At 36.5% G+C, this 72,089-nt stretch overlaps 1 long non-coding RNA gene and 1 other non-coding gene across 4 annotated transcripts; one reads left to right on the top strand and one right to left on the bottom strand.

Annotated features, from left to right (window-relative positions):
* Positions 1-19,991: 19,991 nt before the first annotated feature.
* LOC109263786 (uncharacterized) lies at positions 19,992-41,103 on the bottom strand. Of its 3 annotated transcripts, none has more exons than XR_002078392.2 (4): positions 40,973-41,103; positions 40,793-40,879; positions 35,372-35,524; positions 19,992-20,737 (listed from the first exon to the last, which is right to left on the bottom strand). It is a non-coding gene; the product is annotated as an uncharacterized LOC109263786 (long non-coding RNA). The 3 variants fall into 3 exon arrangements; XR_002078393.2 differs by having other exon boundaries at positions 19,992-20,133; XR_002078391.2 differs by lacking the exon at positions 19,992-20,737 and having other exon boundaries at positions 31,399-35,524.
* Positions 37,866-37,972, top strand: LOC128775776 (U6 spliceosomal RNA). The gene has a single exon (XR_008420751.1). It is a non-coding gene; the product is annotated as a U6 spliceosomal RNA (small nuclear RNA).
* Positions 41,104-72,089: the final 30,986 nt, after the last annotated feature.

The following is a 72,089-nucleotide window of genomic DNA, read 5'->3' as shown; positions in this document are numbered from 1 at the left end:
ATACTAGAAAACTGCCCAGACATTAGCCATCAGTTTGGAAAATAAGAGTCACACTGTGATGATGATTTATTGTTTTATTGTTTTGCTGGTTTTGTTTTAGGCAAAGCCTCCATTTCTTTCCTTAATTTTTTTCCCTACAATTTTTCTTTTCATCTTAGTTCTTTTTTCCCTCTTTTTATTTTTTCGCATTCCTCTCTTTTCTCTCTCCCTGCCTTCTACCCCTCCCTTTTTTTCTTTCTTTTCCCAGTGTTGTGAACTTCCTGTCATAGGATAACTAAAGCTCAACCTGGAACTGAGAAGAAACAAATTGTTTCAGGAATTTGGATGTGCTTGTTTTTGTTTGTTTGTTTGTTTGTTTTTCTTATTAATTCACTTAAAACTTTTTGAACCATTTCATGATTGTGATCTCTGAATTTTAGTCTTGGACATTCACTTCCAAACCACCTTCCAACAAATTAAATAACATTTGTTTATTGTATTTCTTCATCATCAAACTGTGGTGAATTTAGAGAATGTTCTTTGAAATGACATTCTTGAGAAAGAAGTTCTTTAGAGATCCTGCAACCCAGGGATCAAGGATTTCCTGAAACTGTTGTGCTTAGCTAAGTTATTTATCTATGTTTGTATGAAGTCAACTTGTCATTAAAACATAATTAATATTGCATTATTTTTTGGTCAAGGACACACTAAACATTTAGTGCAGCATGCACAACTTTCAGGAATGTAGAACCATAAACAACTAGTTGTATATAGTTATGACATAAGGTGACTTTTACAATGTGCAGTGCTACTGTTGCAAATTAAATGAGCACCAGAACTAACTGCACCCAGGAATTGAACTAACTGAATCCAAGACTATAGGCTGACATAATTTAGCACTAATAATTTAAAGCATTTTTTGCCTCCAGATAGTGGCTCTGTTGATGATGATATGAAACTGTGACGTAATTGTGATTGTGCTGTATTTTGTGAATATCTGTTGTGCTACATAGCAACCAGAATACTAATCACAATGGCAGCTCAGTCATTGGTTTACTCAATTGTTGGAAGGGGTGCTGTGTGTATCCCTAAGCCAATGACCTGTCCTTGTTATTGTGGTGACACTGGGCAGAAGCACAAACAGCTTGGTGCACTCATATTAGCACAAACTGCACTAGTCGAGATCATGTGGATAAAGTAGTCCATTGTCTTCCTTTTGATTCATAAGCACTGTAAGAAGTATTCTCAAACAGTTTTAACACATTTGCATTCAATTCCCATATAGGTTATGTACAATGCATATTATTTATGTAAATTTTCAATTCTCAATCTGAATAAAATCTACCTTTTCCATTCAGTCCTTTTCCAAAAAGAAAAATGAAAATTAGTGTTTACTGAATATAGGCCCCGTGCATTTTATATACTTTATTGCACTTAATCTTCACAACAATGCTATGAAACAGATAATTTAAAAAAAAAAAATGAAATTCACAAACTATAAAATTCACCACTTTAAGGTGTACAATTGCGTATTTTTTGTGTATTCATTAATTTATGAAACCATCAATATTATATAATTCCAGAACGTTTTCATCACCCCACCCCCCCAAAAAAAAACCCTGTAGTCATTCAGTCACTCTCTATTCTCCCTTCTACCAGCTCTTAGAAAACCACTAATCTACTCTCTGTCTCTCGGGCTCTATCTGTTCCCGACATTTAATATAAATCAAATCATACAATATATAGTCTTTGAGATTAGCTACTTTCATTTCCCATAATGTTTTCAAGGTTCACCCATGTTGCAGTATCTATCAGTATTTCTTTTTTATGGCTAAATGACATATCATTCTGTTGACAGAGTACATTTTGTCCTCCCAGTTCATCACTTGATGGACAAGTGGGTTGTTTCCACTTGTTGGCTATTTTGAATAATACTATTATGAACATTCATGTCCAAGTTTTTGTGTGGACATGTTTTCATTCCTCTTGGGCATAAATCTAGACGTACAATTCTGGGGCATATGATAAGTTTATATTAAAATTTTTGAGGAAATGCCAAACTGTTTCGCAAGTGGCTTCAACATTTTACGTTCCCACTGACAAGCTATGAGGGTTCCCATTTCTTCATATCCTTGCCATACTTGTCACTGTTGTTCTTTTTTTATTATAGCCATCTTGGTAGCCACTTGGTTAAGGTTTTTTTTTTTTTCATTTTTCTAATAACTAATGATGCCATACATCTTTTAATGTGTTTATTACACATTCGTGTATCTTCTTTGGAGAAATACCTACTCAAATGCTTTGCCCATTTTTAATTAGTTTATCTTAGTGTCTTATAGGACTTTTTTTTTTATATATTCTGACTTCTAGACTCTTAACAAATAATATGAGTTGCAAATATTCTCTTCTGTGGGTCAACTTTTTTTCTTGATAGTGACCTTTAATACACAAAGTTTTAACTTTTAATAAAGTCCAGTTAGTCTATTTTTTTTCTTTTGGCTGCTTACACTTTTGGTGTCACATCTAAGAAATCATAATCAAATCTGAGGTCAAAAAGATTTGCCTGCAGATTTTCTTTTTGAGAGCTTTATAGTTTTATAGTTACATATTTATATAAATTTTCGATTCTCAAAGTGAATAAAGTCTACCTTTTTTGTTCAGTCCTTTTTTTAAATAAAAAAAAATGAAAATTAGTGTTTATTGAATACAGGCCCTGTGCATTTTATGTACTTTCTCTCAAACTTACAACCCTATGAAACAGGTACTTTTGAAAATGAAAATTAGTTTTGAGAGTTTTATAGTTTTAGTTATTGCATTTAAAATTTGATCCACTTTGAGTTAATTTTTGTACATAATGTGAGGTAAAGTCTAACTTCATTCTTTTGCATCTGGATATTCAGGCATCCCAGTCTTTTTGTTTAAAAGACTATTCACGGGTGCCTGGGTGGCTCAGTCAGATAAGCATCCAACTTTGACTCAGGTCATTATCTCACAGTTTGTGGGTTCGAGCCCCTGTCGGGCTCTGTGCTGACAGCTCAGAGCCTGAAGCCTGCTTTGGATACTCTGTCTCCCTCTCTATGCCCCTCCCCTGATCATGCTCTGTCTCTGTCTCTCAAAAATAAATTAATTAATTAATCGATTAATTTAATTTAATTAAAAATGGCTATTCTTGCTCTTATTGAATTATGTGGGCATCTTCCCTCCAATATTAATCATTGTCTTCTTTTTAAACAGACTTTCATGGACTTTTTTATATCACTTCCAAGCCTTCTCTTATCTTTTTATTTTGGCATTTCTTAAATCTCATTTCTTGCCCCAAATGATGTTTATACCAAGGGATCAAGTTCGAAAATGTCACTTTATTCATATCTTCTTGTAACAATTTTCCCTTCAGATTTGTGTCAGCTTGTCAAAAGTGAAAGACAAACTTCAAGAAGATAGGTAATATAAATTTTAAAAATTTAAATATATTTTGGAGCATTTACATAATATTTAAAAATCACTTAAATTTAAAATGTATAGGGAAAATGGCCATATCAAAGATATATTCTGTTGAGGTTGTCTCTCTACATAAAGATACTAAACTTCAAAGACAGATAAAGACTGACTACAATTCATTATATAGGCATGTATTAAATAACTGCCATTACACTGATTGAATGTAATTTATGATTGAATACCTCCCATTAATACTAATTCTAGGAAAACTAGAAAGCTTTTCCTCTAGTACTTACCTGGAAATGGAGCAAGATCACTAAATATGTGATCACATTCAAGCTTTATGGTAGGGGCACAAGTATTATAGAACTGGGAACAACTAATTTTGCCTCAGGGAGTTACTTAGTAGGTGATACACATTGAATAGATCTTGCAAATAAACTCTTCCAAGAAGAGGAGAAGGCAAATGATTTCCAGCCCACTGGATGACATATACAAGGCAGAGAAGTATGAGAAGAGAACAGGAGGTATCGAGCAAATGAACTGTGGTTTTGTGACTCGACACTAGAATGTATATGGGAAATATGCTGGCAACTGAGGACTGAGAGGTGGGTTGAGGCCAGATTATAGATTGGCTTCAAGAGTATGTACTTGATCCTCTAGGCCACTGGAAATCATGAGAGTTTTTAAGCTGGAGATGATGCATTGTTTATCATAGTTTATATGTTATTGTAGCAACCTGTTTTCGATTCTAACCTTCTATTATACTATAAGAGAGACAGTATAACACAGTGGTCAAAAACTTGGATGCCAGAGACACAAATGTCAGTTCAAACTGAGTCATCTGACCTGTACATTTATGCAGTTTTAAGTAAGTTATATAATCTCTAAGGCTCTGTTTCCTTTTCTGTAAACCTCACAGATTTGTTGTAAGAATTAAATGAGATAATAGAGGTAAAATATTTAGCACTGTTCCTGGAACATATTACATGCTCAGTAAATGATAGTTAATATAAAAATGTCTTTGAAGGGTTCCTTGTCTGTCTAGTGCCAAGGCAGTCCGTAGGACTCTAATGAGGATTTTATAATGACATAATGAGTTTAAGTGTTTAGTCCCACAGCATTTGGAAATACAGGTCTAGAGTGTAAGAGTGAGTTTAGGCATGTTGTTATTGGCTATAAATTGGACTATTACCCAAACATAAATAAAGAATCAAACATAAAGAATGGGGAGTAGTTGTAGAGCTTCACAAGAGAGAGCAGAAAATAAAGAGAGAATATTCTCATGGTTTAGGGGCACGCAACCTGTGTGCAATTATGAAAACTCAGTTCTTTTCCACAGAGAATATTCACATACATAGAATGTTTTGTATGGAGTTTTAGGGATTCATAGACATCATGAACTCATCCCAAGAACCTCTAAAAATAAGGAAATAATAAAGAATAAAAACATAAGACTTCTAAAAAAGATCAAGAAAAATCCATAAAAGAATACATACAAATTTAGACTATCTATGGTGACTATTTAAGAACCTAGGATCTTTTTTTTTTAATTATTTCTAATGTTTATTTAATTTTCAGAGATAGTGACAGAGCAGGAGTTGGGGAGGAGCAGAGAGAGAGGGAGACACAGAATCCAAAGCAGGCTCCACATTCTGAGCTGTCAGTACAGAGCCCAATGCAGGGCTCAAACCCACAAACTGTGAGATCATGACCTGATCTGAAGTTGGCCACTTAACTGACTGAGCCACCCAGATGCTCCAAGAACCTGGGATCTTTGCTGGTGATATGGACTAGGAAATCAAGAACAACAATTGTTTAGCATCAGGATTAGATCCTTACTTATCCATGTAACCAAGTTCAAACCAAGTATCTGGGCAAAGAAAAGCCTCTTGCAGTGTGACAACTTTATGGTTAAACATTTTATGGATTTCCTCCAAGTACATTAGTAAAATACTGAGGGTAGACATCAGGCAGAGTATACTGTATCCATATTGTTTTTCACATGTGTGTTTCTAATCACCACCAAAATGGCAAGCCCATAGGATGTCCAGATAATGATGTTTTCTAATTCTCAAGTTTAGGAGAAAATCCTATTGAGACATAGTGGTTTATGTAGATAGAGTGTTAGAAAAATCTTCATAAAATGTGTATGTTTCTTTCTTCCTAATTTAAACACATTTTCCATGTTTCAGAGTCCCAATTTCTTTATCTCTTAAAAAAAAGGAAATAAAGATTTAAAGGTCCTTAGAATTATATTTATAACCAAGTCCTATTGATGAAGGAGGTTATTCTTATTGATTAATTGGAGTCTCCTCATCTCTTTGAACCAGAATGCTTTAGTAATTAACACATTTCATCCATTGTGAGAATTATTCATCTTATTTTAACTGGTGGTAAGCATGAGGATTAAGGCTAGACCTGATTTTTGTTCTATCCTTCATAAACGACTAAAACTATTCTAGGAAGCAAGACTGGGGGTAGGAGGATAGACTAGAGGCAGGTGTGTATTTCCTTGTGTATTTCAATAATTATGCAATCATTTATTAAGAACCTACTGTGTCCTAGAAAATATGTTAGGTGCTAAAGAAAAAAAGATAAGTATGACACTTTCCCTTTCTTCAAAAGTTCACTCTTAATCTATTTGAGGAACCAACATATAAATAATTATAATGCACAGCGGAGAATGAATTTAGCTTCCCTGGAGTTTGGGAGAATGGGATCTTGTCATGGAAATCACAAAGAAAAGGTGACACTTGAGAAAAAAATCTCATAGATGAAATATGAATTTACCTGAAAGGTGAAGGGGAAGGGGAAGAGAATTCCAGGGAAGGAGAACAGCATGTTCAAAGGCAGGGTGGCAAAAATAAGCAGTGTGTTTCTTGAATTACAAGGTGTTCTGTTATGTTATATGTAAAAGGTGGGAGACAGAATAAATGAGCTGCCAAGTATCCTGCATCTTATGAAAAAATTTCAGTGAGCAGCTGCTTGAAGGCCAGAGTTGATTCATCAAATTTCTGAAGCTGTATCTTATTCATGTGAAAGTTTGCTGTGATTACTTTGTGATGTTTGTCTTGGGCTTGTAGTCTAGAAGGGGTATTCTTGCTCAAAGAAAAGAAAATCTTTACTTGTTCTGGGGAAATCGCTGGCAAAAGAAACTGGAAAAATTGGCCGGAGCAGAGCATAAAGAGCCTTAAAAATTATGGCAAAGCTCTTTTGTGCCTAAGAGGTCCATGGACTTGTTTTAATAAGGCTATTTTTAGAGCGGTTTTCGTTCACAGGTCCATAGGTTTTCCTTGAGTAATTATTAATGAATGTGATGTTGTGCAAACTTGATTTGGAAAAATTACTGGTAGCAATTTTGAAATCAACAGGAAAAAAAATAAGATGAGTGAAGTGGTTATTATAATACAAAAATGAAGGCCTGAACTAAAGGCATAAGAAAAGAGAGAACAGGCTGGATTTGACAAGTATTTCTTGGGTAAATAGTATTTGATACTTGACAGATGTGGAGAGAGAAGTTTTCTAGAATGACTCCCATGTGTCCTTCTTAGTCATTAGGCAGATAGTGATGCCATTAAGGAGACAGGGAATTAAAGAGTATATGGTGGGAGGTGGATCAATTTGGTGTTGGACATCCTGAGTATAAATTTCAGGTTGGACATAAAAAGAAAGATATATGATAGGCATCTGAAAAATGATTCTGATGGCTAAGGAAAGAGGAAAGTTCCAGGAATACATACTTGGGGTCCTTAGAACATAGCTACCAGGTAATCCTATTGTGCAGAAGGGATACACTAAAAAAGCCAACTGGTCACCAAGACAAAGATTTAAAGAGTGGCTTTATATTCCCCATCACAGATCCCTGTTTTATTTTTAACTATGAAGAACCAGAAAAGTTGTTATTGCTTCACAGTTTTTAGGACCCCCCCCCCCAGGAATAAATAATCTATATAAACGATATAATTGCATCCTATCATCATGGAGTATTTTTCCCTATTAAGGTCTCCTTCAAAGCAAATAATTTTATTAAATATTTACCTTTTTAATGTATAGAAAGATTTACTTGTAAGTTGAGCATGTCATCTCAATTTATGGCATGTAAAAAAGCTAAATATTTTGGATATATAAATTTGTCTGGATGATTCACCTCTAGTATTTCAGGAATGATGCCTTCTGTACAGACTATACACAGGTTGGGGATGGCTGGTGAAATCATAGCTCAGGGAGCGAATGAACACCACCATAGAGCCTAAGCCCTTGGAGGTGTCCTAGAGGTATTATTTGGAGTTGGCTTTACCTTTGGACCCTAACAAAGCATTTGATGTTCTGGGATGTAGAGGGGCCAGGTAAAGTTTTGGCCCTATCCTAACAGAACCAAGGTCACAAGAGCAGGTTCACAGTGGTAGGGCTGGTTTCGGCAAGATTGTCACAAATTTACCATGGGAAAGGTGTGGGGTGTGCATATGTGTGTGTGGTGGGGAGGAGGCAAAAATTCACCTAAAATACATTTGAGAATGATTTCTTCTGATACCAGTTCCAAATTCCATTTCTATTTCTGGGTGGGGCTTGGTCACTGAACAGGAAACTTGAGTGACAGTCCTCAGAGTCCCGAGAATCAACCGGTTCACCCCCCACCCCCAACAAAAATGTCATGCATATCATTGTACTCTGTGAAATGAACAGGAATACAGATGGAAGGGAATCAAGAAGGTCCCAGGACTTCATGCTGTGCCATGGCATAGACCACTGGGCTGTGGGTGAACGGACAACAACACAGCCTGAGGGAGCTTGGCCAGAGGGTGCAGTCAAGTCCTGGAATTTTCCATGGTAAAGTGGGTACATTGGAGAAACAGGATTGGGTTAAAACATATGACTTCCTCTTCCTATGGGAGATCTCCAGGGTGGCCTGAGGCTAGGCTCCTGGTTCTCTCCCACTTTCTCAAGGCCCCATGCCAGGCTTTGACTCATCTGGGTCTATCTCGTATCCTCAGCAGCTCTAGCAGTCCCAATGTATTTAGAAGGGTCCTTTCCAGGAAGGGCTACACTCTACATGCATGAACACTGTAAACTCAGTCTGGAGAGGCCAGGGACACTTCTAGGATTGCCTCGACTACTACAATTTTTCTTTATTTTTTCTGGTAATACTTCCACACTTTATTCATTCATATACCCTTGGACAGTCTGCCAGTTGCAAGATCAGCTTTGCAGGGTACAGACACCAGCTCTACCACACCTGGAATCGTGATGATAAGCAAATCATTTTTTAAAACATTACACAATGAGCATTATATCCTAGGAAGGTTCTTACAACAGCACAAATTAAAACCTGTGGTTTTCAGAACATTTTTAGACAATGTATAAGACAGATGAAAATGCAGCTTCTCTGGCTCATTGAAGGCTGAGACTGCCCAATGTGGCTATCAAGTGGTCTTCTATAAACATTTAGGTCTTACTAGAACATATTTTGGAAACAATAACATATATGGAGGTTAACCATTCCCACCCTGCTGCCCAAAACACCTTCGTCATTACTGAACTGCTCCCGTCTTCACATTTCAGTGTTTCCTCCTCCAAGGGTGCATGAGGACTGGCTTGGACCTACCTGTGTGAGATGGTTGTGCACCTCTTCCCAATTTTGTGTTCATTTATGTCATGTTGATAGCTTGAAATTAGCCACAGTGGAAGTATTTATACCATAGAAATCAGCAAGCCCTACAAATGAGAGCTCTTCTTCCCCCAGAGCTGTTAAACAATTACTAATACCTTTCTCTCTCTTTCTCTCTTCCTCTCTCTCTGTCTCTCTCTCCTTCTCTCTTTCCTCATGCCATCACTTCTCAATTCTGGAAATATAGGACAAACAAGAAAACTTTTATCTTTGTGCCCCTGAACTGACCATATACTTTCTCTAGATTCATTTTTCCCCCTTGGGTAGTACTACCACTAAAGATTACAGTGATGCCCTTCTCTTCCTGTTTTTGACTTGTGAGAAGAGACTTTTTTTCTTCTCATTTACTGTTCCCATGAAGAAGGAACACCATCTGAGCAACACTCCTGGCTTCCTGCTCTGCCTCCTTGTCACTTATAGTGAAAGATGGAGAATGAGTTATATGACAACATAGCATCTGTTGACCCGTGTTTCTCAAAGAGGCGAAGTACTAGGAAACTTCACCTTTTTATCCTTGCTTCTCTGCTGTGGACAAATGAGAGGAAGGATTTCTAGGATAGTCTGTGCTACACACCCAAACTTGAGCTCCTTGGGCTGTCCCAAAACCAAACTAGGGAAGCGGTTTGGAGGGAAGTCAGTTTGCAAGTTGTTTTGCTGCAGACCTAAAGCCAAGTTCTCCAATTGATTTATCAAGCATATAACTGACACTTAGATATTTGTCTGTCTCCGACATCTTCATTATCAAGAGAGGAAGGAAAGAATTTAAAACTTTAAATAACCCCCTAAAAGTCCAACAACTTGTACATACTTTGAGACTGCCCCACTATCACTTCCTCTGTGTGAAGACTTCCCTAGGCAGACCAGCCAAATCTTTTCTCTTCCTGTTCAACTGTTGAAGAGTTTATTTTGAATAACTCACCCAGAACTTATAATATACTACTTTATTTATGCATGCATACATCTAACCCCTTAAGTAGAAATGGATCCATTGTTTCTTCTCATGCCTCTAGAAGGGTACACAAATAACTAGTAAGAGTGGTTCTGTCACGAGAGGCTAAAGAACATTGTGGTGAGAGAGATTTATTTTCAGTATGCCTTTTGAAGATAATGTCTGACATTATCTTTTCAAAAACAAATGTATTAAGAGAATAAACTCTCAAACTAATAAAAAATGTAAAATAAAACTTTATTACAATCTTCTACAAGCTATTGTTTGATCATTAGAAACTGCATACCTGTATAATACCAACCCAACTCCATTTGGAATTGTCTTATGGGACCATACTTTATTATGCCTTGGACTTTTACTGAGAAACAATTTTAAAAATGAACATTAGTTACTGTATATGCCTCTGCCTCTGTATTTTTCTGAAGAACTGGTGCCTTTTTTAATAGTCCATAGGTTGAAAATTACTCGTAGGGACACCTCGGTGGCTCAGTTGGTTAAGCTCCTCACTCTTGATTTTGGTTCAGGTCATGATCTCAGGATCGTGGGATCAAGCCCCGCATTGGGCTCTGCACTGAGTGTGGAGCCTACTTAAGATTCTCTCTCTCCCTCTACCTCTGGTCCTTGCCTGTTTGCACTGTCCCTGTCTCTCAAAACGGAATTTTTTTTTAAAAAAGAGGAAGAAAGGAAATTACTCCCACAACTCTGAATCAGAAAAAAAAAAAATATTTCTCCTTCTGAACTATATGGTTACTCAAGTTATGTGAGTCATTTATCACATTAAAAAAAAAAAAAAGCCATACAAACTGTGGTCAATCTAAAGCCTGTGCTTTATCCCAATATGGAAAACAGATGAACATTGAACTACTGTGATCGACTCAGACCTAAGAGGCCTAGGTCCTGACACTTGTCTTTAACCTTCCTTAGGGAGTACTAATTTGATATTCATTGCTCCAAACCATGAAAGTGAAGTAATCATCATGTTTCCCTTTTTCCCTTGTGAAGTGGGAGGCTCAGAACCAAGATTTGTCTTTTCTTATGTATTTCCTAGAGTGAAATCTCTTAATACACCATTTCCCCTCTCTCCTTTGTTTTCTGTAATTATTTAAAGTTAGTATATCTGTGCTTGAAGGTGCTCTGAAAACACTTTAATTCCATTAGATTGATTGTATATACATAAGCCCAGTATTTAATTTCTCAACTTGATGGAAATAGACTCTGAGTTAGTTTCCCCAACATTAGAGCCTTTCTCATCCTCCATAGCAGGTTTCCATAAAGCATATGGTAGGAAGTCAGTAGATGATGATTTAGGATAAACAGACCTCAATACATCTCTAATAGTTTCAGTTGAACTCTAAGATCCAAAATGAAAATATAGTGATGGATTATATAGTTAAAATACAAAACTGTTTGTGAATTCTGTATTTGTCAAACAAAACTGAATTGGTAATCGTGTGTCTTTAAAAAAAAATTCATTTTGAGAAAAACATTTGCCCGCACCAGTTACTATACTCAAAACCAAGAAATGATTCATATAACCTGAAGCTCATAAAACTGACAACAGCTATATCTATTTAAGACTATGAATTGTGACTCTCATACAGCTGGAGAATGATTCACTGTAACAGTTGCTAAATACAGTAGCGGCCTTTTCCATATCAACATCATAACAATTGGTAATAACTGGGTTCACAGTGAAGCATGAGCTCAGGAAACTGACAATGTCATGTTCCAAAGCTAGATTGGTAAAGGGCGCCAAAGTGGTGTCAGAGCAAATAAATGCCAACCTGGAAATTCATCTTTATGACAATCAAATCTGCAACTTTCCTATTCTCCTTAACAAGGTCTGTAAATTTGCAATAGGTACTGATTTGCAATAGGTACTGCAATAGGTACTGAGGGAAAAATATGCAAAAACAATTCTCCAGCCTTAATGAAAATTCAATTAAACTTTTTTTGTTGTTGAAAACCTAACTGTGGCTAGACACCATATTAAGACATTCAAGGTTTACGAGAGGAGTAGGACATTTAAGATAACATGTAGAGCTTCCATGGGAAGAATAAGAAAAAAAAATAAGGAAAAAGATCAGCAGAATGCCAGAATTCAGGAGCTTATGTGAGCGTTGTTCCTCAACATACTGTGATGCTGCTGCTCTTAGGACATACCTAAGGGTCAGACCTGTGGTCCTTCTCTCAGTTTCAACTGTCCTGGGCTAAGATTATTGTTATTATTTAAGCACCTGTTAAGGCACAGGTGCTAAATTCTGACCTTTATAACCTATTGTAGGAAGCAGAAGGCAACATACTTACCAAAACTTACAAGTAACAATTCTCCTTCCTAACTAGCTCAGGTCTGCTTGAAGAACCATTCATTTTCCCCTGGCTTTCAGCTGTGGGATATGGAAAACATTGAAGCATGCTAACCAATCAAAATTCAAGAACTAAAATTCAAGAACCAGGTACCCCTATTAGATTTATCATGATCCTTGATTCACTTTCTTGATGCTTTCTTCATCAGTCCTTGCAATTTAGTTGATAGAAAAAGTATTGGTCATTCCTCTGTCAGATCAATGGTGTCATATAAACAGGGGACAGCCCCTGTGGGTTTGAACTCTGCCTTCTACACATGTGAATTTAGAGTAGTATAACCAACTGTCCCTTTTTGCCTTGGACTGTCCCACTAGCACTGCAAGTCCTGTGTCAGGTGAAACTAACTCTCTGGCAAAGCAGGAAAGCGGGGCACTCTAAATCCTGTCCTAAATGACCCCCAATAATTCATTTTTTTTAACTCAGCCAAAACCTGCAACTAACATCCAATCACAGTATTACTGGGTTCTCGTAGGTGCCAGATTGTAACCGTTTGAGGAAGATACTATTATTAACCCCACTTTACTAATGAAGAAACTATGCATTGAGAATTTAAGTAACTGGTCCAGGTCTCCCAACTAGGATAAATTCCAGTGCTTACATCCTTAAGCAATTCTAGGGCCTAGACACAAATTAAATAACATATCAGTATATTCCTTGGTATGCCCATTTTTTTCACCGGCAAAACAAAAATGTATGCTGGGTATTGTGCTGTTAGACTGAAATAGAATGTGCTTTTCTAAGGCTAACAGAATATTTAGCATAAGTAACATTCTCAGGAAAATGACCATATCTAAATTTTCATTATTTGTTTAATATAGCCCATTTTTAAGCTATAATAAGTATTATTTTTCCAGCTATCTCATAGAACAAGGAAACAAAAAATTACTCGAAATACAATGTTCTGGGTTTTAATAATCTTTGCTTCTGTCAGGATCTAAGGTTCTAGAAGGAAGCAATCATTTCCATATTGGGACTAGTTTGTTCTAATTTTATAGCTTGAATCTTGTTTGCTTTTGCTCAGATAAAAGACCATTATCTTATACCTTTAAATGTATTTTGCACATACTGAGACAGCTTGCCATCCTGTACTTCTTGAAGGGGTGATCTGTTCATCGAGACTGTAAACTCCCTCAGGGAGAGGATCCTATATGCTGTGCTCAGTATGTTACTATCAGTGTCTAGCACAGAGTTTAGTTTAGACTGGGCTCCTGGGGCACCTGGGTGGCTCAGTTCGTTAAGCGTCCGACTTCGGCTCAGGTCATGATCTCACAGTTCGTGGGTCCGAGCCCCACATTGGGCTCGGTGCTGACAGCTCAGAGCCTGGAGCCTGTTTCAGATTCTGTGTCTCCCTCTCTCTCTGCCCCTCCCCCACTTGTGCTCTGTCTCCCTCTGTCTCAAAAATAAATCAACATTAAAAAAAATTTTTTTAGACTGGGCTCCCAATAAATATGGGTTGAATAACAGAATGCCTGAGAAACTGAATAAATGGACAAACGTATAGAAGCTTTATAAACTTTGAGTCAGAAATGAAAAATAGGGCTGCTGAGAAGGGAAAAAAAAGAATTTTAAGTTGTAGAAATAAAAGTGAACATAGTAAAATAGTGTTGTAACATAAAATTAATGTTATTATTGCAGTTAACATTTATTGGGTGCTTACTATGTGCCAAACACTGTACTGAGTGTTTTTAAAAATTTAATCCTTGTAACAAATCTGTGAAGCAGCTGTTATTATTGGCCGCAATTTTACCTATGAGGAAATGAGCCTTTGAGAGCTTAAGTAACTTTCTTATGATCTCATTGCCAACAGGTAGTGGAACTGAGGTGGTAATATTAATACCACATGCTTCCACAGAATGTTGGACTTCCTTTATCATGATACTCCAGAAATTTCTTCATAACTGCCTAGTTTGTATCTGTCTTCCCCACTCTGTGAAGGCAGAGTCTGGTCTATGATACTAAACATTTTCTTCTCAGAACCAAAGAACCTGACACCCAGTAGCAGTGGCTCCATCCTATAAGTCAAATGAATGAAACCATAGTTGAAGAATCAACAAACTTCTGGAACAAGAAGACTTAAAAATTATAGAGAAAAACAATAGACTACTAACTTTCTTCAAGGGTTACAGTTTAGATGCCTATTCCCTGAGATGGTTACCCACACTTGGCGTTTAAAAAAGATCTCAGCTGTAAAATCCAGAGTGATATGTATATATGGCACAGCAAATGGCCTCGCTAAGTAGAGCAGCCAAGGGCTATGCTGTTAGAGCATGAAGGCAAGTAGCTGGCAAAAGCTAAAAATGACAACGAGAGATGTTGAGGTAATAGTTCTTATAAGCGAGGATGACCTTGGCATCAGGACATTATTAAATAAACTATCATGGTGGGGTGATGTTTTTCCCCACCCAGTCCTCGTGGAGTTTCTTCCCACCCAAATAAGAACAAAGGATAGGCTGATTTCTGCTGTACTGATCCCACCCTTTTGTAACAGAGAAGTTAGGTTCCTGGTACCTAATTAGAGTGAAGTCTGGCTAAAGGCAGGTGAGGACCAGCAGTTCTACCAAGTGGAGCTGCTCAATAGCCTCAGGAACACTTAATACACTTAGTTCAGCGAAAAGTGGCACTGAAGTTTCTTTGTACAGACCATTTAAAATTAGGTTTGTCACGAACAAGGTTAACTGAGATGTGATGGCGGGTAGGTGGATGGATGGATTCAGGTGATGACAGCAGGTAGAGAAATGAAAGCATTCGCTAAGAAAACACAAAAGAGTCGCCTGGGTGGCTCAGTCTGTTAAGTGATCGACTTGTGGTTTCGACTCAGGTCATGATCTCAGGGTTCTGGGTTGGAGCCCCACATCAGGCTCTGCACTGCTCCTGATTCCCTCTCTCTCTCTGCCTTTCCCCTGCTCGCTCTCTCTGTCTCTCAAAATAAATATTTTTCAAAAAAAGTAGTTTTTAAAAAAGAAAACACAATAATCAAAGCAATTCCGTAATTCCTCAAATATGTTTTTAATGGAGGAACAAAAATAACTATGTTTGAAGTGCAAAAGCTTAGACAATTTTAGTTTTATTTCTTTTGAATGGTGTATTGGAAAGGGCTGCAATTTAGTTAGGGGGATGATGAGTTTGGTTTTAGATATAATAAATTAGGATGTGGCAAGATCTCAGAGAAGAACGGCTGGAATCACAAGATTAGAATGCTCATTAGAGACCAAGATGTGGGGTTATCACATGGATGTGATCATGAGGCCATCCACTTAGGTAAATTGGTCTCAGGAGGAGAGCAAGAAAACCAGTTAGCCTTAGGAATACCCACTGAAAATGGACCAAAGGATGAAGTGTAATTAGAGGGGTGGTCAGGGGTGGTCAGGGGTGGTCAGGAAGTTTGTTGTTTTAGGATTATGGATTCGAGTGATGAAAGAGTTTTAAGAAGGGCAATAGTCAAACTTGTTTAATATGACAAAGGAATCAAGAAGGAGAAGATTAAGAAAAGACATTTCAATTTGTCGAGAAGCAAAGTCCCTGAAACACCGAATGTGTATTGCTTTATGGAAAGCTGCCAAAAAGCAAATTAAGGGGTGAGAGGTAAAGGGAGACGGTCTGCACACACTACTCATGTAAGGGCTTTGGGTATAAAAGGAAGGAAAGAAGTATAATGGTGGGAAATGTTAAGGGCATTAGGTTAACAAAATAAAAGGGCACTGATATAATAAAGACGAATCTAATCTTCCTGAATTCTAAGCTACTCCCTCAAAGTAAATTAGTAGCCTTGAGAGGCTCATTAACTCTGTGAGGGCACCAGGGTATTGTTCCCTGCATTGTATTGCAGTGCCTGACAAAGCAGAGAGGTTATTATTCATAGCTTTAGGACAAGCACTTCCTGTCACACTGGAGAGACTCCCTAGGAAATAAAGATACCATTATAAGAAACAGAAGCAGCAGTGTCTGCTTTTCTAGAAGGAAGATAAATTTAAAGATAACTGTCAAATCCTTTAGCAAAAAATTAATCTACCACTATCAGGTTTTAGAACACTAGACTACTCCTGTGTCATCGTCATGCCCAGTTTCTTCACCTATAAAACAAGGAATTTGGAGTTGATAATCTATTCAAAAAAACAACAACAAACTTTTGGCTTTCAAATTCTATGTTCTTTAATTTATTTCCTCCTCAGACACCATTACCTATAAGGAAAGAAAGGGTATCCATAATGCAAAATGCCATAATTAAGAAAGAACACAGGAAGCTTCTCTCTTCTTTTTCTCTTATCTCCATTTCCCTTTCATTTTGCCCCCTTCGACTTAAAAAAGTGCATCCTGAAAACGTCATGCATTATGGATCTTATAAATATTAAAAGGTATGAAAATTTCTACAAAGCCATCATTGACTTTATACATTTTACCTATCATGTGGCTCCTAGAATTCTTGTAAATAGTATTACTATCAGCCATATGTCAGAAAAGTTGTAATAATAAAACTTGCCCTTGTGATGTTAATTTCTTTGTCCTAATTAAATTCTGAGAACAGAATGTGTATTATTAAAATAGATTTTCTCATCTGTAGGCTTCTAACTTACTTACAGAGAATTCTACCTCCCCCCTCCACCCCAGGAGATCCCTGTATTGTGCAAACTTCTAAGGATGCATATTATAAATGTTGGAGCCTAAAATATGCCATGTTTCCAATTCATGGCACATTTGTTAAGGGCCTATTGCCGTGAGATTTTGGAGATATCAAAATGAAGTTGGGGTAGTTAGGTACAGGAGCTAAGTATCTAACAGGAAAGAATGGCCATCTTTATTACTTCCATCCAGATGCCATCTTACAGATTAAAATGTGCTTTCACCGTTATTCTTGTATTACCCTGACCACTCTATAAGGTAAGCATCCATCTTAGTTTCCTATCTTACAGTTGATGCATCAAGGAAAAGAGAGTGAAAGGAACTTGCCCCAAGTCAATGACATTAGTGACTGACGGATTGAAACCTACATCTTCCCTTTCAAAATATCAAGCTCTTTCTCCTGTATATGAAAGTAGTTAGATACAAAAAAATGTTTGGACTAGATTTATGGGGGTGAAACAGCAGGGGGCATTACTGCAGGATATAATGCCAGAAAGCTAGGCAGGAACCACTTATTAGAGGACTTTACATCTCAATCCTAAGATGTTAAGTGTTGTTATTTATGTGTTGGGAGCTAACTGAAGGATTTTGAGCAGGGGAAAGACAAGGTCAGATCTCTGTTTAGGAAAAGAGCTTGATGGCCACAGGTAGGCTACTGAGAGGTATGAAAGCATTGAAACCAGGCGGCAGCTCTCACCACTTGATCCAGGAGGGGGCCTAGGAGGTCTGTGACCAGTGCAGAGGCAGTGGGACTGAAAAGGAGGTTAATGATTTTAGACATGGTTTCTGTAATAGAAGGCATGCTCAACTTTGGATTTACAGGGATACTATTAGGTCTAGATTCATGTCATACATCATAGTACCCACTTTCCAGTCTCTAAAAAAATATTTAGTCCTTCAAAATATTAACGTATATGGTAGGGCACTTACAGATCACTGTTGCTAGCATCTTCCTAATGATTTCATGTAATTAATTTGTTCAGCAAGCTTTAGTACGACTGCAGTCTTAATTTTCTTCCTCTGACAATCTTCCTAAGCTCTCTCTATACCAAGTCAGGGTATGAAACCAGTGTTTTGGCTGGTGCACCGTGAGTTTCACTAAACTAAAAATCAAGACATCAGCAAGGCTGCACTCATTTCTGGAACTTCTGGAGGCTGTCCACATTCTGCAGTTCATGGCCCCCTTCCTCCATCATTAAAGCCAGCGATGGTGGATCAAACGCTTTGGATTTCTATAATTGTAGTCTCATCACAGTTTTCTGGTTCCTTGAAAGCAGAAGTGGTATTTGAGAATCCACTATCCATATGATGTCCTCTATCCATATCAGTACAACATTCCAAATATTCCATTCCAGAGTCTGTAATAAAGATGCACATTTTACCAGGCAAAGTAACCCTCCTGTGTCTCAGACACTATAACCAATATCTACACTTTCCTACATTGTGGACCACAATATAAATTTAGATTTTCATTAAACACCTGGACAAGAGTTGCTTAAATAAATGTCCATTGGTTGAATGTAGGAAGTTAGCAGCCCAACCCTGACACCCCATTCCCAAGTATTCCCCCAAATCCCAAGGATACATTTATATGTACTAAAAATTATCCTTCATCTTCTCCCACCCTGAACTTTCTCCTAGTGAAAATGTCCTTCACTGGTTGCAGCTACCATCACTCTAGTCTTGGCTGGTACTCTCCTTTTGGCTTTCTGTGAAGATGGCCAGACTGGCCCTCTGCTGACACCTGACACAAGACTGAGATGCTGAGCAAAAAGGATCAGAGATGATGGGAGAGAAAAATGTATACTTTATAACTATTGCTTCCATACATAGCCTTGCTCAGGTACCCATCAGGTCCAGACTCCATTACAAACACAGTTCACCCCACTTCTAGGAAGTCCCCAGATGAGTTTCACTAATGATGGGACAAATTCAAACTGACAGATGTTTAGAACAGGAACAGGGAGATAGAGTGTGAATTTATCTTTTAAGAAGTTTGGCTTTCACCCTATGACTTGTAAAACATCAAAAGGTCTCCTATTTTTCTGCTGTGTGCCAAAGCATGCCTCACCCTGACAGTTTTCTCAGTAACTTCAGAAAAGTGTACATGAAAGCCCAGACAGATACCAGTAACTGAGAAAAAGTCTGTCAAAATGAAAGGAAATTGAGGAGGAGTTTTCTCCTTTCTTGGCTCCAAGAACATGTGGCCCAAGAGAGTTGTGTCATTATCATGAACTTCTCTTATTTAGTTTTATTTTCTCTTTTTTTAATGTGGGGTGTGGGGAAGGTTGGTGTACTAGTTTTCTACTGCTGCTGTATCAAATTACCACTTCCAATACCTTAAAAAATACAAACATAATAACTTATAGTTCTATAGGTTAGAAGTGCACCTTGGGTTTCACGGGGCTAAAAATGAAGGCATCAGCAGGGCCATATTCATTTCTGGAACTTCTGGAGGCTGTTCATGTACTTCAGTTCATGGCCCCCATCTCCATCACTAAAGCCAGCAATGGCAGGTCAACCCCTTTTGAAGTAGAATCTTTCTAGCACTTCTTTCATCATCATTTCTCTCTTTGTGATTTAAAGCCAGGAAAGGTTCTCTGCTAAGGACTATAAGTAGACTGGGTCTACCCAAACAATCCAAAATAATCTCCCTATTTTAAAATCAGCTGAGAAGTGACCTTAATTCCATCTGTAACCATAATTCCCTTCTACCTTGTAACATAATATATTCATAGCTTCCAGGAATTAGGACTAGGACATCTTTGGGAGTCATTGTTGTGTCTACTATGGTTGGTTAAAGACAAGGAGCTAAGAATCAGGAAGACATAGGCATTATAGTGAAAACTGGACCAAAAAAGCGCCCCACCCCTGCCCAAAAAAGGCAACAGGTTCTTGATACCATTAATCAAAAGGAAAGTTGGTACAATGTTAGAGGGTAAAAACATTTCTCCCAAATGAGAGCATGTTTATTTTTCAGTACTTTATTTAAGTTCAGTTCAGGAAAAAAGAATTTGCCTTTATTGTCCACAGTATCTGCTGCTTTTGTATATTTCACTGGGCAATCCAGATTAGCTTGTTCCTGTGTCAGTAGCCTGTCTGCTAAAGAGATGCTCTGGTGGGAGAAAAAATATTGGCCTTAGCAAATTGTGGGCCAAGTTATCAGCACTACTTACTCTTGGTTGGGGCAGATATCTCCTTAGCATTATGCATGCTGGAACATTCCCCAACATTACCACAACTATTCAGGTTGAAGATTTTGCTACTTCCTGTTGCTCATGGATGAGAAAAATAGAACATAATCTATTGGATTTGTATGTTGTAGGCGAATACCATGGGCAAGGTGCTGTTTTCTGGGGGCAGGCAGCTTTACAGCATGATGGCAGTTAGGTCTGAATAGATGGGTAGCAGTGGAACCTCTCTAGTGGAGCATTCAAGCTGTGAGAGGTGTAGCTGTACCTCAGGCATGGCCTTTGGCAGAGTGACTAGTAGTATGTCCTCTGCTCTGCCTGTTATCTTCAGTGCTGCCTGAACATTCATTCAGGTTTGCTATGGAGATTCCAATGCATTATGTACGGTGGGCCTAAACTCACAATGACCCAGCAGGTGATGCTGTATGAATTTAGGGGAATTATGACTGAAGCTGGCCCTAGAACCCAAGAAGGATCCTGGAGATCATTCATCAGGCAGTGGCTTGTTTGTAAGGAGGTCCACTGTTTCTGGAAAGGAATAGGGCAAATAAATCAGGGAGGAAGCTGTATACCAACTAGTACAGAAATATTTATAATTTAGCAACAGATATGGGCATATCATCTGAACAGCAGCCCTGATTTGGATTCAGCCAAAACACTGGGTAGTTTTCTCTCCAATTTTTAAAACCTAAAGGGTACCCTCCCTAGGCAAATGGGAACTTCCCATCATGTCTATCCTTATAAAGCATGCTATCCTTGGTAATTCTAAAAGAATATTCTGTTTTTATACCATGAAGAATTATGCCTTTCTTCAATAAAGAAAACAATACATACCGATAATATTTGGTAGGCTATGCCTTCAGTATATATCCTTTTATATCATGCTTATCAAAATACTTCATAAGAGATTTATAGGATTCGTAATATATTTACCAGTTGATTCCAACATCTTAAAACCTTTTAAAGATTGAGGCCCAAAGGAATAGTGTGGGATGAAATTAAGATCCAGTTTTCCAAACTTCCACTTTAATTGCTATGACTATCACTAGCATATTTATTCATGCTAAAGTGACTGATGTTCCCATAGATACTCTCTCAACTTAAATAATATCTTGCAATTAAATTAGATTCTTCTATAAAACAATATCTGGTAACACATTTATATGATCATTCATAGGTATAGTCATATCTGCTAGTTGGTAAAAATAAGAGAACACTGAAAATCAGTGAAGAATTTCTACAAGCCATTAAGAAATACTTAGGGAAGAAACTGAGGAGACAAACAGTTGGATACGAGCATCAGAGGTGCATATTTTGCAGTGGCTTTCCTGTAAGTCCCTTGAAGTCAGGATTCATTCAACAGATTTTTACTGAAGCTACTAAGGCAGTCTGGAAATACAAGTAGGACAGGATGAGATTATTCTACAGATATGAGGTTTCCTGATGAACAGTTGTTGATACAAGTGATAATAAATGGAAGTGGCGGGAATGGAAAGGTTTAGTAGAGGAAATGACTAGTCAAGATTTTGTGGGTTTAAATATATGATGTTTGTATTTGCACAGAATCGTTTTACACCTACATCCTCCTTCTGATGATACATGATCTTATGCCAGTGCTGGTGTGTCAATCATTAAGATTGAAATGTCTAGACTGGACTGATATTCTCAAGGTTCTTGGCAGAATGACTCACTTGGGTATGAAACCACATGCACACCAAACAATCACACTTTAGTCCACGGTGATAGTCTGGCATTTCTCGACATTTACAATGTTAGAAGTGAGTAACCACAGAATAGCAAGTTTCTATGCATGGTAATCTGATAAAATACTCAAGGAAGATGGAGAGAAATTAAAATGAGTTTATGTCTCTACCCTTCTAGTTCAAACATCCTTTCCCACTGATATGATTGGTACTTGTGGTCAAAATAGTGTCTACCACTTTTTCACTGATTAAATCACACCTCTGAATTTCACTTACTCTGAAGCTTACAAATATATATATCCTCAGATTTAATTTTTCTGTCAAAAATGCATCTACAATTGAGATGTTTAAAAACAGCTAGAAAAGAACTACCAACTCTACTAAAAGTTCAGAAAAATGAAACACTCATTACTATCTACATTCATGGAATTTGTCTCACACTCAAAAGGTTAACAGGCAAGTATAATCAAACACCAGTAGGAAAATATAAGAAATCCTTTTGAAGTTTGCAGAGAACGGCAAGCACTGTTCTCTGAAGAGGTATGGTATACAGTGATGCTAATGCATTTGGTTCAAAATTTACACAAACCGAATTAGGTTTTATCTTTAAGATGCATAAATTAATCTGAACAAATTAATAAGTAAATGTAAACATTATGTTTTTAAAACATTAGAAAGCTAGGGAATGTAACAATAGTTACCAAGAAAAAATATATATGTGAACATGGAAAACATGTTTTTTTAAAAAGGGCATTTTAGGACAGTGAAAATACTCTGTGAGGTGATTGTGATCATATGGGTCATTGTACATTTATCAAACCCTCAGAATGTCCAACACCAAGTGTGAATCCTAAGGTAAACTGTGGAATTTGGGTAACTGTGTCAGTGAAGGTTCATCCTGGTAGAAAATGCACCATTGTGGTGAGTGACATTTATAATGGGGGAAGCTCTGCATGTGTGGGAGCCGGGAGTATTTGGAAAATGTTAGTACCTCCCTTCATTATTTGTGTAAAGCTAAAGCTGCTCTAAAAATACAAAGTCCTTTAAAGGGGGGGGGGCATTAGAAGTTCAGAAATGAAACAAGCTTCAGTTTTCTCTTCAGGAAAATTTGAAAGAGCACAGAAGTATCATTTAAGTATTTTCCTGTTAGAGAAAGAATAGCATTATAAGAAAGTAAACAAATATACTATTTTGAGAAGTGTAATATGCTTATGTCTTTGCATTTCCTTGTGAATAGTTGTTTCCTTAGGCAGACTTGGGATCTTGGGGGTGATTACGAGAGCCACAGCAGAGAAGTCAAGAAAGAGTGAGAACTTCCCAAAGGCAGTATGCAGACAGACAGTAGTCTTGACAGCCAGACTTTGAGAGGATTTCCTAAAATCCCTCGTTTCTGCCTTTAAAATTTCTAGAAACTGGCTTAGCAAGATTGATCATAGAGTTTTGGGGGAAAAAAAAAGGTTTTAGCCATAAAGAAAGAAGAAGAAAGAAAATCTTACCCTGTGGTGCCAAGGGTTGATGGGAAGAGAAAAGGAGGGCCAGGTAGAAGAAGGCAGAGACACACATGGCTAGATATCTCTTTTCCAGGCTGAAGTCCTAATGGGGAAAGTGTGTGAAATAAAACAAGATGCTCCAAAGTCTCTCATTAATCCGGGCCAGATGGATCAGGTGAACTTGGTGTTGGAGAGACAACCTGAGTCTGGCTTCCTCTTTCACCTGCTTCTTCTGTGTCACAGATAGCATCTACAGTGCCTGTGTTCCCTGACGAGGACATGCACAAGTAAGTTGAGAGTCTGGTTGGGGGTTGCCCCAGGAAGCTCAGAAGTCAAGGCTCAGTGGATGAGTAATCAAGTGCCTGTGAAGGTTACAGAGGGGCTGAGTCAGCAGGAAGTGGACTGTGCCCCGAGCAAATCCAGGGTGTCCAGATGTGAGTTTCATTAGCTCACGTTTCCATAGCAGATGCCTGAACACTGCTCAGATGCTCTGGAAGACCTTCCATTGCCACTGGGCTGAGGCAGCAAACAAAACCAGATACTTCACACCAGAGGTGACCCCTTCCCACAGCTTCTACAATGATCAACTAAACCACACACTTCCAAACTGTAGAAGCCTTGTTAGAAAAGGGCTCAGGAGAAAGCCCTATCTAAGATTCTGTTCATCTTACCATAGATTATTATTATAGAGGATTTAGTTTGGGGATGAGACTAAATTGTTACTTTTTCTTTTAGTTCTTCCTACCTTGTAGGTGCATATGATGAAAACAATCCAGGTGTCACCAAGAAATAAAGAAGCCATGGTTTCTTTTCAAACCTGAGGATGTGAGTAAATTTGCAACTCCATTACAACCATCTATCTTATTATTATTTACTGCTTCAGAGCTTTCTAATCTTTTCCTGGAGACCTAGATTATCACTGCCCATTTTCCAAACAAGAATCTCCTTTCTTGGCTATCATGACATTGACCTTCTTTGTCTTTTCCTGTCTATCTAGGATGCCTTGTTTTGTATGTCTTTATCTGCAGATCTTTAAAACTTAGCCACTTCTCAAGGCTCATGTTTTAGTATCACATACTGATTCATTCTGTTTGATCTTTTGTTTCATGGGAAATAGTTTCATATCCAGCATGGAGGAAAGTATTTTATAAATAATTGTGTTATGATCAATTTGTTCTATCGTCTATAATTTTGTATTGGATAATTGTTTCGCCCTCATCTTTAAATGAGTTCATGTGTATATGGCTTATCTATACTGACCCTATTTCAGTCTTTCAAGAACAGTGACTGTCATCAACAGGATATTGTGCAGTGCTTTCCATAGCATGGGTATTTATTAGAAAACTGAACTGCTTTGGTTATGATGAGTAGACCAAGGAGACATATAAGAGAAGTCAAGAAACATTTTGTTTTAAAATAGAAACAAAACACATGGGTAGCAACTAATTTAAAAGTAAAGCAATAAGAAAGCATGCTTCTTAAAGAGAATGGGCAAATACCTGTTTAACCACTTAAGTTGCATATGACCTCATGAAGTAGTCAGGTCTAATTGTAAGTTTCTTTGTTCATGTTCTTTCTTTCAAATGGATAGAGCAGTTGAGAAAACAATTACAGTAAAACAATGGCTTGTAAAACCCAGTGAGCTAGAAAATCACTTTTAATTAATTCAACTCAAAGAGTTTCCACATAACTAGCATTGACTGGGCATGTACTGTATGATTGGTAAATACGAAGAAGAAGAAAGCATGATTCTGGCCTCAAAGAACTTTAAGTTTAGCAGGGGGAATTAGGCAGAACCTAAGGCTATACAGAAGTACAAAAAGGGGGAAACTTTTATTTTTAGGAAATGGGGAAAGTTTCTCTGAGGAAATGGCCAATGAGTTGGACTCTGCAGATGGGCAGACCTTGAGAAATATTCTGAGCAGAGAGAGTCATATGTACAAAGACATTTCCATAGAGCTTTTTCCTGCCTCTTTGCTTTTTAATATTAAGTTAATCCTCTAAATTGTAATACAAATGTGTATCAACACTGTCTACCAACATGTGTATTTATATTAAAAATGCAATCACAGTAGAAAGTTAAAGGAAATTTCCATCATTATAGCATTTTTCTTTACTGAGGTAAATTTAACATATAATTGACCATTTTAAATTATACCATTTAGAGGTGCCTGGGTGGCTCCATTGGTTAAGCATCTGACTCTTGATTTCGGCTCAGATCATGATCTTAAGGTTCGGTTTGTGGGATGGAGCTCAACATAGGGCTCTGTGGTAACAGTGCGGAGACTGCTTGGGATTCTCTCTCTCCCTCTCTCTCTGGCCCTCCCCTGCTCATTTGCTCTCCCTCAAAATATATAAGATTAAAATAAATAAATAAATAAAATGTACTATTTAGCTGCACACAGTGCATTCACAATGCTGTGCAACCATCAGCTATCTTTCTCATTTCAAAGCCATTATAGGAAAGATTAAAATTATCTGAGTGATCATATAAAGTTTAAAGTCATTATCATCTGTCTCTCCAATTAATTTGTCCATGCTAAAGAAATGTCTATTTTTATTTGTTAGAAATTAAATTTGCCTTATTTAAATTAAATCTGTATTTTTGGGACTCCATACCTTCGGATTGTTTCACACAATTCATCAATTCAATTTTCAGTTTTTAATATTTTTTTAGACATTATGTCCATATAGCTTAGGTTATAAGGTGCACATGAACATTTTTATTCATGGCATATATGTATATGGAATATCATTCAGCCTTTAAAGGGAAAGATATCCTGACACATGCTACAACATGGATGAATCTTGAGGATATTAGATATTAGGGCAAGAGAAATAAGCCAGTCACAAAAGGACAAATATTGTCTGATTTCACTTCTGTGAGGTACTTAGAGTAGTCAAATTCATAGAGACAAGAAATAGAAGGGTGATTGCCTGGGTCTGGGAGAAGGTGGGGAGGGGAATTTTTATTTAATATGTACAGAGTTTCAGTTTGGGAAGATAAAAAAGTTCTAGAGATAAATGATGATGCTCGCTGCACAATATGAACATACTTAATGCCAATGAATTGTACACTTTAAAATAGTTGAAATGGCAAATTTTATGTTTTGTGTATTTTACCACAATTTATTTATTTATTTTTTTAATGTTTATTTATTTTTGAGACAGAGAGAGAGATAGAGCATGAACGGGGGAGGGTCAGAAAGAGGGAAACACAGAATCTGAAACAGGCTCCAGGCTCTGAGCTGTCAGTACAGAGCCCGACACAGGGCTCAAACTCACGGACCGCGAGATCATGACCTGAGCCAAAGTCGGCTGCTTAACTGAGCCACCCAGGCGCCCCTGTATTTCACCACAATTTAAAAAATAAAAATTAAACAAAAATCTTTTCTAGTTGATCAGAGATACGTTACCCCACTAAGAGGCAATGAATAAAAAACTTTCCTACTGCCATGAGAAAACACTAGGGTAAATGTCCTTATTGTGCTATAGACCTGTCATGTTCATGGTTATATTTACAGTTTCAAGTCAGAAGCACAGAAAAATCCAAGAAATCAGTCTCGCCATCAGGAACACCCTACGTTTACTGATAAGGGTCAGCTCACCTGGGGAAAACCAGCTTCCCTTACAAGGTTTAAGTCTTCTGCTTAATGGGGACTCCTGTTTTAAAACTGTCCTCTTGAGCAAGAGATGGGCACATCCTAACCTCTATCTTTCTTTGCCATTATGAAAACATCTAAATGGCTGTCTGTTAAGAAATAACATATCTTGTAGCACCTTCTAACTACTGAAAATTATTCCGAATGTACACCACTCCTGACAAAGAAAACTCAACTCTTTCTGCTTTTAAAAACAAAAGGCATAACAAATACAAAAGGCTTTTAAAAACAAAAGGCACAACAAATAGCAAAGACTCACTATATATTTTATTGTGATGACTTCGATTTCTGTTGGATTATAGTTATTGATATACATATATTCTAAACAAGCATATCATAAATTTGGGCATTTAAAACTGTAGCTGAGCATTTGGAGCAACAACTAATTTAGAAGATATCTATCAGTAATTCAAGCAACTGAGAACATACTATAAGATAAAATAATATAAAATTATAGTCTTTTAAACATTGTTTATACTGCAACTGCTCAAAGGAAAAATTATTTTTGTCAATGATCTGTTTTTACAACATGAATATTATCAAATACTGTGCCATATCACAGGGACCTAAATTACCTGAGTCAGGAGTATTTTTTTTAATGGGTATCTACTTTAAATTAACTTTAAATATTTTTTAAAAACTTTTGGGAAATATGGTATGTTGAGCATAAGTCCAGTTGAAAATGATCTCAAATAAAAATATAAGAATAGATGAAAGTATTTTTTGTTAGTGGAGGCAGTGGTAAAAATCAGGGAAGAAATATTGACTTATGTCAGGTTTATTTACTTTACTTTGTGGAGTTTTTGCCTATTCTTGGGCTTCTCATGGCCACCCCATTTAGATGTTACTCAACACCGACAACGAAGATCTGTGTGGAATATTTCCAAGCTGGCCCTTCTCACCATTTTGCCTTTCCAAATTAGGCCTCTGACAGAATTTCCCCCTTTCCAGTAAGGTCACACCACTTTCTTAGGGAGAGACTATAGGTTGCTCTTTTATGCCTTCCTTTCATTTGATTCCTCCTGTATTATCTATAGAAGCTTTCTTAAGGGGGGCCTGAGTTGTTTTCCTGGACAAAAGATGTTACTCTTTGATCACAAGGTAAGAACCTGGGATATCACTGTTCCCTTACCTTTGACTCTCGCTAAGGGAATAAGCTTAGGGTTCTCTGTTCTTAAAAGGGAAAAAAAAAATCCTCCACCCTGCATTTTATCCCTTGTGATTATGGCATTACTTTCTCTACACCATCAGGCTAACTGAAAAACTGCCTCCTATTGCTCATGGCCCAGTCACACCATGCTGCTGAAATCTACCAGTCTACTGCACACATGATCTCTTAATTTCTAAAACAGATGACTTTGGGATGCTTATCTTACCTGATGTCTCAGCATTGTCTGATTATACTATGGGCTATTCATTCCTCCTTGAGCTCTCCCCTCCTTTGGCTTTTATTTGCACCATATCTTATTTTTGCCCTCTACTTTCCCTTCTATTCATGGAGTTTTCTTCTACCCATCCCATAAATGTTCCTGTACCCAAGGTGGCCTTCCTCACAACTCAAACTTAGTGGGTTGTGTCTCCTCATTTATGTAGCTTCTTGTAGCACCAATATGCTTTGACACAAATCTGCATTTTTAGCTCAGGTTTCTCTGCAATACTGCCATATCCACAGGCTCAAGTCCTTCTGATTAAAGTCCCTACAGCGTCTCACACTGAGACTCTTCAAACCTGAAATGTTCTACTCTTTTCCCACACCTTCTTTCCTACTTTATGCTCTGAGTCAGGAATTAGGAGTTACTGTAAATGAGCTAAAAGGAGAAAGCCAACAGAAGTTACTTATCCCTAAAAAAATATGAAATTTTTTGACATGAGCGTGCAATGGTTTCTATAACAAGCTAAAAATGTCCTTGATAAACTCGTATTTCTCAGCTATCAATTTCATATACAGATGAAATAAGGCCCTAAAATTTCATTTGATATCCTGCCTGCAAGTTCCAGATTAGGGTAATTGATTTATATGTTTTTCTAAGCAGTAGGCATTTTGCATTTCAATGAGGCTATGATAGGAAATAATTCAATAAATATGGTCTATGCATGAGTTTTCCTATCTGTGTGTTGACATTAAACTGAAGTCATGGTTGGGCACTGACACATGGGCATTTGTAGAAAGTTTAGATATAAACCAGTCTCAGGAAAATGTTTTTATGCCTGAATTTTAAGTAGCAGGGCTTTATGTCTGGAAAGTATTTTGTTTAACAGAAACAGCACCAAGTACAGTGAGGCAAAACGGTGACTGTTGACTATTCATGCTCACAGTGCTGAACGTTATGTCATGACTCTTGTGTTATATACCTTTTTCTTCACACATTAGGCCAATGTTTACCAGAAAGTGAACAGCACAGCCAGTAGATGTTTTGACCTGTGAAAAGCATTACTTAATTCTCTGAGGTCTCAGGTAAAATTTTTCAACTATGAGTTGACCTTTGGCCTGTGAAACAAGTGAACTGTTCAGAGTCGTCACCCTAAATGTCTCATTACAAAGCCTGACCTGGCACTTGAAAGTTAAAGTCAGGTTTATAAACAACTCAAGACAGATTGGCAAATTAATGTTAAGGTCTCACATCATCGTGTTTTCTTTTTCTTTTGCATTTGTGTTTTGGAAGCTGTCTCTAGGCTCTGAACTTATGTGGTCTGGGTGTGAACAGTGGATATGTTCAGCACGGAATGTTGAAAAAATTCTCACCAAACAAGTGTAGCAGTTTTAATCAGAATTAGCTAAAGGGCATAACACTGTAAAAGAGAAAATGAACCACTCTTTTGCTGTCATCAACAACGAGGAAATGGCTCTAGGCAATAGCTGAAAAGTGCTTTTGAACTTGAGAAGCTCAATGATTTGGCAGTGAGGGGGATCTTGTTTGTCTTGCTAGTTCTAAAGAACTATTTATTCCTCAATAATTCCAGTAAGTAAGGCACAAAGAAAAAAAATCAATCTCATTTTTTCTAGATACCTCCCCTTATATCATTATATTTTACATCACATCCAAAATATTGTTTTTTATATACATCTTAATATGTGTTATATCTATTTAAAAGATTATCTTCATAACCTAATCCTGCAAATAAGGCAATACACGCTCTAAAGTTAAAGTTGTTTTGAAAATGGTAGATCCTTGTTGTCTTAGGAAATTAAAGCAGGAAAATTTTATCTTGGTCTCAATATCCTTTTTCTTTTCTGAAATAATCATAAAAGGATTTATTTCCTTAAGAACTTGTTAACTTATCTAAACATCTGCTACTCAAAAGTGATTACTTGGGAATTTCCAGGTCACACAAACATGTAAGTCTAACGTTACAGGATTCAATTAGACAGAAACCAGTAACCAAACAACCATTTATTTTTATCTTTGTATTCCCACCAGCAATGTATGGGTTATTCCACATCTTCACCAGTGTTAGACATTTTAACTTGGGTGTGATGGTAACTCAGCATGGTTTTAATTTGCATTTCCCCAGTGGTTAATGATGTTGAACATCTTTTCCTGTGTTTCTTTGCCTTCCAAATATTCTGTCTGCTGAAGTGTCTGGTAGGTTGTTGTTTTTTCTTTCTTTTCTTTCTTTTTTTTTCTTTTTTTTTTACCATGTTTTAATTGGGTTGTTTTCTTACTGTGGTATTTTGAGAGTTCCTTTTTTTACTGTGGGGCAAGTCCTTGTCAAATATGTGATTTTCAGACATTTTCTCTCACTTGGTATCTTGTCCTTTCATTCTATTAGTTAACTGATTTCTGACAGATTCAAAGGCAATGTAGTAGAGAAAAGACAATCTTCTCAGGAAACAGCCCTGGAGTAAATGGACACCCACATGCAAAAATGAACTTTGATTCCTATCTCAACCCATGTACAAAAGTTAACTCAAAAGACATCAGAAACCTAACTGCTAAATTGAAACTATAAACATATTGAAGACAACAATGGAGAAAATGTGTGTGATCTGACATTAGGTAAAGACTTCTTAGATGAGACACTAAAAGCATACTCTGTTAAAAAACTGATAAACTGGATCTGATCAAAAATTTACAAGTCTGCTCTTCTAAAGAAAAACACTTTAAAATATATATATATGTATATATATATGTATGTATATATATATGTATATACATATATATATACATATATATACACACACACATATATATACATACATATATATACATACATATATACATACATATACACGTACATATATGTACATATATACATATACACATAAATATATACATATATGTACATATACATACATATATACATACATATACATATATATATATGAAGCTGAGAAGAAGAGACAGAATCAGCCAAGGAATCTACTTATAAATGGCTAATACAATAGGAAAACTCAGGAGAGTGTCCTGGAAAGGAAGTAAAGAAATGGTATCAAGAAGGAAGGGGCGATCCACTGGGTCAAATATACTAAGGGAGAGTGATTGGTTTAGTTCGAATCAAGGAGTACACACAGACAAATGTTCCCAGACTCTATATGGTCAGTTTGTCCTACTCATGACTCAGCCATTCCACCAATGTAGGAAACACAATGGCATCCCTGGCCCATTATCTGGTGAGACAAACTCACTCTTGGTACGGTAGGCTTTGTATCTGGTACACAAGGGGTTATATTCAGGCTTATGGGCACTTCAACATCAGTCATTATTATATCTGCATTCATACATTCACTCCTTCAGTAGTTACTGAGAGGCATCTCTGGGCTCAACATTGAGCACATACTCATGATGAATATATACTAGTCATTTAAAACAGGCCATGTCTGAAATTACAGAATTTATCTAAGAGAGGAGATGAAAATCATTAATCAAATGGTCACACTGGGCAAAACTATGATGTTTCTTTCTACTGCACAGTAACAATGACAAGTTTATTATTAATCCTACTATTATGAGGTAGTATTAATCATAGCATTGTGAGGACTATGTTTGGAATAACTCTTTGGTCATCAGTGGCTTGTTTATATCAGTTAGAACCTCATACTGTGAATGTGACCCTGGGTATGGATAGGCCTTGGGTTTTTTAACTCATCTTTATGTTTCCAGCTGAGATTTCTTTATCCTTCCCCAAACTGAAGTTGCTATCCACCTTAATTCCATTCTCATGTATCTCCCCCCTCTTTTTACTTGATCTCTTTTTAGAATTAATAAGCCAAATATAAATATAAGGCCTAGAAAAACATTAATCATGATTAACTGAGATGAATCTGAAACATAATGTGGTTTTTGTAAAATATAAATATTCATGGGATTGTCACTTGTGGGAAATTGATAATTAATAAATATTGACAATAGAGGTGGAAAACAAAGATATGCTTGAATAAAAATAACATATTCTATTTCAGCAAGTATATCCTCATACAGGTAGACTTCTATTACTAGAGATTTTTGCATGTTTTTACCATGAGCATTTTTCACAGAGGTTGAGAACACAGATTCTGGAACTAAAATGCTTGGGCTCCTAGTTCATCTACCTACCAGTTGTGTTGACATGAGTAAGTTAACCTCTCTAGGCCTCAATTTTCTTATCTATACAGAACATATAATACTTGTACTTACTTTAAAGTTATTATGAAGATTGAGTTAGTATGTATAGAACATTAGAAAAGTTGCTTGTAGATAGTAAGCTTATTGTCTATATATATACAGAGAGAATGAGAGAATGAGAGAGAGAGAGACAGAGACAGAGAGACAAAGAGAAAAAGACAGAGAAAGAGCTGAAGCTCTGGGGTTAGACGAGTAGGTTCAAAGCCTGGTTTTACTACTTACTATTTATATGACCTGGTGTAGTTAATTAACCTCTTCATGTCTATTAGCAAAACAGGACTCATAATAATAGCACTCATTCCTCATAGAGTTGCCATGAAATAGTGTATATGAAGCAATTAGCACATACAATCAACACCAGCTTTTCTTTTAGGGTTGGTGGTGAGGTATTTTCAAAAAAGTAGATGGAATCATGTAAATGGATCACAAATTATTTATGGTCTATTCCAAAATAAAGTAAGAAAAAAAGGGAGGGGGAAGAAAACTATAACCTAAATTTCCTGCATTCTAGCAATCCTGAATGAGGGTTTCCCACAGATAGTAACTTAAATCCAAAAAGAACACAAAACAGAAATGTTGACTGAATGATTTTAAGGTTACCAGAGTGAGTGAATGGCTTGTCATTAATTGGTGATCTATCCCATGATTTACTCACTGCGAAGAAGTTAGATTTATCAGTGAAAGAATGCTAAACACTTTTGATTTAATGGCTAAAAGCAGTAAATGCATTACAACAGGCTGTCCAGATGGTTGCTTAGTGAACTCAAGAGGAAAAGACATAAGTTTGGAGGTAGAAAAAATACACTTTTTTTGCTGCTCTGGGGTGAGCTTTAAGAGAAATGCAGTTCTGGGAGAAACCACTGCAGCCTACAGACCAGCTGGCAGGCAGCCATAGGAAAAGAGGGAAGACTGGAGCCATTGAGCATTTCCAGGACTGGGTTACAAGTAGCTCCAGGCACTGTGAATAATAACCACAACAATCAAAGGACAATCTATATGCACAAAGATCATGGAAAGGACTGTTATGACCACATTCATCTTTCCTGTGACACCTGCTTGTACAGATGATATCCATCATCAACAGCACCACCTTTTCAACTGACACAGCACTATCTTCATGGCGAGACCTAAACTTTTTTTAACCAAAGTAACTGAACTACTTTCTGTACGTAAGCCCAATTTCATCATGCCAGGGATAGAAATAAAGTCTTTTTCACATTTTATTTTCCATGCTGGGGTTTTAGATATCTCTTACAAAACAAACAAGTTGAGAGATCAGATGGACTAACTAAAATTTTAATTATAAAATTAGTTTTTGAAAAATACTACTTCTATTAGTAAGTTGACAATAGAAAAATATGAGGAAGTATTTAAATTAAGGAAGTTAAGATTTTTTAATCCATACTTAAAAGTTTCCTAAGATACCACAGAAACTTTTCTCCTCGGAACAAGGCTAATTTTACCATGATAAGAGGACATGATTGTGCTGAAGATAATTTGCTTTCACATTGAAAATTCCCCTTAAGATAAAGAAGATCATGTTCTGTAACTTGGACCAAGAGATGGCAAAAACTGTATTTGGATTTTGATCTTTACTTACTGTCTTGATTTAAGTGAGCAAAATGTTTTATAGAAGTGGAAATAAAAAAAATACCTCTTTAACTTAATATTCCATAATGATTACTAATTAAGAATCAAATACAGGAATCTCTGTTTTTCTGATAAAATAAAAGTAGATACAAATATATAATTTATAGTAAAAATTCTTATAGATCTCTTTCCTTAGACTTCTTCGTATTTCATTGTCAGAGCTTTATTATTTGTCAAATGATGGCTATTACTTCTTATCTAGAATTTACTCTTACATTGAACATTTTTTTGTTTAAATTTTTACTGGCCACTAAAGGTTACAAATTAAGCCTGCTTAATTCTTATAAGCCAGCAAAAAAACATACTTTCTCTTTCTTTATTTAGGGAAATGTCATATCAACAACTCCAATGTCATATTTACTTTATCAATTCCTTTATAATGCACAAGGATTAGTAATTTTAAGTAGGAAATAACCAGACCAAAGTAGCTTTACAGCTAAGGTTAAAAAATGAATGTTCAAGTAAAATATGAAGGTTTCTGGACTTTCACGAACTTTTGAACCTCCACAGCTTGCCAAATTTAGTTAAATTTTAATTGAAGTGTAAATATTATTTATCTTAAAATGAAAAAGAGAATTAATACAAACTGTTTAAAGCAGGTAGAAAGTATTTTATATAATGTTTTGTTAGATATATATCAATAGGGAACAAATACTATTTTGCCTGATAACTTCATATACCCCATGCCTTTTACTTCCTAATGGTATTATGCAGTGGTCTAACAGGTAGTTCTTACAACTTGGTGGTGGAAAGGTCATGGTGCTAACAAGATTAGATTCATAGCCAATCATCTTCAAAAATGTATATGAAAAGTGAGGGAAACAGAAAGTCTGTGCACTGCAAAAAAAGAAAAAAAAAAAAGAGTTTCTGGCTCTCTAAAACCCTGTGAGGTGAAAGGTGATAATCAAAACATCAAAAAATAAAATGTCTGCAAAACTGGGTTTTGTGTGAAACATTTACCTTAGTAAGTTACATTAGCAGAATTCTGTGTTAAGGTGGTGTAAAAGAGGATATGAGTGTGCACAATGGTTTTGTTAGAAACAGCATAACCTACCAGAGATATGAGTCCCACGGTTGAATTTCACACCATCTAACCAATTCTTCCTTTCCCAGGCAATGAGAAATATTTCCTACCAGTCCAATAGCCTTCCTTACCAATTTAGGGCTTTGTATTCATTCAGGGCTATGGGAGGGAACAACTAATATCCTAAAACAAAACAAAACAAAACAAAACAAAACAAAACAATCAGTGAAATGGATGGATGATACTGGACTTTGGAGATAATTAGAAACAGTCTTTTTCTTTCTTTTTTTTTTTTTTTTCATTTTTTAACATTTTTATTTTTAAGAGGCAGAGAAGGAGCATGAATGGGGGAGGGGCAGAGAGAAAGGGAGACACAGAATGTGAAGCAGTTTCCAGGCTCTGAGCTGTCAGCACAGAGCCTGACACGGGGCTCTAACTCACAAACTGTGAGATCATGACCTGAGCTGAACTGAGTCACCCACAAGCCCCAGAACAGCCTTTTTCTAAAGCCTATAAATGAAAATAATAATTAATAATAATAATAATTAATAATAATAGTAATACTAATGTGACCTTGCTTAGTGTCACCCCTTTGAATTCAATTCCAGTGTCAAGTGACTCTTATTCTTTTCTTTCTCAAAGGAGTGTGTTAAGTCTTTTTCAAAGAAAAGAGGCCATTAAATTGTATAACATTTGTTCCAGGTAATAGGTTAAGGATTCATATTCATAAGAATGAAATGCTGTGTATTGTTCAGTCTCTAGTCATTGTGTGATCACTCTAGTTAGTCTTCAAGGCTTTTCTATTTTCAGGGAATAAATATTCTACCTCTCCTGAGTATCAAAGGAATAAAAGGGTAACTAATCAGCAAAGTAAATAAGTGAAGAAAATGAAAGTTGTAACATTAGCGAAGGCTGAGACAAGTATGTTTAGAATTGATTCAAATTAGAGCCTAACATATCAAAACCTGTGATATGTAGCCAAAGCTGTATTTAGAGAAAACTTTTTCATCTTAAATGTATTTATTAGAAAATTATATTTAAAATCAAAGAACTAAGCAATCAGTCCAACAATCTAAAAGAACAAAAATAAAGCCAAGAAAGGAATTAAGATACATATAATTGATGCATCAAGCAAATTGAAATAATTGACATAATTCAAAAAATAAAAATAATTCCATGAAAGTTCATATGAAACAGGCAAACCTTTGACAATTACAATTAAGAAAAAAGGCATAGATTTTAAAAATAAGACTATCTTCAATTATATCTACACAAGATTTAAAAATTACTAAAATTGGCAAAAGAAGACCTGGAAATCTAAAAAGACAAAAAATAGTAACAGATATTGAAATGGTAATGAAATAATGACTTGCTCCCTACTAGTCCTCACTAATAGCTCCAGACCCAGGTTATTTTATAAGCGAACATGGACAAATCTTCTTGAAACAGGAAATTTCTTTTTTAAACAAGCAGATCATAATAAATAATAAATAAATAATAAAATGGGTGTGTATGTGGTTCAGTTCATTAAGCGCCCAACTCTTGATCTCAGCTCAGGTCATGATCCTGTGGTTCATGAAATAGAGCCCTGCCTTGGGCTCCACATTCTCCAGGCTGAGCTTATTTGGGATTCTCTCTCTCTGCCTCTCCCCAACTCAGGCGTGCCTCATTCTCCCTCTCAAAGAAACTTTAAAAATAATCAAGTGGTAACACATTGAATCCAACAATGCACTGTAAAAATAATGCAGCATGACCAAGTAGGGCTTTCTCTTGGGAATACAAAAATGGCTTACCACTAAACTCGTTCAGTGGAATGTACTCTATTAGTATATTAAAGGAGGAAAAATCATTGGATCATCACATTTGATTTTGAAAAGTTATTCTAAATTAATTCAAGATGTTTACAACAATTTTTAAAAGCTTTTTGTAAAATAAAAAAAATATGTAATTTCCTTGATTTATAAAAGGATCTACCCAAGTCCCTCATCAAGCCCTATCCCTAGTGATGAAATAGGTTTATATGGACAAGAAGAAGAAAACTGTTCAACTTTTAACTTGAGGTCCCAGCCAGTGTAACAAAACAGAGAAAACAACTCAAATATTGGAAAGGAAGTTATAAAACTGTGACAATATGCAGATAATACAAGCATTTATATGAAAACCTCAGTGGGGTAGATAAGGGAATTTAATCAAGATGGCCAAATACAAGTTCACCATATGATAACCTGTAGCTTTTATTCATAACAGTAAGCCAATGAGAAAATAAAAGAGAACAAGAGGTCTATTTATAATATAATAATCACATCAAATACTTGGGAATAATCCTACGATGACTTTACTGGAAGGCATAAAAGGGGAAAAGTACTTTGTTCATGAATGAGAAGGTTTAATATTTAATGATGTCTGTTCTCTCAAAACAAACTATGAATTTAGCACAAGACTAATAAAAAAGAGAATTTTTTAACCAAAATTTAAAACCTGTCCTAAAATCCACAAAGAAGATTGAATATTTAAAAATCACCAAGTGCTTGCTTGGGCAGCACATATACTAAAATTAGAACTATACAGAGAAGATGAGTATGGCCTCAGGAAAAAAAAAAACAAAAAAACAAAAAAACAAGATAAATGTATAAAAGAAAATGAAGGGATGGCCTTGACTGCTACATATAAAACATATTATAGGATTATAGTAATAAAAATATTATAGGGGCGCCTGGGTGGCTCAGTCGGTTGAGTGTCTGACTTCAGCTCAGGCAATGATCTCGTGGTTTGTGAGTTAAGAGTCCCACGTCGAGCTCTGTGCTGACAGCTAAGAGCCTGGAGCCGTGTTTGGATTCTGTGTCTCCCTCTCTCTGCCCCTCCTCTGCTCATGCTCTCTCTCTCTCAAAAATGGATGAACATTAAAAAAATTTAAAAAAAAACTTTAAAAATATTATATTAGTGGGATAGGAATTGATAACTACATCAGTGGAAGAGGAGTTTAAAAATAGAGAAAAGCATATGCTAATTTAAGATACCATAGAAGTGGCATTTTAAATAAATGGAGTAAGAGGTTCATTTTTTAATATGAGTTCTTGGGAGAATTATCTACTTATTTAGAAAGATGTTTAGAAAGTTAGCTCATATCTCATATTCATAAAGACAAATTTCAAATGATCTAAGCATAACATTATAAGAGTATTACACTAATAGTATAATTTTTTTTTCCTGTTGGGATATGGAAGGTATTCTTTTATTTTTCTTAATGTTTATTTATTTTTGAAAGAGAGAGAGCACAAGCAGGAGAGGGGCAGCAAGAGCAGAGCAAAGGATCTGAAGCGGGTTCCATGCTGACAGCAGAGAGCCCAATGTGGGACTCGATCTTATGAACTGTGAAATCATGATGTGAGCCGAAGTCAGATGCTCAACTGAGTGAGCCGCCGAGGTGCCCCTGGAAGGTATTCTTAAATAAAAAATTTCTAACAGGGAAGAATTGGAAGCGAACTCAATGTCTATGTATAAAGGGACTCCTAATCTGTGGTATGGAAAATAAGACATCAATTTAAAGGAAAGAGGCACTGATAAAGGGAAAAAAAAAACAGGTTTTGGTATCATGGTAGGTATGATACAATTTTTATTTAAAAAAAGACCAAAACAGTACATTTTCTCTACAATTATCAATTTTTACAAATGCATAAAACAAAGTCTAAAAGTACCCACATTAACCTGATGGCAATCGTGGGCCGTGTAGAGGGGGACTAGAATTTAATATTACTATCATAGGTATTTTAGCGCTGTAGATAATACTTAAAGTTTAAATAACGATATCTAAAAATGGATAGGTTATAGGTAGGTAGATAAGTAAAAAAAAAATCATTGTGGGGGAAAAGGTGATAAATCCACAATTTCTACAAAGGAAATGACAAATATGAAGATCACATGTTATTGGAAATAAAACAGCTATCTGATTTGACAACTGTGGGGATGAGTTTGTTTTACGAGTTCAGCTAAAATCCTACAGACTCAAGCAGTTTTAATTTTTTCTGTTTTAGTAAAATAAAACGTTTTCAAAATATTCCAAAGGGTAAATGATTTCATTCCAAAATAGTTAAATGAAATAAGCATGATTTATAGTGCAAATCAAAATATTTAAATCATGCCATTTCTGTGGTATCGCTGGAGGCAAACTTTTTATCCAAATGTTCTTCTTTGTAGCTTAAAACATAATGTTAACCTATTGTCCATATTATTTTAAGTATATTTAGTGCCTAAATAAGTTCTAGGAATTTCTCTGCTCAAAATTAGCCAATGTTGACCATGAGGGATTCAAAAGCAATATTAACCCAAGGTCACTGAAATGGCCCTAAGAAAACAATTTTCCTAAATGTAAACATATAGACCAATCTTATGCACATTTTTAGAACTACATGTTCTTTTTTAACTGTTGCTGGTCATTTTGTGTATGTTTGAGCTCTACCAGGAATCCTATTTTGATCTCCTCATGCCCAAAAAAGATAGAAATAAGGAAAATAGAAAGGAAAATAAAAAACGACTGTGACTCAGAGCTTAAATTGTATTAAAATTAATGCCAGTAAAGATTTTTTGGGAGATAGTTAATACTGGTGGGAAGGAGAAGGGTCTTCCTAAATACTGCTATGGGGAGAGCAATTTAACAATGTGGGGCAAGAACCTTGACAAATATTCATATAATTGCTCACACTGGATCTATGTCTAGGCATTTATCCTAAAAAAAACTGCAGCTAGATAAAAATTAATATCCTATTATATTCATCATAGGATCATTTATAACATCACAGGCAAACTAAAATTCCAGCAATAGGGCCAGCAATAGGGTACTTTTGGATAAACAAACTATGATACATCTGTATGATAATAGATTATTATCTATGCAATAAAATATCTTTGAAGATGAATTCATGACATGAGAAGATGCTTATATTTATCAAAAAAGATACAGAATTTTATTTATAATAATGAATACACACACACACATACAGTATGTATGTGTGTGTGTATATATATATGTAAATACTTGTATCTATCTATCTATCTGCCTACTACCTACTTACCTACTGACCTATATTTGAAAGGAAGGAAATAACTGCCAGTGACTCCTGGCAATGGAGGTAAAACAATGTACTTTAATCTTCTCTAGCCCGTGTCAATGCTTCAGCCTAATTTGTTTTTTGACAGTAGGTACTGAAAAAGTGAAAATCTCCTTATTGTGTAAAGTGAAAAATAAGAAAAAAAATTAACAATAGCCCAATCATTTCTCTTCTAGTTTCCCATCCCTGGTTCCCAGGGGAAGATTCTCTAAATCAGCATATTCTTTATTCAGTGGGTATGCATGGGCTCTTCTTGTTTGAAGACTTCACTGCTGTTGTACCTTTATTTCTATTTCTTTATTATAAGTGGAGAAAGTATTGTGTACTCTTCCCCTAAAGCACAAACCTGACACTGTCCAGCAGAAGGTGGTACTGAAGTCTGTGAGTTCATTATCACCTTGAAAAGCAGGCTGTAACCTCTAGGCTCATCAATCTGCGAGAAGGAGAGAGAGGAGAAGGAAGAAAATATGTTGACAGGTAAGAAGAAACTCAGTCTCAAATGGTGTGGAATGAGTAAGATATTCACCAGTGTGGTCTTCTCATCGACTGGGGCTCAGCTGGGACTATAGCAGGTCCAGGCCACCAATTTCACTGCCACCACTGTCACCTCCCACTCCAGCTTCTGTTTATGAGAATGAGGCTAGTTTCTCAATGGTCCCTTACCTTCAAGGCTACTACTTCCAAAATGGGGTGGGACTATAGCCTTTTTGGTTTGTTTGTTTGTTTGCTCAGTTGCTTAGGGAGATAAGATTTGACAATTTTGAAATCACATTTACCTGTCCCTATTGATCTGACCACTACAACATTTTTTTGTGATCAATTCTAATTTTTAAACCAAAACATGCTTATTACCATGTGAACTCTGAATATCAACATGACCTCTGCTTCTGCTTCTCTTTTTTCTAATCAGAGTGGGCTACCTACTTTATTTAACCTCATTTCACAAAGGTTAGATAACCACAAACAGAACTTTTTTTAAAACTCTGCTTTAGGAATGGACTAACATATTTGTAACATTTACATTTAAGTTTTTGAATTGTGGGTAAATTTTATTTACAATTTTTATTTTCCAAATCTTTTTATAATGAGTATTACTTGTATACTAAAAGGGAAGAGAGAAATAAATATGCATTGTGGGTAATAGCTGACCTTTGTCTAAGCTATTTTAACTACCTTTAAACCAAATCACATTTACTGGTGGGAAAAATATATATATGTAAGGTGAGCCACACATACAAAAAAATACTGTTGGTAATTTAACTCTCTATGGTTGATATTTCTATGCTCTGCTTTTCGTAATATCATGTCACCAAATTCTGTGTCTTCTGGTCTTTCGGGTTTCTGCTCAAACCTTCACATATCACCCTAATGCTCTCTCTCCACATGTCTACTAATCTAGTAGCTATCACCCTGTACATTTCTTCCATAATTCTCACCATAAAATCTGTAATTATTTTATTTGTTTACTTATTTTTCTGTCTCCTCACACCTGTAAGTAAGCTTCCTCTGCAGGACATAGGCTGTGGGTCCTTTTTCTAGAATACTGCCTGACATAAGAGAGTACACAACTGATATTTAAAGGGTCAATGATTAAATACATCATATTTTTAATAATTTTTCTAGTTTTTCTTTTACAACCACAAACCAGAATAGCTCCCAAGATGGTGAGAAGGTGACTAATTTTTACTCCGGTGATAGCAAATAACTAGCAATTTTGCTTATATTTCACATGTGAACCATCACTTTTCCTGAAAATGAGTAAAAAAAATAAGATTGGGATCATGTTGTTTTCACATACTTTTAAATTTCTGCATGCAACAGTATTTCCAGCTCCAGCTGGAATAGAACTAAAAGTACTGGAATATTATGAGAAAAGCTATTCCTGTACAATGTCCAATCTGATTTTACAAACTACGTATGTTTGGAAAAGTTGTAGAGAATATGAAAGAGATTTTAGATGCTAATGCCACAAATATCTTGGGACTAGTCTCAAAACTTGACCCCAAAAAGTCACTTAATATTTTTGCCTTTCATACTGTACAAAATGTATTGCACATGCTGTATTTTAAAATAAGTGATCAAAGTAGTGACAAAACAAACCATTACATATAGTGCTTTCTATGTGCCAGGAACTGTTTTTTTACATGCTTTATGTGTATTATTAACTCCTCTAATCTTCTGCATAACCTTATCACATAGGGATTATTAGCCTCCTTAATTTACTGATGTGGAAACTGAGGCAGAGAGTAAGCATATTAGAGGGCAAGAAGCATCTACAGCAGCGCATCTGAGTTTCCCTCACTAAGCACAGCACTCCACTTTATGAAGCACATTTTTCCCTTTCCAGAGTGACTGCTGGCTGGCCCAAGGTCATGTGGCTCAGTAGAGCCAGGATCGAAACACAGCCTGGCAACAGAGGTTTCCTCCTAGCTCTCTATGTTGTAATGCTTCTCAAAAGACCTATAATGGGTAAGACATATTAGAGGAGCTCAATCTGCTATCATTTACACACAGGAACCTGTGGTATGGATAGGAAGGACACTGGAGTTGGATTTAAAAGTCTTGGAATCAAACTCTGAGCTCTATTCTTGAACGTGTCGCTCACGTAGCTTCAGTTTCCTCAACTCTGAAGTGGCGATGGAAACCCTCCACTGTTGTGCTTTTATGAGCAGCAACTGATTCAATGGGTGGCATATGCTGCATCATTCTGGAAGCCTTAAAGAATGATTGAGTCTTGTGAATTGGGGCTGCTTTTTATTCCTTCTATAAATAATGAAGCTCATGAAATTATTTAAGCAAGTGAGGGACATCAGATAGTCAGTTCAGCTGATCTCAAGTACAAAACCAAGACTCTTCCCTGGTCTTTTCTACTTAAATATCTAATTCGACAAATCTTTCAAATATACTTAGGAACCAAACCCTGAGCACGTTCTGTAGAGAGTAGCAGGAGGAAAGGGTATGGTCACTGTTCTCACAAGTCATGGACAGCAAAGGAGATAAGATACCCAAACCAAAGCAGATCATGATACATGTTGTCAGAGAAAAAAAAGTTTGGTGAAATCAGAGGAGGAAGGAGCACTTTTGGGTGGGGAGATTAGAAAAGGAGACTTCCAGTATATGAATATTAGCAGAAAAGAGGAGTAACATATACTAAAAAAAATTAATTCTCTCTGAATCAATTTTCACCTTTCATCAAACATCCACTCTTTTTAAGGCACTGTGCTAACAGGGGTACCGAGGAGAGGAAGACAGAGCTTAGACTCTGGGGAAGATGGTCTGAGTTCCCTCTCCAGAGTAGTGCAATGCCCAAAGGACATCCATAACTAAAAACTGTACTCCACAGAGGTGGAGAAAAAAAGGAAGCAAGTATAATGTCGTATGGATATCGATGAGGAAGTATTTAATTCTGTCTATGGGAGAAAGAGTCCAGGGGGAGCTACAGTAAGGGATGGTTGAACAGTCTCAAATGAAGCTTGAGTAGGTCATTTCTAAGTAGTTAAGAGAAGGGAAGGATAGTTCAAGCAAAGGACACAACATGACCCTTGATTTTGGATGTTTCTCCTGTCATGTATATAGAGAATCACAAAACTGGGGACATGGTAGGTGGAGGGTAACTCTCAGTTCTCCTGTTTTCTTTCAGAATTTAACTTTTGTTTAAAAAAAATGTTTTTAACTACTTGGCTTGATACCAGTCTCTTCTATTTGAGCACTGATCTCATGAGCAGTTAAACAGACTTGGTTTCACATGTCAGCCTCTGCTCTCCACCCTCTACAGAATGTCCCAGAAGGTTAGGACAGGAATAGAGGGGAAAGGATGCTTTTAAGCAAAGGAGGATCAGGTTCAAAATGGCTAAATGGGATAAGAGAGGGAGACAATGAATTAAGTTTTAAGAAGTCTGTATTATAAGACATTTCTAACATATAGTACACAGAAGAGTGTGAGTCCTTTTTATTCCCTCCTGTATTATTTTGAAATACATTTGAAACCACACATCATTTCATCCATAAGTATTTTAATATATATCTCTAAAAGCAAAAAGACTCATTCTAACACAAAAAAATACAATTAACTCACCTACAAATTTTAACAATATGAACCAACTTTGTAAGATTTTTGAGACTGAATAGCTTATACAACATCAAGTTATGATCCTCTAAAGAGAGATGAAGGTGGTTAGTGCCATCAATGTGTGGGAAATGCCAAGTATTAGGAAATAGGTGACATCTCCCAGGAGGCAAACAATAGATGAATACATTAGGGAAAACATTTGAATAAAAGCCATTGATAGGAAGAGTTTGAATAACATGAGATCTGGGAGGGCTGGAGGAATCAAGAAGTCTCTCCACTTGTGAATACAATGAGGGAGGCTGGGCCTTGAAAGAGGATGGAACATAAGTAGGTGGGGAGAATGGTGGCTTTCATCTGTGGGAAGTGGCCTGAATGTTTTAATGGATCTTGACTGGTACAAACACACACCTCCCAGGAAAGTAGGGAAATAAGGTCACCTAGGTAGAGGAGACAACAATATGTATTCAAGATTTCCCAGGAGTTGAATTGCATTCACTGTTTCAATAAATGTTGGTTGAACGTGGAGACCATGCTAGGAGCATACAAAAACATGACATCAGACCTGTTCACAAGTAGATTTAGGTCTAATGTGGGAGTCATAAAAGCAAAAATACCACAATAATTACAAATCATTCAATAAACATTTATTGAACATCATCTATGGGTCAGATACCACCAGATATAAGCTTCAACTACAATGATAAATAAGCCATGGTCCTCAAGAAGCCATTGAACCATAAATGAGTTTTGATTGGATGCTGCCACGAGAAAAAAGTATTTTTAGGGGAAGTTATTTTTCTCTCTGCACAAAGAATCAAGTAAAGGATAGTCTGAGTCAAGAAGACAAAGTGGTAAGTTGAAATAAAGTATTAGCAACAAAAATGGAGATAAGGGGATCATACAAGAGATGTATGAGTGGGGAAAAAAAATAGCAGGAGAAACTGAGCAAATCATGTCCAGAAGTCTCAGGTGGGGATTGTGTATTCACATGTGTGTGTCTGCACACAGGCGTTTCAGGTGTGAGCCATTTCACTTCTCTTTTCAAGTGTATGAAAATTTTCTCTGGTACTAACATCGAGCTGTAGAGAGATCACCTTTCTTTGACAGAAAGAAAAATTTAGTTTACATGTGGTGAGGTCCCAAAACATCCTGCTGGGGACACGGGATTTCTTTGTAGAAGGGTAACTTCCCCACTGCTGATGCCTTGATGTGCCAATCTGTGCTCCTCAAATGTGAGTGTTAAACTTAATAAAACAAAACAAAACAAAACAAACTGTTTTTTGGATATCAGTATTAAGGTCCACTTGGAGCGAATGTTTCTTAAATGATTGACCAAAGTAAACTCTTATGCTCTCCACGTGCTCACTTGGAGTCAGCAAACAACACATAGATCAGAACAATCAGTAAATTATTTCCAAGGAATGGAAACAGAAATCCTCAGATGATTCACTGATGATTCAGATTTCTGTGTATCGCGTCTACCCTACTTGTTGCCAAGGGAACTAGGGGCCTACTTCCTACCACACCACAGCTATTAAAAGTACCAGCAAAAGCCACAGGGGAGTAACTTCTCTCCTCTTTTATTAAAAATGACTAACGGACTACATGTCAGTTACACAAAGTAGATTTGTATTTTATCCATGGAGGTCATATCCATGAGGTATTGAGATGCCAGGTTATTATTCTATTTATCAACTGCTTTTGTTCTGCCACTTTCCTCATGCAGGAAGAAATTTCTATCAAGAACTAAAGATGCCAATAGAAAGTGCATTTTTCCTTATATAATCCAGGCTGATGTGCTTCTGTAGTAGTAGCCATGGTCTGTGAAATGTGTGTCAACCTCAGCCAGGGTTAGAAGCCACAGTCATACTGCCAGCCTGGTCTGCTCCTCTGGGTCATGAGTACAAAAGAAAGACAGAGACAGGGAGAAGGAGATAGGCTGCCTTCCACAAGAGGGTACTGTACACGTTGTAGCTTTGATCTGTTGATCATTCTCTGACAATCACCATTATGAAGCAACATAAAAATGTCATTATAGTCAGATATTTTTAAGAGAAAACCAGCAATGGATGGATACTCTTGCACAGATAACCTAAATTTTTCCCTTTAATGTGTGCTTTGAGCTCAGTTCTCATCTGGAAATAGGGCATGAAGCCTGCCTTTATGCACAGTTGTCAGGAAGACAGATGCAGGACCTAAGTTAACAGCACAAACAAGCACACTCTATGCTCACAAAGAGCAGGGTCTCCCATCCATTAGGAATACTTGGTAGGACAAGACAGTTGAAAGCATCCCAGGAATAATTCTTTCATTTGCCTTAAGGCTTGCTAGAAAATCTGTAAAGGAAGGACATTTTCTCTTTTCAGATGGACACATTTTGTCTCTACAGTTCCATAGAGCCAGAGAGAAGCTACCAGATATTCTTACATGAGCCTCACCTAAGAGGTGTCAGACACCTAAGTGCTTTTTTATGCCTAAATTTATACAATATTAGAGCTCTTCTGCTCTTTGAAGGGGCAATATAATTATGAACTTATCAATGTAAATTTGTTAAATGGGTAGTAAATGTTACTTGTAATAAATGGTGATTTTTTTGAAGATACAAGCTTGATCACACCATATTTTCCCTCCTTAATCTATCCTAAGGTTCCTATTTCTTAGAAACCTTATTAGTGAATGAAATCCAAGCTCTTTTTCATGGGATGCAGAGCCTTTCATGGTCTTTTCTGACATCTTTTGGTACTTGAGCAACACAGAATTATTTATATCTCCCATCTCCTATCACTGCCCCACACATCTGTGATTTGGCACAAAGACCTTGCTAAACTTGCCATGTCTTCACTCTCTTCCTATGTGATAGTTTCCTATTTATTCTCAACACAATTCAAATATCAGTTGCTCTGCTGGGTCTTTCCTGATTCAAATGCTATCAAAAGTAATTCTTACATAGGACCTCTGGCTTTGTCCATATTTAATTATACTTCTAATACTTATGTAACTATTTGTTTACGTGTACATGTACTTTTTCTTCTGTTACACTGCACCATCCTTGGGAGCCAAATCCATATTATTATTTTTTAGCACTTTGCACAGTACCCAGTATACTTTAAGCTCTTTGTAACTTTTGTAGAAATCTTTTTCCATTTGGCAAACCTTATGACAATTGTCAGAGGAAAGTTCATTTTAAATAAATGCAAATGTTAGAAATGTTAGTGATACATTAAATAAACACTGCAAATGTTAGAAATAAATGCAAATGTTAGAAAATGTTAGTGATACATTAAATAAACATTGCAAATCTGTGCCTTAGAAAAGAACTGTGTCCAGAATTCCTTGCTGGCTAATTAAGGAAAAGATCAAAGTATGTAAGTCAGGTAGATGGAATGTAAATTAGAGATATTTTTTCAACAAAGAACAATGACAGTGAGGCCCCCTCCCAATCTCTGATGTTGGGACTAGCTGGTGGAAAACTTGAGGTGTCATTTTTCAGAATGTTCCAAGGACTCTGAATGGAACCAATATTAATATCTGTCCAAATGTCTGATTCAAAACTATGGAAGTTTTGCAACAAGACCATCCGGCAAAAACTGTGAAGGAAGGGCTCATTTTATCATATACAGTGTTTGTTTTTTTGTTTTGTGTTGTTTGGTTTGGTCAGGGTAGTCACATGCCAGAGGCCCAAGTATTTGAGAAGGTCACAGCCCTGGAGCAAAAGATTAATGTGAATTGACAGGGACAGATGAAGCAGGAGGGTCTTATTTTAAAACAAGAGTCTTACTGCACTTCTTCTATGAGATCTAAGGTATCCATAATGCATGGCTTACTGTAAAGGAAACTAGAAGAAACACTGGGTACTGTGACTTGTCATCAGCAACTGAGACCCTACCTGGGAAATGCTGGTGTAGCACAGCGTTGAGGTTCCTGGAGTTAAAACCAGAGTCACATCCATTAAAATGAGAAAAGTTAGGACATGCTGAAAAAGCTCCCAATATAAATAGCATAATTGGGCCAAATGCTAGAGCAGGGTCAGGAAATGAAGAGAAACCAGGCTGTAATTGGGAGGTACAGGGATCTTTCAACAAGCATCTAGATACTGACTAGCCTTTTTGTGGGCAGGTAATGTTGGTATAAAGTGCTTGGTAAATAATTGCAAAATATTCTCCACTTCCCCTAGAGGAGTGAAAATTTTCTTCAAAAAGAAGAAAGAAAAGAGAACTTATTTGTGCCAGGGTTTCTAAATCCTCAGTGGAATTGCTACTTGGAATTACTGCCTACTTTCCTGATAGTGGTACTCCTGGACCAACCCCATGGAGCCTGGGTTTTCACCAAGCTGAAGTCTGACAGCCCAAAGTGAACATGAAAAATGGAACACAGATTTCAAGAAATCCATCAGACAATTTGAATACGTGGAAATGTTTGACCCGTATAGAGCTTCCCTTGTCCTCCTAACATCAATGAATGGACTTTTGTTCTCCACTGGGATATGTTCCTTTATGGATGTTGTCATCTGGATGTTCCTCTGCCTACACATTTTCTGGACAACATCCTTGTGCATTTGGCAGTCAAGACTCTCAGAAACTCTTAGGAGGAATACGTAAAGACATGGGCTGGCTTCCGATTCTGAAACAAGAAGGCATACTCACTTTTCCCTGCTCCTGAGTGGCATCTTCCCCCAGAAGATCACCCAGCAACAGTAGGTAGCCCGAGGAAGTAAGTGCCTTCTATCCCCACAAATGGCATCACAAGGGATTGAGCAATAACCCTAACGGCACCAAAAGAGTGCAGCTGACAAGAATAACATTTCAAGGGCCCAGAAAACCAAAATGTCATTGGAAATAGAGCAAAAAAAACAAAAACAAAATCAACAACAACAACAACAACAACAACAACAAAACAGGCCAGAACCTATATGTCCAGCGTAAACAGCACAACTGCCTTCTGAAACAGAAGGTATAACTAGGATCAAGAGTCTTCTAACATAACAACCAAAATGTCCAGGACACAAGAGAAAATCACCCATCATACCAAGAACCATGAAAATCATAATCTGAATCAGAAAACACAATCAAGTGGTGCCAGGGACAAGATAAATTAGACGATGGAACATCTGACAAGGTTTTTAAAGCAGCTTCAAGAATCAATTACAAGTCCTCTTGAAATAAATGGAAAAATATAAAATCTTACAAAGAAATAGATGTTATGACAACCTATGGAAAAGGAAAAATTATTTGCATGTGATATATCTGATAAGGGGTTAATATCTGAAATATACAAAGAACTCATGCAATGCAACAGAAAAGAAAAAAAAATCCCCAAAATAATCCAATTAAAAAATTGACACCACATAAACAGACATTTTTCTGAGGAAGGGATATGAAGGGCCAGCAGGTACACGAAAAGGTGTTCAACATCACTAATCATCATGGAAAAGCAAATCAAAACCACAATGAGATATCACCTCTCAGAATGACTATTATTAAAAATATAAGAGATAGCAAATGCTGGCAAGGATGTGGAGAAAAGAGAACTTTTGTGCAATGTTGACGGGAATAGAGCTTCCTTAAAAAATTTAAAAAATAGAACTAGTATATGATCCAGCAATCCCACTTCTGGGTGTATGTCCAAAGGAAAAGACAACACTGTTGAAGAGTTATATGCACCCCCATGTTCACTGCAACATTATCTACAATAGCCAAGACATGGAAACAACCTAATGTATAGATAAAAGAGAAAGGAAGTGGTGATATATTATATATATAATTATAATACATTTAATGATATATCAATTTTAAAATACCAATATATATCAAAAAATACAAACTTTTTAAAAAAAGAAGTGAAAACAAAGAAATAAAAGTTATAGAAAAGAGCTGGGTGAGTTCACACAGTGCCATTTCCAGACGAAATTCCATGACTCTGGTTGTGTTTCAATTCATCATAAATATTATACATGGTACTAACAGTTGTGAACTGGAATAGTCCTGGGACAAACAAGGATATGCAGGGGCTCTTACATTTCCTTAGCTGTAATCAGTATTTCACCCACCCCCCTACTTTCCCTATTTGCCTCAGTAAATTAAACTCTTCAGGAAAGGTCAGATTATAGTATTCTGAGAAATAAAAATAACATTTATTCATGCTCTGTTCTGGGATTACCCAACCCAACCTGACTTGTTATTATCAAAACTAGCATCTATAATACTGGGAAATGAGCCATCTTTTTATAAGAAGTTCCTGGTTTATCTCTAAGTCTGCATCTGGTTTCAAGATAGATGGCCTTAATGAGATCAAGTATTCTGAATAGAAATTGCAGTTACAGCTGATAATCAAAATGGCCTTTCAAGTTCAGAAACACTACCTTGCATGGATCTGCCCTAACCGCCCCATCCCCCCAGCATGTACTAGGTGAAGTGAATTTAAATCTCAGAACAATTTAATTTTTTTTTAATGTTTATTCTTGAGAGAGAGAGACAGAGCACAAGTGGGGGAGAGGCAGAGAGAGAGGGAAACACAGAATCCGAAGCAGGCTCCAGGCTCTGAGCTGTCAGCACAGAGCCCAACGCAGGACTTGAACTCATGAACCATGAGATCATTACATGAGCTGAAGTCGGACGCTTAACTGACTGAGCCACCCAGGTACCCCAAATCTCAGAACATTTTAAATTCACATCTATTACTTATCAAGCAGTTAAAACTGACAGACACCCAAAAATGTTAGTAAGATCTCTACGCACTGGCAAAGGCTTCTTGCCCAGGAAGATCCTTGGGGGGAAAAGGAAAAATTCAGCCAAACACGGTTACAAGTGACCAAAGCAAAATAGGGAAATATTACTACATACTGCATAATACTGCATTGTTGGTATGACAAGTCAGGTAAGGTCACCCAGAAAGCTAAAGCACCTTGAGATCAAATGGAGTGGTGGATGAGGGACCCCAGAAAATGATCTTAATTGTTGCTGCTGTCTACAGTGGATTTGTGGCCTGAATGGAAGGGCCAAAGCGAGAAGACAACAGCAGGGACAACACAGCAAATCATCATTCAAATCAAGATTCTCAAGCAAAGCTTTGGTGGTGGGAAGCCAAAATCCTTATCTATGGATAGCTTAGTTTTAACTATTCTGTGTCATTTCATGTCACTGGAAGAGATACTTCTATTATACTTTAAGTCTGCTCTTGAAATAATGTGTTGTGACATAAAACTCAAACTCAGATGTACCAAAGGTCAGACTTGCTCAATTTGCCCAAAGGAAAGATGATAATGACAGTTCCTAGAGAGGTTTTAATATGTCAAATGTAATTATATTTCAGTCAATTTTTCAATATTTTTGAGAATTCTTTGTACAAAGTTCAATGTAGAGCACTTTAAATCTGTATTTTCATGAAGCTGTTTTACTGGTGTAAGTTTTAGCTTTGACTTAAAAAGAGAAGCACAGTTCTCAAAGACCAAAATAGTTCTCATATGAATCACTTTTTGATTCATGAGCATCCATGTCCAGTCACAAAATGTCCATTCATTACAATCTTATATTTTCATGTCCCTTCTCTTGTTAAAAGTATTTTGAAGTATGACCAAAGAGAAATAACCCATAATCAAGTATAAGTATGACCGGCCATATAATCAAGGATAAACATAAACGAGTTTGTATTACAATTAAATAATTTTGAAATGGAAACAAATGTAAAGATAAATGACTAGGCTAGACAATACAGTTTGGCATATGGCTATCAAAAATCATTTTTTACACATTATGAGAAAACTAAAATGACCAACTATAAATACTATTTTAGTTTTTCCACAATCAACCACTTTCAAAATATTTAATATCTGGAGAAGTTAGACAAGTTAACACAGTGTTTCATGATATTGCTTAAACCAAATACTTAAGCAAACATCCAATGTTAGAAGAGGATACTTGCTTTATTTCACACATGATATTTTTAAGTAAGATGTTTCTTTTTCTTTGAAACAGTGTATGTTTTAAATGGCCAGACACGATTGCAATTTATGTTCCTAATCAAGCTCTTTAAGTATTTACTTCAGTTGGAACTCTTTACATTTAAGCAACTTTGTTTGATTAAGTTCTATGTGAGGAAACCTCTTATTTGTTCTTTCTCCATAAAAGGACCAGTCTTTGATAAACAGTTTTGTCTCTTATCCTGGGCTGTAATCATAAGTGTTTACTGGGAAAGTAAAGTCTCTGAGGTTTTCATGTAGAGATGGCTTTCAAAGAGTGCAAATTGTACTCTGCCTAGGACCGTACGTGTCATCAATAAAAGATAGAGCAAAGAGCAATTTACTTTGATGGTTTCATTTATAGCTCTTCTGCCCTCCATTTGTTCTTTCAGGTTTTCACTGGCTTCATTACTGTAGTCTGCAGCCTGCTGGTAACTCAAGAATACCAATAACCAAATGTTAATTCATTTAGTGGATTTTCCAGTCTCAGGGGACACTTATATTTTAGCCTAATTTGCAAATGACTCCTTAGGAGATTCATTTATAATACTTGAAGACAGCTGTTTGTGAAATTTGTAATCCCAAATATTATAAATTTCAAATGTTAAGGGAGAGGAAGCCTTGTGATGTTGCAGAACTCAATTCAGATCCTGGTACTACCTCTACTGGCTATGTGATATTGAACAGGTTAGTTAGCCTCTCTGAATCTGTTGTGTTGTTATTGTTGTTGTTTCAAGAATTAAACACATAGGGGCCTCTGGGTGACTCAGTTGGTTGAGCAACTGACTCTTGGCTTCAGCTCAGATCCCAGGGAATGGGATCGAGCCCTGCATTGGGCTTCATGCTGAGCATGGAAACTGCTTAAGATTCTCTCTCTCTCTCTCTCTCTCTCTCTCTCTCTGCTCCTCTACCCCACTTGTGCTCTCTCCTAAAAAAAAAAAAAAAAAAAAAAAAAAAATTAGATATACAAAATAAAGAACACATTGAATATATTAAGTGTTCAATAATAACAATGGAAAAATTGCCTGAAGGAAAAAAGTTGGGATAGTTTAGGGTTTGTCTGCCTTTTTTATTTCTGTCAGCTCCTTACCCTCTGGGTACTGTGATGATGCTGTCCCTAAGAGGATATTGCTATTTTCTCATAGAAAGAGAAAAGGAACAATTCAAAAGCTCCTCTGCCAGCCTGTTTTCTGCAGGAGTCTGCCAGGCTGCCTGCCAGCTTCATATAAAGCCGCTCTGCTCTCTATCCACCCAGGTTGCTCAGCTTTCACATTAGTTCATTGGCCTTATGCTTCTTCTCACCCCCTTACATAGACTCTGCAGCATTAAGTTGGCGAGCAAGATGGCATCATCTATGGTTTAGCTATCTTCTTAGGAATGGGAAGTCTCAAAATTTGCATTGGGGTAACTTGATCCCTGGAGCCATGGGAGGCCATGCAAGACTCCTAAGTGAAAAGTGCTATGAAGAGTCTTGAATTATACATCATGTCCGAAATGGTGTGATCATTAATTTTTCTTTAAAATAAAACTACTAGGGGCGCCTGGGTGGCTCAGTCAAGGTTAAGCGTCTGACTTCAGCTCAGGTCACAATCTCGCGGTCCATGAGTTCGAGCCCTGCATCGGGCTCTGGGCTGATGGCTCAGAGCCTGGAGCCTGCATAGGATTCTGTCTCTCCCTCTCTCTCTGCCCCTCCCCCGTTCATGCTCTCTCTCTGTCTCAAAAACAAATAAACATTAAAAAAAATTTTTTTTAAATAAAATAAAATAAAATAAAACTACTGTCTCTCAGGATATTTAATGTGAATTTTAAAGATGTTTCAAATAATCACTCAAAATTTTTAGAAAATAAAATATCTATTCTATTGCTGAATGCAACTCTCTTCTTAGAGGGGGAAAGGAAATACACACGCACACACACACACACATATACATATATATACACACACATACACACCCACACCTATACACATACAATGTATACTATATATAATGTATACTATATATACAATGTATGCTATATATATAATTTATACTAAACATAACATAAATATATAAATATATTATTTTTGAAACATATGTGGCAATGCTTTCTGTCAAAGAGCCCACTAGAGATTACTTTGACCTGGAGGTGGGTGGGGCGGGGGTGGGGGAAGTGGCAAAAAAGGCTTTGGGTGATATTCGGAGGAACAGCTACTTGGTGGTGGAATGCATGCCATCACTTCAGTCACTCCCACTGTTGTGATGGTACAACCACAGGGTAACACAAAGCACCTCACCCTCATACTGAAGGAACCTGCCAGTGGTTTGGGGGGGGGGGGGGTGGGGCACAGTCTGAATCTTAACTGTTTTATCTTCTCCATTCCTTAGTATAATTACTTCCCATATTTTCTGTATTACATGTACACATACGAGTTCAGCCTTTCTTTTCGGAGAAAGAAGACAGCTGGCTAAAATGACTACATCCAAAGAGGTAAATTTCCTTCTTGTGTTTACTCATATGAAATCGGCATTCCAGGAGCACAAGAGACTTTACCCAAAATAGAAACACAGAAGAGATACAAGACTCAGACGTGACTATTTTCTGTCATGTCTACTACATATTTGTCTGATACATGGCCTACAATACTATATGACATAAAAAGATCGCAAAGCTGCAAAGCCACAAAGCCGCAACGTCGCAAAGCCTAGAGTGCATGACAAATTGGCAGAGTTACTGGGAAAACAGCCTTGATGACATCTGGATGTCTTTCAAATACGCTACAGCACATCAAGCAGACAAAACTTTCTGCTTTGTCTACTTTGGTTTAAAACCATTATATTTTACAAGGATTAAAATAAATACAGTGAAGGGGCGCCTGGGTGGCGCAGTCAGTTAAGCGTCCGACTTCAGCCAGGTCACGATCTCACGGTCCGCGAGTTCGAGCCCTGAGTCGGGCTCTGGGCTGATGGCTCAGAGCCTGGAGCTTGCTTCTGATTCTGTGTCTCCCTCTCTCTCTGCCCCTCCCCCGTTCATGCTGTGTCTCTCTCTGTCTCAAAAATAAATAAACGTTAAAAAAAAAAAATTAAAAAAAAATAAATAAAATAAAATAAATACAGTGAAAAAGAATGAACACAAAGAATAGGTCACATTGAAAATACTCATAAAAACTTTTACAGAAACACTGTCAGGCATCTACATTTTCACATTCTGAAGACTGAAGTTGAATTTAATACAATTCAGTAGTAATACTAATAGACCATAAAATAACTGCACTAAATAAACTCTTCCCATTTGTCTGTAGAGTTCAAGTTCTGATAACAATAGTTTCTGAAGAAAGGCAGTTAGCTGAGAAATCCACAGATTTGCAAAGCTCATGAGTCTGAAGGAATTACTGGGATAAATATACAAATGACACTTTGCCAATCAAATCTAAATAATAAAGCTTGGGGTGCCTGGGTGGCTCAGTCTATTAAGCATCCGATTCTTGATTTCAGGTCATGATCTCAAGGTAATGAGACTGAGCCTCGCCTTGGTGCCACGCTGGGCGTGGAGCCTGGTTAAGATTCTCTTTCTCTGTCTCTCTCTCTCTCTCTCCCCCTTCCATCCCTCCCCCACCTGCTTGCACATGCATGCATACTTTAAAAAAATAAAATAATAAGTAAATGATAACCTTAATGCAAGTATATGCATAATGATTTTTCTAACTTTGTCACCCTACTGTGCATACTACTTTGAAACTATTTTTCTCACATAAGGCATCCTTTTAAATTATGGTTTTTAAGGGGTGCCTGAGTAGCTCAGTCAGGCAAGCACCCAACTTCAGCTCAGATCATGATCTCACAGTTTGTGGGTTCAAGCCCTGCATAGGGCCCTGTGCTGATAGCTCAGAGCCTGGAGCCTGCTTCGGATTCTGTGTCTCCCTCTCTCTCTGGCCCTTCCACACTCTCTGTCTCTCTCTTTAAAAATTGAATAAACATTTTTAAAAAAGTTAAAATTATGAATTTTAAAAATATAAACCACGGTTACACTTAATTTTAAGCTATTATTAACTGGCTAGTTGTTTTTAAAATTTTATGACTGTATATAATCTTTTGATCAAGTTTTAATAAGTGAATATTTGGGCATATGTCTCATGATTCCTATTGATTAAATTCCTGGCGATGGAAATGCCAGATCAAAGGGTGAAGGCTTTTGAAACATTTTGCCAAAATCTCCAAAATGGTTGTGTCAATAAACACTCTCATCAGCAGTACGTAAATATACACTTACGATATATTCCTCATACCTAAATGCTTTGTATTCTCATCTAGATAATCTCAGATAGTACCTTTGTAGACAGAACCTCTTTGTCTACTAATCAAAATGTTACTATGATGACACCTGCAAAGGTCAATAATCAAAATAATAAACATATGCACAAGAGGTGCCAACTCATATTACCCATGCAGATAGAATGCTATCAAAAGCCTAAGAAAGATCTGCAGCTATTCTCTGTTTCTCCTGGAGGATAAACCCTGGATAAAGATTAAAAGCTAGTTGTGGTATGCCTGGGAGGCTCAGTTGGTTGAGCGTTCAACTTTGGTTTATGTCATAATCTTGTGGTTCATCAGTTTGCACCCCGCATGGGGCTCTGTGGGGACACCTCAGAGCCTAGAGCCTGCTTTGGATTCTGTGTCTCCCTTGCTCTCTGCCCCTCCCCAACTCATGCGTGCGCTCTCTCTCTCTCTCTCTCTCCCTCAAAAATGAATAAACGTTAAAAACATTTTTTTTAAAGTTAGTTGCTTTGTAAAGTTGTTTTCAGATTTCATTACCTAAGACATGCAGATGTAATGAGTCATCCCATCAGATGAACATATAATAGGTTGAATGTTGGGCGAGAGTGAGAATTCAGAGGAAAGAAAAATGATCCCTGGGGTCAAGCTGTAAGTACTCTCTTGGCAAAACTTTATGTCTAGATGTGACAGGTTTATAACAAGACCTGTTTAAAACCTTAAGTACAGGTTCATTCTGACTATAGACTCAAAATCATAGGAAATCAATTATTCTCAAGTGATTTGTTTTCAGATACATTCAGATTCTTTTCTGGTGGAATGATTAATTTTTAATCTTTGGTATAATGGAAAGAGCATGGGGAAAAAAAAGTCAGAAAAATTTCAGTACCCTAGCTCCACTACATATACTAAATGACTTGAGGGAGTGAGCACACTTTAATAACAATAGCTAATTTTCATTGGGCACTCCTTCTATTTCAGGCCTGTCTGTGTGTGTTCTTGTTTAATCCCATAACAACTGTAGATCATATTCCGTATCCATCTTTCTTTGTAGATGGCAACATTGAGGCTGTGAGTTCACAGGCCTTGTCCAGAAGGACTTAGTCATTGAGTGATAGAGACCCACTGCCTGTGTGCCTCCAGAATTCATGGGTTTAACTGCCACTCTATTGTTTAAGTTGCTCATCTGAAAAATGGGGGCATTTAGGGAGACTAGATGTTTCCTCAATTCTACACTAAGTCTAAAATTTTCTTTTGCTTCCTTTTTCCTTTAAATTAAAAAAAAAAAACTATTCTTCTCTTCATAGAATCAATAAGGTTGAAGGCGTCATTTAAACCTCCCACTTATATTCATACTATTTAACAAAAGTTAACAGAATTATTGAGGCATAATTCACATAAAGTATACAATTCGGTAGTTTTTAGTATAGTCACAGAGTTGTGCAACCATGAACATTTAGAGCATTTTTATCACCCCAAGAAACCCATCAGCAGTACTTACCCATTTCCCCTCCACTCCCTATTTGAAACCCAGCCCTAGGCAACTATGATCTATTTTCTGTCTCTATGAATTTGTCTATCTTCAAAACTTCACATAAGTGGAATTATACAATATATGGCCCCTTGTGGCTGCCTTTTTTTCACTGAGCATACTATTTTCAAGTTTCAGCCATGCCATAGCCTAAATCAGTACTTTTTCCCTTTTATGCTACATAATATTTCATTGTGTGGGCATACGACATTTTGTTTGCCCCTTCATCAGTTGATGGATAATTGGGTTGTTTCCAATTTTTGGCTTTTATGAATGTTATCGCTAAAAGCGTTAGTGTACATGTTCCACATGAGCCTAAATTTTAATTTTCCTCATGTAGTAATCTATGAGAAATGGTGGGTCATGTGATAACTCTATGTCTAACATTTTGAGGAAATGCCAGAGCCTTTTCTAAAGAAGCTGCACCATTTTAAACTCTCACCAATAGTTAGAGAATTCCAGTTTCTTCACATCTTCCCACTACTCATCATTGTCTTTGTGATTACAGCCAGCCTAGTCGGTATAAAGTTGTAGCTCATTACAGGTTTGATTTGCATGTCCCTTATAGCTAATAATGTTAAGCATCTTTTCATTTGCCTATCTACCACTTGTAAATCTTCTCTGGAGAAATCTCTATTCAATTCCCTTGCCCATTTCTTGAGTTGTCTGTATTATTGAATAGGAAGCACTCTTGATATATTCCGGAGACAAGTCTCTTAAAAAAGGTATGATCTGCAAAATTTTTCTCCATTCTGAGTTGTCTTTTCACTTTTTTTGCAGTGTCCTTTGCAAGACAAAACCTTTCAATTATGATGTCTAATTGATGTATTTTTTTTCTTTTGTTTCTGGTGTTTTGTCTTTTGATTTTTGGTGTCATATCTTAGTATTCATTGCCTAATCCAAGGTCATGAAGATTTACTCCCTCATTTTATCTTAAGAGTTTTATAGTTTTAGATCTTACATTTAGGTCTCTGGTCCATGTTGAATTAATTTTTGGATAGGGTGTTAGATAGAGGTCCAACCCATTCTTTTGTGTGCTCATATACAGTTGTGCTAATTCTTTCCTCATTGAATTGTCTTCACATCCTTGTTGTCTACCTTGTTTTTGATCTCCAATTTTTCATATCTGTTTATTCACTTTGCTTCCCATAGCACTCACTACCTAATTGTAAATTCCTTGAGTTGAGGGACCATGGATTATACATATGCATGCCCCACACCTCAATACCTGGCAGACTACGGAGTCTGTAGTAGACACTTAATAAACACTTCACTGATTGGTTGGTTGTTCAAAGGAATTGAAGATACCCAAGGGGTAAAGGAAATAAACCAGGAGTTTAAAGAGATAAAAGTTATACATCTCATCTTACATTAATGTATCTCAACTAATATTTGGAAATGCCTAGTTAACTAATATTTGGAAAACAATTCAAATTAATATTCTATTAAGAATCATTTTTATATCATTATATTCAAATACATTACTATGTTGGTAATATTTGCTATTATGGGAATTCCTTTATAAAGCACTTCCTCTCCACAATCTGTTGAAAACATGGATTCAACTTCTTTCATATACATTCTTGTTTTAGCATCATTATACAATTAATTACATTCTTACTCTAGTCTCTCTTGTGTGCCCACTAATTACATACCCAATAGCATGTAGGTAATAATTATTCAATATATTAAGCCAAACAAACCACTTACAGACATCAGTTCAAATTAAAAGAAACTAATTGTAAAACATTATGCCTCTTTATTCATTGCAAACACATCTCTCTTGTAGATACTAAGTTCATAATGTGAAATTCAGAGAATTTGAGAAGTAGAAAAAGAAAAAGCAAGTTTCTGCCTGACCTATCAACATGAAACATTTAAAAAAAGTTCTGGTTTTCCTCCATTAAATGAATATTAAATTAATATAATCTAAGACTTATTTTTTTAGTTAAGGTTTGCAAGCAAGTCTCTAAAAATGCAAATTGCATAATAGACTCTTGGATTTTTCCTGTCCTTTTCCTTTATTTTATCAATCTTGCAAGAAACATCATATGTCTTTCAGAGCATTGAATTTAGTGGAGATGTTTCTGAGAAAAGAAAACAAAATTATGGAAACATTTGGAAAGAAGTTTGAGAAATTAAGGCTCTTCTTTTGTTACTTGAACCAGAAGACTGTCAAATTTGAAACACTGGCTTTCGTTTTATGTACCATTTTTTAAAATGTCAAAATATGCAGAAGTACAGTTCTGTGGAATTATGTAGGCAAATGTAAACACAGCAAAGTACAGGAAAACAACACAGAGACATAGAAAAGACCTGAAATCCTAATCAGTCTACTTATTTAGCCAATTCCTTTTTGTTAGACATATAGGTATGCTTGCATGTATGTATGTATTTTCATCTAGATCTGAAGAGACCAAATGAGGAAACTATGATGAAATCCTTGAGCTACATCAGGAAATACAAATAAAAAGAAAGTCAATGACCTAAATATTTATTAGGAAACTCTGTTCAAGAGTTGGATTCAGGGGCGCCTGGGTGGCTCAGTCGGTTGGGCGTCCGACTTCGGCTCAGGTCATGATCTCGCGGTCCGTGAGTTTGAGCCCCGTGTCGGGTTCTGTGCTGACAGCTCAGAGCCTGGAGCCTGTTTCAGATTCTGTGTCTCCCTCTGTCTCTGACCCTCCCCCGTTCATGCTCTGTCTCTCTCTGTCTCAAAAATAAATAAACGTTAAAAAAAAAAAAAAGAATTGGATTCATACATGGCTCATATTTTCTTTGGCTATTAATTTAATTACCCTTTGAACTAGCTTAACCATATCAAGTAATCATCAGTCCATAGCAAGTAGCTAATGGAGACCTTGTCCAAGGTAACTGAATCTTGTAGGAACCAAACATTACAGTGGGACTTAGGAAAGATTAAACTCTTTGTACCTTGTCAAAGCAATAATTAAAATGAATGAAATGTGTTTTTATAAACACCTGTCATTTCAACAAGGAATTTTACCATTTGCCAGTATCAAAAAGCTCATCTCCTAAGATTAAAAAAAAAAAAATTTTTAACTTGGATAGTTTCAGTTGAGAAAACAGTGTTTTTACCATTTGTCTGGTTTTTTTGTTTGTTTGTTTGTTTTTTGTTCTTTTTTTTTTTTAATCCAAGAAGAATTCCCAAGCAAGTCATCCAAAGGAACATGTACTTTGAGGAAATTTGGCAACCATAGTGCATTTTACCCACTGCCCAAACTCATAGAAACTTCAGGAAAAGCCACTTCTATATTTTTTTCTGATTTTTATCTGTTTTAGTATCTAATCAAGATTACGATTCTTATTTATTATCTTCCCCTAGAATTTCTACACCAATCTTCCGATTTCAGAAGATGAGTAAATATGCTTCAATCTTTGAAAGGCAAACCTCAATTTTTATCTAAATAATTAAAAAGGTGTAACATTAAAAACTAAAAGGTACTTCCCGTTATTGCTTGTTAAAGTATTGGACTTCTGGGGCGCCTGGGTGGCTCAGTCAGTGGAGCAACCAATTCTTGATTTCGGTTCACGTCACGATCCCAGGGTTATGGGTTTGACCGCACCCGCCCCCCCCCCACCATGTTTATATAAAATGGAGCATTATTCATCCATAAAAAGAAAGGAAATCCTCCATTTGTGACAACTTAGATAAACCTTCAGGGCATTATGCTAAATGAAGTAAGTCAGAGAGAGAAAGACAAATACCATATGATCTCACATATATGTGGAGTCTAAAAAAACTGAACTCACAGAAGTGAGAACAGCCTGGTGCTTGACAGGGGCTGAGGAATAATAAGGTCAATGGGAAGATGTTAGTCAAAGATTATAAACTTTCAGTTGTAAGATGAGTAAGTGCCAGGGATCTAATGTACGGCATGGCAACTACAGTTAACAATACTGAATTGTAGACTTAAAAATTGTCTCGAGTGTAGATCTTAAGCATTGTCATCACACACACATGATAAACTATGTGAAGTGGCAGATATGCTAACCAACCTTGCTGTGGTAATCATTTTAAAATATATCCATTTATCGGATCATCATGCTGTATACCTTAAACTTACACAATGGGATCTGTCAATTAAAACTCAAGAAGACTGGGGAAAAAAAGTTAAATGTTTTGAAAAGGAAATAGTTTTCAAAATTTAATGAAGTCATTTTTAAAAGCAGACAAAAGCCTGAGAGGGCTCTTATTAGCAATGTTTCACTATACTGAACATCCAAGAGAATAATTTTTCTGATTTAAAATTATATAAAAAAATTCTCCAATGCACAATTACACTGAGAAAAGGGAAGACAAAAAAAATACATGTTGTCATTTGAGTTAGATATTAAACCAAATCTTAGGAGAGAGTCTCTGTCTTCTGAAATGCAGTCCAACGCAACATCAGATTCAATGCACTCCACCAGCCTAAAATGGCTAACTTAAAATCTCCTCAACCTTTGGACTGGACTGAATTTCTAATTAATAAAAAAAATTAAGTTTAGATTTAAAAAATACTAAGAAGCAGTCATGAGAGAAATCCAGAGCTCTGTTATCTTCAAGGAATGACATGAAAATGATACATATTGTTTTACACTAACTGAGGTTTAAGTGGCATGATAACCATTGTGGTGCATAGTTTTAGATTGGATCTTGATTTTGGACAAAACCAGGGGAAATTGGAGACATTTGATTATGGCTAGGTATAAAATGAAATTAAGAAATTATTAATTTTGCTAGGTATAAAATAGTCATTGTGGCTATGTAGAAAGATATATTTAAAAAAATTTAATATTTTTATTTTTGAGAATAGAGCACAAGTGGGGGAGGGGCAGAGAGAGAGGGAGACAAAGAATCTGAAGCAGGCCCCAGGCTCTGAGCTGTCCTCACACAACCCGACACAGGGCTCAAACCTGTGAGATCATGACCTAAGCTGAAGTCGGACTGACTGAGCCACCCAGATGCCCTATTTTATTTTATTTTATTTTTTAAGAGCTAAATACTGAATGCTGTATTGTGATATATATTCTTTTAAAATATTTCTGTATACAAAATTATTTTCTTAAAGAGAGATTTAGCATGATCCTTCTTGATAAGACTCAAGCTTTCTTTTCTCATTTCATCCAGTCATATGGTGAAATAATAAATATCACCTGTGTCGTTACCACCATTTTAAAAATAACTCTCTGAATCTTTTGGAATAAGTAAACACATTTTAACATGTGAGAAAGCCTTGTTTCAAATCAGTAATATTTTTAACCTGAAGTTCTAGAATGAACCTCAGGATGCTGGAGAAGCACATGTTTGTGTGTGTGTGTGTGTGTGTGTGTGTGTGTTCATGGGAATACGTATTTATCTTGGATGAGTTTTATAGCTTTCTTCAGGTTGTCAGAGGGACATGTGACCGCCCCAAACATTAAGAGTGTTAAGAGGTTTATTAGTTTTTTAACACTCACTGCTGTATAGCCTTGAAATGAACAATGCTTAGCTACTCTAAGGGTCTTTAAAATAATTGAATCAAATTAAAATACTATACGTGAAGCTCATGGTTTTCCTTGTTGAACTTCTGCCCTCTTTATAGACGATGTTTCCATTTATATTTCTCTGCTGCATGCTAAGGATTAAGTAACTCCTGAGGGTTATTCTTTCATATACGTTCATATATGTTATAAACTATGCTTAATTTTCAGACAATGGAGGGATGACAGTTGATTAAAGGGGCTTGTCTTTGAGGCTTTAGAAAAGAAGGATCATTTAATTCTAAACCATTAGCTGGATTATGTATCTGGCATTAAAGCCTGAACATTTACTAGGTTTTAGATTAAAGTAAACTTCCATAGACATATTAAAGGCTGGGCCACCAGAGGCAATTTCTATAGGGATAGGACTAGTGTTAATGGAGAGAAGCAAAGACATATGTGTGGGGTTGGCCTCATGGCATGCAGCCTGAGCAGCTGCAAAGGGCTCCATACCAAAAAGGGCCTGGTGCTTGATTTCATGCTTCGCTGTCACTGCTGTGAAATTCTTGGCTAAGTTTTGATCGAGGTTCTACATTTTCATTTTGCTTTGGGCCCCACGTGTTATGTAGCCAATCCTCTGTATGTGGCTTGGCCCTAGGCTTATCTGTGGAGCTGACTCTAGTTCTGTTCAACTTGTTTCTTGCTCAGCTACTTCTACCCCCCATTTCCTTCCTGCAGATAAGGGTTGGGGTTGAGCTGCTCCAGTTACTACAGCAGCACAAAAGCCATGAGCAAGCACGTATGAGGATTGGGGAATGTGTGGTAGGGTGGGCAGAAAGACCTAAGATGAGCACAAAAAGTGCATCTAAATGTTAAACCATTAATGTCATGGTAACTTCATTCAATTTATAAAACTTTCATTGACAATTCAATGCAATTTTTGGTAATCCCCACCCTTCTATTGCCTCTCACATCCCTGTGTTAGAAGAGGGCACCTCATCTGTCGATAGAAATATTCTCATGGGCCTTCCATGCACTAAAACTAAAGACGGTACTGAAGCGTGCTCAATCTGGCGATTCTTATATTTTCTCTCCAAAAATTTGAAAGCCCTGCTTTTCAAAATACAGTTGAAGAACAACAGTGGCAACATTTTGAGAAGTCAATGTTTAAAGATTTGTTTGTACCAAAAAATAAAATAAAAAATAAGGATTTGTCTGTATCAACAATGTTATGTGGGGGTTGGTTTGGTTTTGTCTTGGGTATTTTTTTTGCAACAAATTTATAGTTTACCAGTGCTGCTTTGTGGAGTTTTCCTGCACACAGCCTGCTCAAGGAGTTCAGAGGCACCCAAAACAAAGTTCACTGGCCTCTTGTCTGATCCTGGTGTCATTATGATAAATTCCATTGAGTTTTTCAGCAAGGGAACTGCTTGTGATAAATGAGGTAGACATTTTTATTTTTTTCCAAGGTGAACAATAGTAGCAATAGTAATAATAATAATAATGGTAATCATAATTATATATGGTAAAAATCATAATTATTACATAATATTATTATAATGACTAATTACCATCAATGAGGTGCTATGCTAAATGCTTGATGTGTTGCATTTCGGTTAATGCCCCCAGCAAGCTGAGAAGTAGGGTAACTGAATCATCCACTATTTGTAAAAGAGTAAAGTGAGATTTAGTAAAATGAAGTGCCCAAGGTTATGTACCTAGTAAACAATGGAGTAGAAATGTGAACTTAGGCTAGAGGAATCCAGAGTCCATACTCTGAAACACTGGGCTACACTTCCTCCACCAGAAGAACCACTGGAGATCCACAGTCATTAAGAGTAGGGAGGTTCTGTTTTTGTTTGTTTGTTTGTTTTGTTTTGTTTTGTTTTTCATTTCTGTCTGTTGAGTGAAACAAACCAACAAATCCTGCTTTATAGTCAGGATTTTAGCTTTGGAAATTTCATGGTCAGCAGACAATCATTCTTCAGGTAGGATTTCAAAGGATCATAAATTGTGCACCCTTGTTGTTGACTGTCATGAAAGGGAAAAGAACGGAAGGAGAAAACAGACAAGGCTAGGAAATCTATTGTCTTTCTGAGAAAATGGTGTACTGTTTCTTATTTTCCTTAAAGCATCATATCACCGATCTCTACTGTTCGCATATGTATGCAATTTAAAATATGACATTTTAAGAATAGTCTGAACACCTATATTATTATCTTTGTGTTTAATTACCTGGTTGTTTCAAATTTTAAGACTGATTTAAGAAAGCACTAAACATGCCAATATTGAAAGTCACACAAACATCTCTGATAAAGAAAAAAAAAACTATATATATATAAATAGTATACAATAAAGAAGTCTCATCATTATTCAAATGCAATCTCAAACTCTCTAATAGAGGATTATCTTCTTAAGATTTTACTTTATCCAGACAAGAACAAAAGTAAATTTTAAGAAAATTTCCTGGGAGGAAAATCTGATTTTAGAATTTTGCTGTAACTGTGTTACTGATGAATGTGGAGATGGATACAGCCATAATTTCTCAGCTCTCATTCTCCTAATTACCTACCAGCTCTGTACGTGAGCACATCTAAGAAATGAGACACCAAAGAACAGGTTTTGGGTTTTTTTGTTTTTTGGTTTTTGTTTTTATTTCCCAAAGTGCTCTACAACACATACTCCAAAAATCCCATGAATAATATGGGTCTGTACATCGCTATGAGGAGAGTGAGAAAATTCCTTCCCTTCTCATCCTATGAAGACATAAGTAATTCTCAAAGAGCAGAAAACTCCATGCAATACGAAAAAGAAAAATAACGTCAGTGGAAACTCAGTTCCCCATGGAAAATATTAACAAGGGCTTATGGTACTGACCAAGTTTTTTAAAAAAATAATGGCAAATGTTATCTCCATACTATGTATTTTTTAAATCGCTATGTATATTAAAGACAGAATATAGTAATCAGTTGAATATATCTTATGTATATGACTCATAATTAGGGATCCATGGCAGGTTTCTTGAGGCTTCTTTTTGTACAAACTTAGAATCATCTCATGATTTTTGAGAAACTAATCCAGGGACATTTGTCTTGCTGCCTCCAAAAAAAAAAAAAAAAAAAAAAAAAATCTCTATTACAAAGGTAGGCTTTAGGGATACAGTTTTTGATTTCCAAAGTTTGAATTTGTGATTATGATCTCCATTCGGCTGACATCTTTGTTTACATGATGGCTTCCATAAGTGTAAGTGGCTACGGACAGAAGTATAACTGCTTTGTATAGACAACTAGATGCAGTAGGCCAGGTTCACATTATGAATTTTGACACTGTACCACTTTTGAATATTATTGCTACTTAAGTAACAAATTCAAATTTACTAACTTTAGTGCCACTTCAAAACTGGTATGAGTAGATCATATAACTGCAATATTCTTCACACTCTGAGTCTGTTAGAACCTGCCATCCACACTGATTCTTCCACGAAAGTCATCAAATGTAAACAGAAGGGAGTGTGTGGGTTGGAGAAGGGAGTGTGTGGGTGGACTTCCAAGATGGAAGTCTCCAAAGGCAGCTGTGTCCTCTGATATAGAAGAAACATAGCTTAGCCATGCTAACCTGATCATCCTTGCTGAAACTTGATTCCATATTATCCACCCACGGCTTGTCCCTGCCTGCAGCTCTTTGTTTCATGATTGTATGTTTTCCCTTGATCCCCATTAATCCCATCAGTTTAAGAGCACCATTCCATCTTTGGCCAGTCACTCAGGCCAGGAAACCTTTCTTTTGCCTTACCTACCACACACCAGTCAAGCATTGGGTCCTGTATAGATGCCTTGTAGACATTTCCCTATCAACCCTTTCATTTCAGCCCATGACTAACCCTCCCTGTTTCTTATGTAATTTCTTGCCTCAGCTATCTCAATATGTCTTCCCAACTTTTTCTCAACCCCAACCTTTTCATTCTCTAGTCCATTGTCTACTTCCTTATCACCATTAACTTTCTAAAATGTACATTTTATGTCTTTTTAATAACTCCCCTTTGCTTTCACATTCCTTGGTAAGGAATCTAGTAACCCCTATAAACATGTATCCTATCAAACAGCTGTAAGAAATCCATGGTCTCCATGTAAGGTTTACAGTTTTCTTAGCAAGCAGATTCCCTCTCACAGCATGCTAGGAAGTACAATGTCCTCACATCCTCTATCATTTCATCACGTCCTGTCTTCACATTCCACGCTTCTCAGGCTCAGCTCAGGCATTCTCTGTGATGTCTGTCCCTGAGTTAGGTATTCCTTTATTTCTGCTCCTAGATTGTCTTTCTTTAAGGCTCCATTTTTGCTTGTTTTCTTATCTGTGTGCACATCTAGACATAAAGAAACTATAAGTTTCTCAATGCAATCTTGTTCACTGTATTATATATCCCATACCTAGCATAATACCTGGAGCATTAAAAAAAAAAAGCCCAATATGTATCTGCAGAATAAAGGCCCAAATTTATGACTTCAGCTACGTGGTCCCTACTTCTAGTTCTCAAGTTCCACGGAAAGCAAAAGTGAGGGTAAAGGGAAGGAATCCATTGTGCGGTAGGCACTCAGAGGTACTGTTTACGTATTTTCTCTAGTCCTGAGAACATCCTGTGAGGTAGGTGTTAGGTAGAATTCCAAAGAACAGAGGAATAAACTCAAGTTCAGAGGCATTGAGTTATCTGACCAAGCTGAGAGTCAAATTACGGATTTCTAGGCGTCCAAAGCCCATGTCCTTTCCACTGCACTGTGCTTCCTTAACAATCCCCTTCCCCCACTTAAGGACAGAAAAACATATTTTGGATTAAAGCTGAAACTATTCCAAAACAGTATTTTCTTCTTAAGTAATGTGTAGTCAAGCTTCTTTGCCAGATTGTTTAAGTGATGATTGCATGAGATAACCGGAGAAGCATGGGAAATGATGTAATCAAGTTGACATTTGTAGACTGAATTAGATTAGATCAGTCAGTGCCTTTGAAATGCTGTTGTATCATTTTTACTGACTTATTTTGCATGATTAACAGGTAAGCGATAATTACAGATCTTTTTCTAGTTTGTGAGACATGAACACAACTTGCATTTTTCATCAGTGGTCAGTTTTTCCTTTGTTACTTATTAATTATTATGAAGCATTGATATAAGAGCTCAGTCACCTCCAAGGAAGCTCTGTGTTTGCACAAGCCCTTAAAAACATGGATCAAGCTAGGTAAACTGTGGAACGTGATCTTACCTTTTATGACTCTTTCATATTCTAATAAGTAGACAAAAGAACAGAATATTTCATTATTGCATCAAACCAGTGATTAATTCAAACAAGAAGTTTGACGCCTAAAGAAATCCCACTCAATGGGCCTTGGCAAATGGAGGATGGGACACTGTTGCCCATCTTGAAAAAATACTTTAATGATTACCTGTCTGTCAGAACTCCTCAGGCTCTTGCCATTAGTAAAATTCCCAAATCCTTTAAAATACAACCACACATTGTTCAATTTTCTGTGTTATTCATAACAAGATGGAACACAGAAAAACACAAATAAGAAAAATAGGATTATGTAATTGCATCATTTAGAATAAACATCTTTTGTTATTTGTATCCTTCCAGGTTTTTTCTTCCCTTCTATTTTGCCAAAATATGTCTTTTCTAAAGATGCCATAATGCGCTTTTTAGGTCAGTTAATTTTCTTTTTTTTTTCTTAAGATTTTTTTTTAAAGTAATCTCTCCAACATGGGGCTCGAACTTACAACCCCTAAGATCAAGAGTCATATGTTCTACTGACTGAGGCAGCCAGGCTCCATGGTCAGTTAATTTTCACTTGGCAACATACTATCGTTATTAATGTAGCATTCAATATCCTCCTACAACACTGTTTTATAGGCTAAAGGTTGCATAGTATTTCATCATGTGAATATGCCATTATTTATTTAACCAGTTCAGAATTACTGAGAATTTAGATTATTTCCAATTACTTTCTATTTTTTAATGCTAGAAAAAAATTTCCTGTAATACATCTTTGTATTGACAGGGCAGACTGGTCAATATTCTCTTGACATAATGTCTAAAACTTTGTGCACTGTTTATTGTTTCTGGCTTACTTTAAGTCTTGTGCTAAGTTTCCTAAGTATAAACCATCAGAGCTAATTATACATTATTTGATGTAGACGTCTGTATGTGTGGGCATGTGTATATTTAACAGAGTATCTTTTTTTCTTAGCATTTTAGATATCTAGTCCCTGAAACAGTTATGGAATAGCAATTTCAGCCACATGTACTTTTGCTTTGCTTTTAGCCACATGTACTTTTGAAGTTCTTAGGCAATATAATTAAAACAATGCCTGGACACAGTAGATACTCAATAAATATTTAATGATGTATTAATTATATTAAAACAAAGTGGCAACTAACTATAAAATGAGCTCCTTCAGGAATACCATAGTTCTCATAGGTCCATTCATTAATTCTTTTACTTACCACATATTTTATGAGAATGTACACTCTGCCACTGATTCTTTCATTAAAATTAAGTTGTACAGTAGGGAGAAAATCAGCTGGTATAGTACGATGGGACACTTCTTTAATGGGAGTATAAAAGATGCCATGAGGGAAATTTGCCATAAGAGAAAAACAAATTAAAACACTAATAAGAGGGGTGCCTGGGTGGCTCAGTCGGTTGACCATCTGACTCTTGATTTTGACCCAGGTCGTGATCCCAGCATTGTGGGAATCAAGCCCCACATCTGGCTCTGCATGGAGTATGGAGCCTACTTGGGATTCTCTTTCTCTCCCTCTGCCCCTGCCCCTTTTCCCCAACCTGTGTGCATGCTCGCACTCTCTCTCTCCCTCGCTCTCTCTCAAACAACAACAACAACAAACAAAACAAAAAACAATCATAAGATACCACTACACACTCAAAAGTATGTCTAAAATAACCAAAGGAGAGATAATACAAAATGTTGGAGAGGAATGGTGGCAAACAGAGCTCTCCTACACAGTTGGTGGGAGTATAAATTGGCAAAGATATATGAATATTTGTTTGCTAATATCTACTAAAACTGAAAATTGGCATACCCTTTGCATAAACAATTCTGGAAATACACTCAATAGAAATTTATGTGTGTGTGTGTGTGTGTGTGTGTGTGTGTACATACACATATAACCAAAAGACATGCACAATGTTCTCGTGAGCCATATTCATGACAGCTCAAAGTTGAAAACAATATTAATGTCCATCAAGAATAAAATAGAAACATAAATCGTATATATTTCACAAAGATCAGATGATAGCATAAAGATGCTATGTGTTATGGATGTCTCTTAAAAATAGGGTTGCCATGTAAAACACTCTTAAATATTGTTTATATAAATATTATTCAATATAAAATACAGTTACACACACCCAGCTAAACATTACATAATACATGGCTATAGTAAAAAATGATTTATTAGAAATTCAAATTTAATTAGCCTGTGTTTTTACTCTCTAAATCTGGCAACTGTACCTACAAAAAGCACTGAATTAAAGAAGCAAGACACAAGAGTACATTCTGTGTAATTACTCTCACACAAAACCCAAAACCAGGTGAAAATGGTTTCATGGTGCTATGAGTCAGTTTAGTGGTAATTTTTGGAGAGAGGTAATGCCTGGGAAGGGGCGTGGGGGTGATTTGGGAATGAGTAATGCTCTATTTCTTGACCTGGGTGATGGTTACTTGTATTTACCTTGTTAAAAATTGAGCGGGCACATTTGGACTTGTTTTGTTTTACCTTTTGGAGCATATATTCTACTGAATTAGTTTAAAGTTTCATGATCATATGTGTATGCCACTAAATATTACTCTGGAGGCGAGTTGACAGAAAATTTGAAAGAAGCCAGCCTGTTGCTAAGAGGCTGATGTACTAGGATAAGGGTGTGAAATGCTGCCATGGTTCTAATTATGGAGAAGAAAGAACAGGATGTACATTGATTTTGATGGTAATATTGGAAAAACTTAATAGAACATTTAGGAATAATTAAGGAGTCCTAGGGCATTTGGCACAGAATATTAGGTGATCAGTCATTGGTTCACCATTTATGGCTGAAAAGCTTAGCTCTGTACAACCGTAAAGAGCTACTACGTTCAAAAATCAGACATCATAGATTTGTATACTTATTAAGGAAAATATCTGGTGAATTGTGGTACATTTTATTATTTTAACAAAATCTTCATATTAAGATTTCTTTCTGAGAGATTCAAGTAAAGTAGGAGGGCATACTGTTCTAATTCCCACAAATGTTTCATTTTGACTAGTGGTTGCCAGCCCTGATACAGTTCTTAATACCCAGATAGAAAACAGAAGACGGATTTACATAGGTTT

This window comes from Panthera pardus, unplaced genomic scaffold (assembly GCF_024362965.1).
Source record: "Panthera pardus isolate Hobbes unplaced genomic scaffold, ASM2436296v1 HiC_scaffold_8, whole genome shotgun sequence".
Taxonomy (NCBI): Eukaryota; Metazoa; Chordata; class Mammalia; order Carnivora; family Felidae; genus Panthera; species Panthera pardus.
The sequence above is the reverse complement of the archived record's forward strand: the minus strand, read 5'-3'. Positions and strand labels throughout refer to the sequence as shown.